Source organism: Channa argus, chromosome 12 (genome assembly GCF_033026475.1).
Source record: "Channa argus isolate prfri chromosome 12, Channa argus male v1.0, whole genome shotgun sequence".
Classification (NCBI taxonomy): Eukaryota; Metazoa; Chordata; class Actinopteri; order Anabantiformes; family Channidae; genus Channa; species Channa argus.
In genome coordinates this window covers 24,931,889-24,986,773 of record NC_090208.1, presented here as the reverse complement: position 1 = coordinate 24,986,773, position 54,885 = coordinate 24,931,889, and the positions used below count along the sequence as shown (strand labels likewise).

The 54,885-nt window shown below is 40.3% G+C and overlaps 5 protein-coding genes, 1 long non-coding RNA gene, 2 other non-coding genes and 2 pseudogenes across 8 annotated transcripts; 6 read left to right on the top strand and 4 right to left on the bottom strand.

Annotated features, from left to right (window-relative positions):
- Positions 1–5,993: 5,993 nt before the first annotated feature.
- Positions 5,994–8,139, top strand: LOC137137170 (uncharacterized; annotated as a pseudogene).
- Positions 8,140–16,649: 8,510 nt separating this feature from the next.
- On the top strand, positions 16,650–18,795 carry LOC137137168 (uncharacterized; annotated as a pseudogene).
- A 7,124-nt stretch (positions 18,796–25,919) lies between these two features.
- trnav-cac (transfer RNA valine (anticodon CAC)) lies at positions 25,920–25,992 on the top strand. Its single transcript has one exon. It is a non-coding gene; the product is annotated as a tRNA-Val (tRNA).
- A 412-nt stretch (positions 25,993–26,404) lies between these two features.
- Positions 26,405–32,653, bottom strand: LOC137137092 (secretory phospholipase A2 receptor-like). Its single transcript, XM_067522973.1, has 5 exons — positions 32,276–32,653; positions 29,798–30,175; positions 29,366–29,713; positions 27,925–28,022; positions 26,405–27,708 (listed from the first exon to the last, which is right to left on the bottom strand). The coding sequence occupies exons 1-5, from the start codon at positions 32,388–32,390 to the stop codon at positions 27,565–27,567; spliced, it is 1,083 nt and encodes a 360-aa protein (XP_067379074.1). The 5' UTR covers positions 32,391–32,653; the 3' UTR covers positions 26,405–27,564.
- A 1,152-nt stretch (positions 32,654–33,805) lies between these two features.
- On the bottom strand, positions 33,806–33,878 carry trnav-cac (transfer RNA valine (anticodon CAC)). The gene has a single exon. It is a non-coding gene; the product is annotated as a tRNA-Val (tRNA).
- A 433-nt stretch (positions 33,879–34,311) lies between these two features.
- On the top strand, positions 34,312–34,981 carry LOC137137113 (histone H4). The gene has a single exon (XM_067522995.1). It carries the CDS (start codon positions 34,356–34,358, stop codon positions 34,665–34,667), a length of 312 nt encoding a protein of 103 aa, XP_067379096.1. The 5' UTR covers positions 34,312–34,355; the 3' UTR covers positions 34,668–34,981.
- A 1,058-nt stretch (positions 34,982–36,039) lies between these two features.
- Positions 36,040–36,718, top strand: LOC137137108 (histone H2B 1/2-like). Its single transcript, XM_067522989.1, has one exon. The coding sequence runs from the start codon at positions 36,148–36,150 to the stop codon at positions 36,517–36,519; it is 372 nt and encodes a 123-aa protein (XP_067379090.1). The 5' UTR covers positions 36,040–36,147; the 3' UTR covers positions 36,520–36,718.
- Positions 36,719–37,148: 430 nt separating this feature from the next.
- LOC137137107 (histone H2A-like) lies at positions 37,149–38,203 on the bottom strand. The gene has a single exon (XM_067522988.1). The coding sequence runs from the start codon at positions 38,061–38,063 to the stop codon at positions 37,680–37,682; it is 384 nt and encodes a 127-aa protein (XP_067379089.1). The 5' UTR covers positions 38,064–38,203; the 3' UTR covers positions 37,149–37,679.
- Positions 38,204–38,378: 175 nt separating this feature from the next.
- Positions 38,379–40,055, top strand: LOC137137101 (histone H3). The gene has a single exon (XM_067522982.1). The coding sequence runs from the start codon at positions 38,450–38,452 to the stop codon at positions 38,858–38,860; it is 411 nt and encodes a 136-aa protein (XP_067379083.1). The 5' UTR covers positions 38,379–38,449; the 3' UTR covers positions 38,861–40,055.
- A 575-nt stretch (positions 40,056–40,630) lies between these two features.
- Positions 40,631–46,034, bottom strand: LOC137136865 (uncharacterized). Its single transcript, XR_010915636.1, has 3 exons — positions 45,684–46,034; positions 41,981–42,078; positions 40,631–41,764 (listed from the first exon to the last, which is right to left on the bottom strand). It is a non-coding gene; the product is annotated as an uncharacterized lncRNA (long non-coding RNA).
- Positions 46,035–54,885: the final 8,851 nt, after the last annotated feature.

Sequence of the window (54,885 nt, the reverse complement as noted above, 5' to 3'; positions counted from 1 at the left end):
AATAGTAACTTTTGAAAGTAGAGCATCACCTTTTCCTAGTCAGTTCTTGTCCTGTCAGTGAGCAGCAGACAGAGGGTCTGGCTCCTCAGTCCCAGCCTCACCACCACAGACTGCTCTCTAGACAAACTTCACGGCTGTTTGAATGCAAGATGTCTATGTTATAGTTTAGAGGAGTAAATCTGGATGTGTTAATCCCTGTGTTTCCTTTTTTTGCTTCATGTGTGATGGTTGTTTCAACATCAAAAATACAAGGTATTGTGCTATGTGCAGTGTGGTGTGGTTTGTATTTTATTGTATTTTCCATATCTTAAGCTTAGCTGTTTTATGGTGCAAACATTTTTGTCTACAGCCACAACAGACTCCAGGATCACCACTGTCTGTCACTGGAGCTTTTGACCTGTCCATCTAGATGTGAATATATGGAGCATATCTCATTTCTGTTTAGTTATAAAAGTCACTCATCATCTATATTATGTTTTGCTTTCCTGTTAATTTAATCTACATCTTCAGACTGAATCCCGTTTCTTGTTTCCTCCCATCTCAGTCCTCTTACACCCAACTGATGAATTGCTGATTCCATTAATATTAACCTAAATATTCCTACAAATAACTCTTATCTACACTCTAAGTTGGGAAACATTTCTGCTGATGCTCCGCAAGACACCTGTCGCTTCTTTAATACCAGAAGATCTGCCCTTCTTCATACTCCCTGACAAATGTACTGGGGCAGGGACTGAATTTAACACCAACCCTGATCATGGTTCATGTAGTGTTTTTTTATAATAATAAACAACCATGATGGAATTAAATGTGCACTTACTGTATCAGCCATAATACCATGAGTTAAAACAGCCCTGAAACTCAACACAATAGTCTGTTTTACAGTTTTCCATCTCGTTGAAAACTTTACATATTTCTTCCTGATCTGTACTGGATTTGCAGTTACTGCTCTGTTTTTTTAGGGAGAAACATTTTCAGAAAGTCATCAAACACAAAACATTTGCATAAAGACTTTGACACACCAACATATGCTTTCATTAATAGTTGTGATCACACAGTCCGCTCAGAAGCATCGTGATGAACAGGATCCTGCTGGTTGTCTTTTATCTCTCAGGTCAGTACATTTCTTAATATTGTCAATGTCAGACTCTTGTTGTAGTATATTTATAGTAAAATAAAATAAATTGTAAAATAAATTGTTGTTAAAAATGCAGTGGTTACTTTGTCTAAACATTTGATACATTTTGATACATTTATACATTTATACAATTTCCTTACGTCTTAATCACCTATTTAAATGAAAGCATGATGCCTTAGTCCAACGTGCTTTCATTTAAATAGGTGATTAAGACATTAGCACAAGGTACATAACTAACAATTACTGGTTAAATATTTAACAATGTATTTCATAGACTGATCATGTGTGTTTTTGTGTAAAGTGAGATGTAGAAGAATAAGATGTTTGATGAACAGTTTGCCATGAAATGTACAAAAATAAAGTAGTGGAATATGTAAAATACTAAACTAAAGAACACTCCCGGCACAAATCTTGAGGGGACTTCGGGGAAAACATTTCTTTCTCACTATCTATTCAATTCAACTTTATTTATATAGCGCCAATTCACAACAAAGTATTTTTACAGAATAAAGTCAGGAATATAAAGATGTATGTAGAAAACCCAACAAATTCCCTCCTCTCCTAATTTTTGAAATGTTCCGTAGGTGGAAGAATATTGTTCTAGAGATTTGTTTTATATGTGAGGTAAAGGACAAATCCTGGTCAAAAATAACTCCAAGGTTCCTTGCAGTAGTACTGGAGGCCAGACTTATGCCATCTAGAGTAACAATATGGTTGGACATCATATTTCTTAAATTTCTGGGCCCAAATGCTATGAATTCAGGTTTGTCTGAGTTTAGAAGTAGGACATTGTAAAATATCCAGGCCTTTATGTCTTGTAGGCTTGAAGCTTTATTAACTGATTATTTTCATCTGGTTCCATTGATAGATATAGCAATGTCTTACAGCTCTCATACATGTCCTGCACCACTCTAACATACTTCTCTGCCGCTCCAGACGTCCTCATACAATACCACAGCTCCTCTCTCTGCACCCTGTCATACGCTTTCTCTAAATCTACGAAGACACAATGCAACTCCCTCTGACCTTCTCTGTACTTCTCCATCAGCATCCTCAAAGCAAATACTGCCTCTGTTGTTCTCTTTCTAGGCATGAAACCATATTGCTGCTCACAAATGTTCACCTCTGCCCTTAGCCGAGCTTCCACTACTCTTTCCCACCATTTCATTGTTTGGCTCATCTGCTTTATTCCTCTGTAGTTGCCACAGCTCTGCACATCTCCCTTGTTCTTAAAAATGGGCACCAGTACACTTCTCCTCAAGTCCTCAGCATCTTCTCACTCTCCGAGATCTTCCCTTCCATCTTCCCATCACAGTCCTGTCACCTGTCAAAACATTTACATCCTTATCTTTAATCACACTAACCTGCTTCACATCCTTCCCATCTTTATCTCTCTGCCTCACCAAAGTCAAATTTCAGACAGACCAGCAAATTAAAAAAAATATTTTAACAGAAACTTACAATAGTATTAAACCTTTATACAGCCTCATTTGATGACATAAGTTAACAGGTATCCAGTCTTTGAACAATCTGGAACATTCCACTAACATTATAGATGATGGTTTGTAGAACTGAATATATATATGTATATATATATATATATATATATATATATATATATATATATAGTTTGAGGCATTTACAGATCTCAGACTAACATATCAAACACTTCTACTAATAGGTTGGAGTCCCTCCACCTGCCTCCTCCCTCAGTACTACTATGTTCCTGATTTAAAGACTTGGAATGAAGCTCAGAGCTACTGCAGACAGACATACACAGACCTGGCCACCATTGAAAATACTGAAGAAATGAACCAACTTATCAACACAGTTTCATCTGCTGGTTACAACTCTGAGGTCTGGATTGGTCTGTACAATCAGATCAACTGGACGTGGTCAGATGGATACACAGGGAGTGGGGCTGATTTTAGGAACTGGGAAACTTCTCAAAATGAACCAGACTTTAAGGGAGCAACACATTTCTTTGTTGTCATTTCAAGTGATGGAGGATGGTTCGATGATCCGTCTAATTTCATACGTCCATTCTTCTGTTACACAGGTAAAGATATAGCAAGGAATATATTTTTGGGAAAAACAAAGTGAAATTCAGTATGTGAACTCAACTCATATTTTCTCTCCAAACTCACTGCAGGAACTCAACTGAATCCAGAATTTGTTTTAGTGAATCCAGGTATGAACTGGACCAGTGCTCAGAGCTTCTGCAGAAAGAACTACAAAGACTTGGTCACTGTGACCAATGCCCAAGTTAACCAGAAAATCCAAGCCTTGGTGCAAAGTGACTATGTGTGGATTGGCCTATTTAGACAACCCAGTTTTTATTGGTCTGACCAGAGCATCTTCTCATTCAACTCCTTTGATAACACACAGAACCCAGTTGGATCACTCAATGTCATATGTGGTGTTGCAAATTTGCAGAACTCAGGAAAATGGAAGTTTTTGCCCTGTGACACAAAACGTCCATATGTCTGCTACAGCAGTGAGTATTTTATTGTCACTCTAAGTGCACCGCTTTAGAAAAACTGATGTAGATTGTCCTTAAATGTGAAAAAGGTGATTAGGTTCAGTAAACACAGCTTTGTCTTTTCTATTTCTCTAAGAACCAGTAAGGAAGCAGGTTGTGAATCTGAGGATGAAGCTGCAGGACTCCTCTGTGGATCTGAATGATCCTGCAGTGAAAGCAGACCTCCTGAAACAGGTAGGTTTCCGATGGTTGGATAAAGCTAAGAATTCTTCTTGACTTTGGAAAACATTTAGTTGCTCTCTGGGGCAGCACAGTGGTGGAGTGGTTAGCACTGCTGCCTCACAGGAAGAAGGTTGCTGTTTTGTGCCCTGGTCAGTGGTGACCTTTTGGTGTGGAGTTTGCATGTTCACCCCGTGCTGATGAAGGATTTCCTCTGGGTACTCTGGTCCAAACATGCATGTTAGATAATTGGTGAATCAAAATTGCCTGTAGTTGAGAATGTGAGTGTGAATGTTTGTCTGTCTGTGTTGTCCCTGAGATTCACTTGTCCAGAGTGTACCACGCCTTTCGCCCTATGACAGCTGGGATAGTCTCCAGCCTCGGTGGCCCAAATGGGATAAGTAGTTACAGATATTGGATGATAGTTCTTCTCTGTCTTTTATCACTTTCTGTTTATATAGATGTTGTTATCATCATGTGCAGTGTGACTGTAGAAATACAAGTATTGTTCTGTGACCTTAATATGAGAGATAGCCACTCTATCGATTCAAACAATGAAAATGTGTTTTCTGAAGACTTAAATCTGTTACTTTAGTTTTATGAAAAACCTCTTTTGTGAACACATTTACAGAACTAAATTAAATCTCTCTCATAAAATATTTTCCATTCAACTATTCATGACAACATAAAACAAACTCCATTTGTGTTTCTTAGTTCGAGGTCAGACTGGAGGAGAATGGACTGAGTGGAGTCACCCTGAACTGGAGAGAACAGCCTGATGGGAAAGTTTTCCATAAGGAGAAAGAAGCTAATGTAACTCATGATAAATGTTGAGTTCATACCTGCTAATAGATACAGTACATGATCATGTAGTTATCAGACACAATATTTAACTAGAACCTGCTAAGAAAAGAGAACCCTAACCCCCACTCTTCAATATTACTGTGTGAGCTTTAAAAATGTTGTCGGCTGAGCTTTTCAAAAGTGCGAATTAAAGTGCAGCACTGTCCTCTTGTGTCAGGTGTCTCCACTGCAGTGACCAGATCATTGTGTGTGACAGACGGTGACTCAACTGAGGCTCAATAATGCTGGAGACCATTTAAGACAAATTAGGATTCAGTAAAGTGTCTCATCTGCTTTTCTGTCTGTCTTCTTTGGTTTACTGAGGTTATTTTTGGCTTTGATGATATATTTATGACAAATGACTAAGTGATTTTAATAAAGTTCTAAGTTCTTTGCATTTTGCATTGTTTTTGATTGTGTTTTTATAACTGAGAATTTCAGAATTAGCTCTCAGTTGTATTAAAAATGTCAAGGCTTGCTGTCCTCAGTGTGTCACCTGTCACTAAACTTTTACTTGAACCACCGATTCACAACAAAACTCCAGGCCTCTGCACAGTAAGGTCCGGGTCTTAGAGAATTGTAGAGAAAACCGAAGAAACAAAGCACTATGTGACAGAACCGGACTCAGAGTAGAGGCCATCTGCCTCATGCATCTGCATGTTGGTTAATGGGCCAGATTTTGTTTCAACTGCCATGAACCCCAGTTCCATTTGGAGACTGATCTTATTTAAAACAGAAGGAAATGACTGTAATTTGGATTTAACTAAGAGACTCAATCCATATACATTCTGGTGCAAAAAAATATGTTAAATAAAATCTGCCCAAAAGGAAAAGATCTCTGTGCAGCTGGATCGGATGCAGCTTTTTATATTTGATAATAAAAAATATGATACAATTTTTAAGCTCTGTGAATTCAAAGAAAAATATTTTGTTCTATATTGAAAAGAAACCCAAAGATTACTTTATCGTAAAGCAAGATTACTTTAAAAATGATCTTGCTTTTTTTTGATTATGTAGATAATGCTTGGTCAGAAAGTGTTTTATATAGATAATTTGATTATTATGAATTTATTATAAAGTCTTGATATTTACTGTTAGTGATTAATCTGCTGGAAGCTGATTCTGCTTTGTGTGTCATGTAATCCCAAACAAGATGGACCTTTGACGTTGTAGAGGCATCTTACTCGAATATGATGGATTAGCAAATACTTCACTTGGGGGATCATTGTATGACGAACATTGAACATTTATTGATTTGCTTCTCAACTTAAACTGATGACGGACCAATTGTATTGGGATTGTCTCTGTCCTATGTCTTCGAGACCCGCCCGTTTCTCACCTTCTAATCCGTGGCTCACTGATGGGATCCGTGAACATCGCACCACGCTCAGGAGTGCTGAGAGGAAGTGGCGCAAATCCAAGACTCCATCTGCCCTTGCTGAGTATCAGAATCTCCTTGGACCTTTTTCTCACAGTGTCACCAGGGCAAAGATCAACTACTACCAGAAGAAGCTCAGCAACACCACGGACACCAGAAAGCTGTTCTCCACTTTTAAATCACTCATCTACCCACCTTCACCACCGCCATCGACCTCTCTCACTGCTGACAACTTTGCCAACTTTTTTACCAACAAGGTGGCAGCCATCAGCTCACAGTTCTCTCCTCCAGATGATGACATCCATCTAATATCTTCCAACACTGCACTGCTCTCATCATTTGCAATTCTGACTGAGGATGACGTATCCACCCTCCTCCTCTCTAATCATCCGACCACCTGCACTCTGGATCCAATCCCTTCCACTCTTCTTCAAGCAGTTGCACCTGCACTCATGCCAGCTATTACACAAGTCATCAACACATCTCTCAAAACAGGGACTTTTCCAACCTCTTTCAAGCAGGCCTTGATTACCCCACTGCTCAAGAAGCCTTGTCTTGATCCCTCTGTAGTGGAGAACTACAGACCTGTCTCCCTCCTTCCTTTTCTGGCCAAGACTATGGAACGAGCTGTCTTCAACCAACTCTCAGACTTCCTTTCCAAGACTAACCTCCTCGATGTCAACCAGTGTGGCTTCAAGAGGGGTCATTCCACGGAAACGGCACTCCTGACTGTTGTGGAATATCTTCTAGCTGCAAAAGCCACAGGTCAATCGTCTGTCTTAATTCTACTTGATCTATCATCAGCCTTTGCCACTGTGAACCATCAGATACTCTTGTCCACACTCTCTGACTTGGGCATCTCTGGATCAGCTCTAGACTGGCTTTGTTCTTACCTATCAGGAAGAAGCTTGAAGGTATCCTGGAGGGGGCATCTTTCTACTGGTGTGCCTCAGGGCTCAGTTCTTGGTCCTCTCCTCTTTTCTATCTATACTTCATCCCTAGGTGCCATCATTCACTCACATGGTCTTTCCTATCACTTACACGCTGATGACACACAGCTCTTCCTGTCCTTTCCACCGGACGACTCCACTGTCTCATCGCGTATTTCTGCCTGTCTCTCAGACATCTCAGTCTGGATGAGTGAGAGACACCTTCAACTCAACCTCTCTAAGACCGAAGTCCTTGTCTTCCCAGTCAGACCTTTGATGCAACACAACATCAGCATCAACATTGGATCTACAGTGATTGTCCCCACTAATTCGGCCAAAAATCTGGGGGTCATCATCGATGACCAACTGAGCTTTAAGGACCACATCTCGTCAGTGTCTAAGGCAGCAGATTTGCTCTTTACAACATCAGGAAGATCAGACCCTACATCACGGAATATACAACCCAACTCATTGTACAGGCCCTGGTCACATCTCGTCTTGATTACTGCAACGCTTTGTTGATGGGGTTACCGATATCCACAATCGAACCCTTGCAGATGGTCCAAAATGCGGCAGCTCGCCTAATTTTTAATCAGCCAAAAAAGACCCATGTCACACCACTTTTTAGAGCCCTACACTGGCTTCCTGTTGCTGCTCGCATCAAGTTCAAAGCTCTGTCTCTTGCTTACAGGGTTGTTAACTCGACAGCTCCCGCTTACCTCAACTCACTCATTCAAGTCTACAATCCTTCTCGCCCGCTGCGGTCTGCCAACAAATGACGTCTGGTGGTCCCAGCACCGCATAGAAGACACCAAGCAAAACTGTTCAGCGCAATGATCCCACGATGGTGGAACGAGCTACCAAACGCTGCACGCTCAGCTGATTCTCTCCCAATATTCAAAAAACTGCTGAAAACTGAACTCTTCCGCATCTTCCTATGCACTTAAATCTTTAATATAAAAAAAAAAATAAAAAATAAAACCTTTCTGCTCTCTTGCACTTGTATCTCGTGAACTGTGAACACTTTTCTGATAGGACTTTGCTTTGATGTTTTCTCCTTGACTTAGATTTTTGTTTGCCTTGTACCTCACTTGTAAGTCGCTTTGGATAAAAGCGTCTGCTAAATGACTAAATGTAAATGTAAATGTAAATGTAAATTGTACATCCAAGTTTAAGCACAGTAATCTCACAGTTTCATATATACAAGCTTTTCAAACTACGGTTGAATGCACAGGACTCGGTAAGAAGCCATGTGCCTGCACAGCTACACACTGAACCAGTCTCTTCTGACTTGTTGTGGTCCCCACCACCTTGTAGTCAGTTCTTCAGCACCAGTTACTGTTTCACGTCTGCTCCCGCTGAGCTGAACATGCCGTCACCTACACCGAGCACGCCAAGAGGAAGACGGTGACCGCCATTGACGTGGTCTACGCTCGGAAGAGACAGGGCCGCACCCTGTACGGCTTCGGAAGCTAAAGCTGATCCACGGCAGGACGCAAACACAAAGGCTCTTTTAAGAGCCGCCACCTCATCTGAAGAGTCACTTTCCTTAATGTGCACAATTGAAATTTACATGATGCAATGTGCAGGTGTAAAAGGTTTTATTACACTGTTACATCATGTAGGATTTTAGTGTGATCTCACAAAGTTGATTTACTATAGTTGAAGGACAATATAAGTGCATCACTTCTCAGTCACTCATTAATTTCTTTAAATTAATAACATGAATAAATAAACCAAAATCAGTTAGAATCACTAAGAACAGTCTTATAGCTGCTCCCTCCAAACCCAGAACAGCAGAAATAAAACACAGGTCACTGCTGTCGTACAAACTTTTTTCTAAGTTTCTTTGGAGTCATTGTTGGAGCTGATCGTCAAAGCCGTGGCCTCCTCCGAAGAGCGGAGCTACTCTTGATACCGCTATCAAGAGTGGCCAAGGTGGCTCTGATCCAGACCAAGGGCACCGGAGCATCCGGCTCCTTCAAGATCAACAAGAAGGCCAAGACCAGGAGCAAGACGCCAGCCAAGAAGCCTGCCGCCAAGAAACCCACGGCCGCTGTAAAGCCCAAAGCAGCATCAGCAAAGAAGCCGACTGCCGCTAAGAAATTTCCCTAAGTACAAAATGTTCATCTTATCTAAGTTAAAATATTTTTCTCTCACCAAAGCCTCCAGTAAACATCATTGTGTCATATGTAGCAAAGCTGAGGATATATAAATGGTCACAGTGTGTGTCAAGTTGTTACTGCTTCTTTAAGGTGAGTGCAGCTCAGACAAACTGTTGATCAAGTCTTCATTACAGGCACTCGGAGCTCCTGTGGGAAAAAACTCTAAAGTCGAGTCTGCATGTCTCCTGTTGGTTTAGGACTCAAAGGCAGCACAGAAGGACCCAGAAGATCTTCAAACACCAGAATCAACAGAGCTTAAAGCAGAAGCTTTGTTAAGCTTTAAACAAGTTTTTTTGTTGTCTTAGTGACATTACATTTAAAAGATGCTCTTATTTAAAGCAACTTACAAGTGAGGTACAAGCCAAGTAAAGCAAAGCAAAAATTGTGGGGGCTGCAGCTCGGTTGGTAAGGCAGTCATCCACAGACCACAGGGTCAGTGGTTTGATCCCAGCTCCCAGCTACATGTCAAAGTGTCTTTGGACAAGACACTGAACCCCAAGTTGTTCCTGGTGGGTCAGGTGAGCCCCTTGCAGCCACCCCCATGTGTGTGGATGAATGGGAATCAACATTGTAAAGTGCTTCGGTGCCATATAAGAATTAAGCACTTTTAATAAGAAATAAAAGTGGCCATTTACCAAAAATCTAAATCTATGAGAAAACAAAGTCTTATCAGAAAAGTGTTTACATTTCATGAGATGTTGACATACACCACAAGGGAACTTAACCTACTAGAGAAGATTAAACATCAATTTGTAGAAATGAACCTTGGAGTTATTTTTCATTAGATTTGTCCTTTTACCTCACATATAAAACTAATCTCTAGAACAGCCATCTTCCACCTACGGAACATTGCCAAAATTAGGAGCATCCTGTCTCAAAGTGATGCTGAAAAACTAGTCCCATTAATCATATGCATTTGAATTATTTTAATCTGAAAAATATTTATTGTTGCAACTTTGATGTCAAGTCCATATGATTTGGATCAGCAAATCCCATCAGAACATTTTCAAATGAACACATGTAGAACAGAACACCTCTGTTAACACATTTCCCGGGGAAATCCCAGGAGCAGACCTATATGTGTGTATTTGTGTATCTCACATGCTTAGTCACTTTACTATCACAACACTCTCTTAACATAAACAGCAAATTCCCTTATTTGCATTTTGCATGTGGTGAGAACTAGTGTTAAAGGAGAAACTGAGGAGGATATTCTTACCTTTTTTAAGCAGCTGAGGTGTTGATGTTTGCCAACCACAAGCCCATCTGTCTTTGCCATCATATAACACTGGCTGAGCCCAAGATCAGTTCTGAATCCAGGCTTTGGAAATGATCATCATTTAGTAAAGACACTGTTATGTCTGTTTGTGTTTAATGTAGAATAAATGGACAGTTTTTGTAGGCTGTGAGTGCTCATGATTGTGTCCCACATATCAGAAGAGTTTATCATGATTACAATACATGTAATGTGTTATCAAATCAGCATTGAAATATTATTCAAATAGTAACTTTTGAAAGTAGAGCATCACCTTTTCCTAGTCAGTTCTTGTCCTGTCAGTGAGCAGCAGACAGAGGGTCTGGCTCCTCAGTCCCATCCTCACCACCACAGACTGCTCTCTAGACAAACTTCACGGCTGTTTGAATGCAAGATGTCTATGTTATAGTTTAGAGGAGTAAATCTGGATGTGTTAATCCCTGTGTTTCCTTTTTTTGCTTCATGTGTGATGGTTGTTTCAACATCAAAAATACAAGGTATTGTGCTATGTGCAGTGTGGTGTGGTTTGTATTTTATTGTATTTTCCATATCTTAAGCTTAGCTGTTTTATGGTGCAAACATTTTTGTCTACAGCCACAACAGACTCCAGGATCACCACTGTCTGTCACTGGAGCTTTTGACCTGTCCATCTAGATGTGAATATATGGAGCATATCTCATTTCTGTTTAGTTATAAAAGTCACTCATCATCTATATTATGTTTTGCTTTCCTGTTAATTTAATCTACATCTTCAGACTGAATCCCGTTTCTTGTTTCCTCCCATCTCAGTCCTCTTACACCCAACTGATGAATTGCTGATTCCATTAATATTAACCTAAATATTCCTACAAATAACTCTTATCTACACTGTAAGTTGGGAAACATTTCTGCTGATGCTCCGCAAGACACCTGTCGCTTCTTTAATACCAGAAGATCTGCCCTTCTTCATACTCCCTGACAAATGTACTGGGGCAGGGACTGAATTTAACACCAACCCTGATCATGGTTCATGTAGTGTTTTTTTATAATAATAAACAACCATGATGGAATTAAATGTGCACTTACTGTATCAGCCATAATACCATGAGTTAAAACAGCCCTGAAACTCAACACAATAGTCTGTTTTACAGTTTTCCATCTCGTTGAAAACTTTACATATTTCTTCCTGATCTGTACTGGATTTGCAGTTACTGCTCTGTTTTTTTAGGGAGAAACATTTTCAGAAAGTCATCAAACACAAAACATTTGCATAAAGACTTTGACACACCAACATATGCTTTCATTAATAGTTGTGATCACACAGTCCGCTCAGAAGCATCGTGATGAACAGGATCCTGCTGGTTGTCTTTTATCTCTCAGGTCAGTACATTTCTTAATATTGTCAATGTCAGACTCTTGTTGTAGTATATTTATAGTAAAATAAAATAAATTGTAAAATAAATTGTTGTTAAAAATGCAGTGGTTACTTTGTCTAAACATTTGATACATTTTGATACATTTATACATTTATACAATTTCCTTACGTCTTAATCACCTATTTAAATGAAAGCATGATGCCTTAGTCCAACGTGCTTTCATTTAAATAGGTGATTAAGACATTAGCACAAGGTACATAACTAACAATTACTGGTTAAATATTTAACAATGTATTTCATAGACTGATCATGTGTGTTTTTGTGTAAAGTGAGATGTAGAAGAATAAGATGTTTGATGAACAGTTTGCCATGAAATGTACAAAAATAAAGTAGTGGAATATGTAAAATACTAAACTAAAGAACACTCCCGGCACAAATCTTGAGGGGACTTCGGGGAAAACATTTCTTTCTCACTATCTATTCAATTCAACTTTATTTATATAGCGCCAATTCACAACAAAGTATTTTTACAGAATAAAGTCAGGAATATAAAGATGTATGTAGAAAACCCAACAAATTCCCTCCTCTCCTAATTTTTGAAATGTTCCGTAGGTGGAAGAATATTGTTCTAGAGATTTGTTTTATATGTGAGGTAAAGGACAAATCCTGGTCAAAAATAACTCCAAGGTTCCTTGCAGTAGTACTGGAGGCCAGACTTATGCCATCTAGAGTAACAATATGGTTGGACATCATATTTCTTAAATTTCTGGGCCCAAATGCTATGAATTCAGGTTTGTCTGAGTTTAGAAGTAGGACATTGTAAAATATCCAGGCCTTTATGTCTTGTAGGCTTGAAGCTTTATTAACTGATTATTTTCATCTGGTTCCATTGATAGATATAGCAATGTCTTACAGCTCTCATACATGTCCTGCACCACTCTAACATACTTCTCTGCCGCTCCAGACGTCCTCATACAATACCACAGCTCCTCTCTCTGCACCCTGTCATACGCTTTCTCTAAATCTACGAAGACACAATGCAACTCCCTCTGACCTTCTCTGTACTTCTCCATCAGCATCCTCAAAGCAAATACTGCCTCTGTTGTTCTCTTTCTAGGCATGAAACCATATTGCTGCTCACAAATGTTCACCTCTGCCCTTAGCCGAGCTTCCACTACTCTTTCCCACCATTTCATTGTTTGGCTCATCTGCTTTATTCCTCTGTAGTTGCCACAGCTCTGCACATCTCCCTTGTTCTTAAAAATGGGCACCAGTACACTTCTCCTCAAGTCCTCAGCATCTTCTCACTCTCCGAGATCTTCCCTTCCATCTTCCCATCACAGTCCTGTCACCTGTCAAAACATTTACATCCTTATCTTTAATCACACTAACCTGCTTCACATCCTTCCCATCTTTATCTCTCTGCCTCACCAAAGTCAAATTTCAGACAGACCAGCAAATTAAAAAAAATATTTTAACAGAAACTTACAATAGTATTAAACCTTTATACAGCCTCATTTGATGACATAAGTTAACAGGTATCCAGTCTTTGAACAATCTGGAACATTCCACTAACATTATAGATGATGGTTTGTAGAACTGAATATATATATGTATATATATATATATATATATATATATATATATATATATATATAGTTTGAGGCATTTACAGATCTCAGACTAACATATCAAACACTTCTACTAATAGGTTGGAGTCCCTCCACCTGCCTCCTCCCTCAGTACTACTATGTTCCTGATTTAAAGACTTGGAATGAAGCTCAGAGCTACTGCAGACAGACATACACAGACCTGGCCACCATTGAAAATACTGAAGAAATGAACCAACTTATCAACACAGTTTCATCTGCTGGTTACAACTCTGAGGTCTGGATTGGTCTGTACAATCAGATCAACTGGACGTGGTCAGATGGATACACAGGGAGTGGGGCTGATTTTAGGAACTGGGAAACTTCTCAAAATGAACCAGACTTTAAGGGAGCAACACATTTCTTTGTTGTCATTTCAAGTGATGGAGGATGGTTCGATGATCCGTCTAATTTCATACGTCCATTCTTCTGTTACACAGGTAAAGATATAGCAAGGAATATATTTTTGGGAAAAACAAAGTGAAATTCAGTATGTGAACTCAACTCATATTTTCTCTCCAAACTCACTGCAGGAACTCAACTGAATCCAGAATTTGTTTTAGTGAATCCAGGTATGAACTGGACCAGTGCTCAGAGCTTCTGCAGAAAGAACTACAAAGACTTGGTCACTGTGACCAATGCCCAAGTTAACCAGAAAATCCAAGCCTTGGTGCAAAGTGACTATGTGTGGATTGGCCTATTTAGACAACCCAGTTTTTATTGGTCTGACCAGAGCATCTTCTCATTCAACTCCTTTGATAACACACAGAACCCAGTTGGATCACTCAATGTCATATGTGGTGTTGCAAATTTGCAGAACTCAGGAAAATGGAAGTTTTTGCCCTGTGACACAAAACGTCCATATGTCTGCTACAGCAGTGAGTATTTTATTGTCACTCTAAGTGCACCGCTTTAGAAAAACTGATGTAGATTGTCCTTAAATGTGAAAAAGGTGATTAGGTTCAGTAAACACAGCTTTGTCTTTTCTATTTCTCTAAGAACCAGTAAGGAAGCAGGTTGTGAATCTGAGGATGAAGCTGCAGGACTCCTCTGTGGATCTGAATGATCCTGCAGTGAAAGCAGACCTCCTGAAACAGGTAGGTTTCCGATGGTTGGATAAAGCTAAGAATTCTTCTTGACTTTGGAAAACATTTAGTTGCTCTCTGGGGCAGCACAGTGGTGGAGTGGTTAGCACTGCTGCCTCACAGGAAGAAGGTTGCTGTTTTGTGCCCTGGTCAGTGGTGACCTTTTGGTGTGGAGTTTGCATGTTCACCCCGTGCTGATGAAGGATTTCCTCTGGGTACTCTGGTCCAAACATGCATGTTAGATAATTGGTGAATCAAAATTGCCTGTAGTTGAGAATGTGAGTGTGAATGTTTGTCTGTCTGTGTTGTCCCTGAGATTCACTTGTCCAGAGTGTACCACGCCTTTCGCCCTATGACAGCTGGGATAGTCTCCAGCCTCGGTGGCCCAAATGGGATAAGTAGTTACAGATATTGGATGATAGTTCTTCTCTGTCTTTTATCACTTTCTGTTTATATAGATGTTGTTATCATCATGTGCAGTGTGACTGTAGAAATACAAGTATTGTTCTGTGACCTTAATATGAGAGATAGCCACTCTATCGATTCAAAAAATGAAAATGTGTTTTCTGAAGACTTAAATCTGTTACTTTAGTTTTATGAAAAACCTCTTTTGTGAACACATTTACAGAACTAAATTAAATCTCTCTCATAAAATATTTTCCATTCAACTATTCATGACAACATAAAACAAACTCCATTTGTGTTTCTTAGTTCGAGGTCAGACTGGAGGAGAATGGACTGAGTGGAGTCACCCTGAAGTGGAGAGAACAGCCTGATGGGAAAGTTTTCCATAAGGAGAAAGAAGCTAATGTAACTCATGATAAATGTTGAGTTCATACCTGCTAATAGATACAGTACATGATCATGTAGTTATCAGACACAATATTTAACTAGAACCTGCTAAGAAAAGAGAACCCTAACCCCCACTCTTCAATATTACTGTGTGAGCTTTAAAAATGTTGTCGGCTGAGCTTTTCAAAAGTGCGAATTAAAGTGCAGCACTGTCCTCTTGTGTCAGGTGTCTCCACTGCAGTGACCAGATCATTGTGTGTGACAGACGGTGACTCAACTGAGGCTCAATAATGCTGGAGACCATTTAAGACAAATTAGGATTCAGTAAAGTGTCTCATCTGCTTTTCTGTCTGTCTTCTTTGGTTTACTGAGGTTATTTTTGGCTTTGATGATATATTTATGACAAATGACTAAGTGATTTTAATAAAGTTCTAAGTTCTTTGCATTTTGCATTGTTTTTGATTGTGTTTTTATAACTGAGAATTTCAGAATTAGCTCTCAGTTGTATTAAAAATGTCAAGGCTTGCTGTCCTCAGTGTGTCACCTGTCACTAAACTTTTACTTGAACCACCGATTCACAACAAAACTCCAGGCCTCTGCACAGTAAGGTCCGGGTCTTAGAGAATTGTAGAGAAAACCGAAGAAACAAAGCACTATGTGACAGAACCGGACTCAGAGTAGAGGCCATCTGCCTCATGCATCTGCATGTTGGTTAATGGGCCAGATTTTGTTTCAACTGCCATGAACCCCAGTTCCATTTGGAGACTGATCTTATTTAAAACAGAAGGAAATGACTGTAATTTGGATTTAACTAAGAGACTCAATCCATATACATTCTGGTGCAAAAAAATATGTTAAATAAAATCTGCCCAAAAGGAAAAGATCTCTGTGCAGCTGGATCGGATGCAGCTTTTTATATTTGATAATAAAAAATATGATACAATTTTTAAGCTCTGTGAATTCAAAGAAAAATATTTTGTTCTATATTGAAAAGAAACCCAAAGATTACTTTATCGTAAAGCAAGATTACTTTAAAAATGATCTTGCTTTTTTTTGATTATGTAGATAATGCTTGGTCAGAAAGTGTTTTATATAGATAATTTGATTATTATGAATTTATTATAAAGTCTTGATATTTACTGTTAGTGATTAATCTGCTGGAAGCTGATTCTGCTTTGTGTGTCATGTAATCCCAAACAAGATGGACCTTTGACGTTGTAGAGGCATCTTACTCGAATATGATGGATTAGCAAATACTTCACTTGGGGGATCATTGTATGACGAACATTGAACATTTATTGATTTGCTTCTCAACTTAAACTGATGACGGACCAATTGTATTGGGATTGTCTCTGTCCTATGTCTTCGAGACCCGCCCGTTTCTCACCTTCTAATCCGTGGCTCACTGATGGGATCCGTGAACATCGCACCACGCTCAGGAGTGCTGAGAGGAAGTGGCGCAAATCCAAGACTCCATCTGCCCTTGCTGAGTATCAGAATCTCCTTGGACCTTTTTCTCACAGTGTCACCAGGGCAAAGATCAACTACTACCAGAAGAAGCTCAGCAACACCACAGACACCAGAAAGCTGTTCTCCACTTTTAAATCACTCATCTACCCACCTTCACCACCGCCATCGACCTCTCTCACTGCTGACAACTTTGCCAACTTTTTTACCAACAAGGTGGCAGCCATCAGCTCACAGTTCTCTCCTCCAGATGATGACATCCATCTAATATCTTCCAACACTGCACTGCTCTCATCATTTGCAATTCTGACTGAGGATGACGTATCCACCCTCCTCCTCTCTAATCATCCGACCACCTGCACTCTGGATCCAATCCCTTCCACTCTTCTTCAAGCAGTTGCACCTGCACTCATGCCAGCTATTACACAAGTCATCAACACATCTCTCAAAACAGGGACTTTTCCAACCTCTTTCAAGCAGGCCTTGATTACCCCACTGCTCAAGAAGCCTTGTCTTGATCCCTCTGTAGTGGAGAACTACAGACCTGTCTCCCTCCTTCCTTTTCTGGCCAAGACTATGGAACGAGCTGTCTTCAACCAACTCTCAGACTTCCTTTCCAAGACTAACCTCCTCGATGTCAACCAGTGTGGCTTCAAGAGGGGTCATTCCACGGAAACGGCACTCCTGACTGTTGTGGAATATCTTCTAGCTGCAAAAGCCACAGGTCAATCGTCTGTCTTAATTCTACTTGATCTATCATCAGCCTTTGCCACTGTGAACCATCAGATACTCTTGTCCACACTCTCTGACTTGGGCATCTCTGGATCAGCTCTAGACTGGCTTTGTTCTTACCTATCAGGAAGAAGCTTGAAGGTATCCTGGAGGGGGCATCTTTCTACTGGTGTGCCTCAGGGCTCAGTTCTTGGTCCTCTCCTCTTTTCTATCTATACTTCATCCCTAGGTGCCATCATTCACTCACATGGTCTTTCCTATCACTTACACGCTGATGACACACAGCTCTTCCTGTCCTTTCCACCGGACGACTCCACTGTCTCATCGCGTATTTCTGCCTGTCTCTCAGACATCTCAGTCTGGATGAGTGAGAGACACCTTCAACTCAACCTCTCTAAGACCGAAGTCCTTGTCTTCCCAGTCAGACCTTTGATGAAACACAACATCAGCATCAACATTGGATCTACAGTGATTGTCCCCACTAATTCGGCCAAAAATCTGGGGGTCATCATCGATGACCAACTGAGCTTTAAGGACCACATCTCGTCAGTGTCTAAGGCAGCAGATTTGCTCTTTACAACATCAGGAAGATCAGACCCTACATCACGGAATATACAACCCAACTCATTGTACAGGCGCTGGTCACATCTCGTCTTGATTACTGCAACGCTTTGTTGATGGGGTTACCGATATCCACAATCGAACCCTTGCAGATGGTCCAAAATGCGGCAGCTCGCCTAATTTTTAATCAGCCAAAAAAGACCCATGTCACACCACTTTTTAGAGCCCTACACTGGCTTCCTGTTGCTGCTCGCATCAAGTTCAAAGCTCTGTCTCTTGCTTACAGGGTTGTTAACTCGACAGCTCCCGCTTACCTCAACTCACTCATTCAAGTCTACAATCCTTCTCGCCCACTGCGGTCTGCCAACAAATGACGTCTGGTGGTCCCAGCACCGCATAGAAGACACCAAGCAAAACTGTTCAGCGCAATGATCCCACGATGGTGGAACGAGCTACCAAACGCTACACGCTCAGCTGATTCTCTCCCAATATTCAAAAAACTGCTGAAAACTGAACTCTTCCGCATCTTCCTATGCACTTAAATCTTTAATATAAAAAAAAAAATAAAAAATAAAACCTTTCTGCTCTCTTGCACTTGTATCTCGTGAACTGTGAACACTTTTCTGATAGGACTTTGCTTTGATGTTTTCTCCTTGACTTAGATTTTTGTTTGCCTTGTACCTCACTTGTAAGTCGCTTTGGATAAAAGCGTCTGCTAAATGACTAAATGTAAATGTAAATGTAAATGTAAATTGTACATCCAAGTTTAAGCACAGTAATCTCACAGTTTCATATATACAAGCTTTTCAAACTACGGTTGAATGCACAGGACTCGGTAAGAAGCCATGTGCCTGCACAGCTACACACTGAACCAGTCTCTTCTGACTTGTTGTGGTCCCCACCACCTTGTAGTCAGTTCTTCAGCACCAGTTACTGTTTCACGTCTGCTCCCGCTGAGCTGAACATGCCGTCACCTACACCGAGCACGCCAAGAGGAAGACGGTGACCGCCATTGACGTGGTCTACGCTCGGAAGAGACAGGGCCGCACCCTGTACGGCTTCGGAAGCTAAAGCTGATCCACGGCAGGACGCAAACACAAAGGCTCTTTTAAGAGCCGCCACCTCATCTGAAGAGTCACTTTCCTTAATGTGCACAATTGAAATTTACATGATGCAATGTGCAGGTGTAAAAGGTTTTATTACACTGTTACATCATGTAGGATTTTAGTGTGATCTCACAAAGTTGATTTACTATAGTTGAAGGACAATATAAGTGCATCACTTCTCAGTCACTCATTAATTTCTTTAAATTAATAACATGAATAAATAAACCAAAATCAGTTAGAATCACTAAGAACAGTCTTATAGCTGCTCCCTCCAAACCCAGAACAGCAGAAATAAAACACAGGTCACTGCTGTCGTACAAACTTTTTTCTAAGTTTCTTTGGAGTCATTGTTGGAGCTGATCGTCAAAGCCGTGGCCTCCTCCGAAGAGCGGAGCTACTCTTGATACCGCTATCAAGAGTGGCCAAGGTGGCTCTGATCCAGACCAAGGGCACCGGAGCATCCGGCTCCTTCAAGATCAACAAGAAGGCCAAGACCAGGAGCAAGACGCCAGCCAAGAAGCCTGCCGCCAAGAAACCCACGGCCGCTGAAAAGCCCAAAGCAGCATCAGCAAAGAAGCCGACTGCCGCTAAGAAATTTCCCTAAGTACAAAATGTTCATCTTATCTAAGTTAAAATATTTTTCTCTCACCAAAGCCTCCAGTAAACATCATTGTGTCATATGTAGCAAAGCTGAGGATATATAAATGGTCACAGTGTGTGTCAAGTTGTTACTGCTTCTTTAAGGTGAGTGCAGCTCAGACAAACTGTTGATCAAGTCTTCATTACAGGCACTCGGAGCTCCTGTGGGAAAAAACTCTAAAGTCGAGTCTGCATGTCTCCTGTTGGTTTAGGACTCAAAGGCAGCACAGAAGGACCCAGAAGATCTTCAAACACCAGAATCAACAGAGCTTAAAGCAGAAGCTTTGTTAAGCTTTAAACAAGTTTTTTTGTTGTCTTAGTGACATTACATTTAAAAGATGCTCTTATTTAAAGCAACTTACAAGTGAGGTACAAGCCAAGTAAAGCAAAACAAAAATTGTGGGGGCTGCAGCTCGGTTGGTAAGGCAGTCATCCACAGACCACAGGGTCAGTGGTTTGATCCCCGCTCCCAGCTACATGTCAAAGTGTCTTTGGACAAGACACTGAACCCAAAGTTTTTCCTGGTGGGTCAGGTGAGCCCCTTGCAGCCACCCCCATGTGTGTGGATGAATGGGAATCAACATTGTAAAGTGCTTCGGTGCCATATAAGAATTAAGCACTTTTAATAAGAATTAAAAGTGGCCATTTACCAAAAATCTAAATCTATGAGAAAACAAAGTCTTATCAGAAAAGTGTTTACATTTCATGAGATGTTGACATACACCACAAGGGAACTTAACCTACTAGAGAAGATTAAACATCAATTTGTAGAAATGAACCTTGGAGTTATTTTTCATTAGGATTTGTCCTTTTACCTCACATATAAAACTAATCTCTAGAACAGCCATCTTCCACCTACGGAACATTGCCAAAATTAGGAGCATCCTGTCTCAAAGTGATGCTGAAAAACTAGTCCCATTAATCATATGCATTTGAATTATTTTAATCTGAAAAATATTTATTGTTGCAACTTTGATGTCAAGTCCATATGATTTTTTAGCAAATCCCATCAGAACATTTTCAAATGAACACATGTAGAACAGAACACCTCTGTTAACACATTTCCCGGGGAAATCCCAGGAGCAGACCCATATGTGTGTATTTGTGTATCTCACATGCTTAGTCACTTTACTATCACAACACTCTCTTAACATAAACAGCAAATTCCCTTATTTGCATTTTGCATGTGGTGAGAACTAGTGTTAAAGGAGAAACTGAGGAGGATATTCTTACCTTTTTTAAGCAGCTGAGGTGTTGATGTTTGCCAACCACAAGCCCATCTGTCTTTGCCATCATATAACACTGGCTGAGCCCAAGATCAGTTCTGAATCCAGGCTTTGGAAATGATCATCATTTAGTAAAGACACTGTTATGTCTGTTTGTGTTTAATGTAGAATAAATGGACAGTTTTTGTAGGCTGTGAGTGCTCATGATTGTGTCCCACATATCAGAAGAGTTTATCATGATTACAATACATGTAATGTGTTATCAAATCAGCATTGAAATATTATTCAAATAGTAACTTTTGAAAGTAGAGCATCACCTTTTCCTAGTCAGTTCTTGTCCTGTCAGTGAGCAGCAGACAGAGGGTCTGGCTCCTCAGTCCCAGCCTCACCACCAAAGACTGCTCTCTAGACAAACTTCACAGCTGTTTGAATGCAAGATGTCTATGTTATAGTTTAGAGGACTAAATCTGGATGTGTTAATCCCTGTGTTTCCTTTTTTTGCTTCATGTGTGATGGTTGTTTCAACATCAAAAATACAAATTATTGTGCTATGTGCAGTGTGGTGTGGTTTGTATTTTATTGTATTTTCCATATCTTAAGCTTAGCTGTTTTATGGTGCAAACATTTTTGTCTACAGCCACAACAGACTCCAGGATCACCACTGTCTGTCACTGGAGCTTTTGACCTGTCCATCTAGATGTGAATATATGGAGCATATCTCATTTCTGTTTAGTTATAAAACTCACTCATCATCTATATTATGTTTTTCTTTCCTGTTTATTTAATCTACATCTTCAGACTGAATCCCGTTTCTTGTTTCCTCCCATCTCAGTCCTCTTACACCCAAGTGATGAATTGCTAATTCCATTAATATCAACCTAAATATTCCTACAAATAACTCTTATCTACACTCTAAGTTGGGTAACATTTCTGCCCGATGCTCCGCAAGACACCTGTCGCTTCTTTAATACCAGAAGATCTGCCCTTCTTCATACTCCCTGACAAATGTACTGGGGCAGGGACTGAATTTAACACCAACCCTGATCATGGTTCATGTAGTGTTTTGTATGATAATAAACAACCATGATGGAATTAAATGTGCACTTACTGTATCAGCCATAATACCATGAGTTAAAACAGCCCTGAAACTCAACACAATAGTCTGTTTTACAGTTTTCCTACTTGTTGAAAACTTTAAATCTTTCTTGCTGACCTGTACTGGATTTGCAGTTACTGATCTGTTTTTTTTAGGGAGAAACATTTTCATAAAGTCATCAAACACAAAACATTTGCATAAAGATTTTGACACACCAACATATGCTTTCATAAATAGTTGTGCCCACACAGTCCACTCAAAAGCATCGTGATGAACAGGATCCTGTTGGTAGTCATTGTAAAATAAATTGTTGTTAAAAATGCAGTGGTTAGTTTGACTAAATATTTGACGTCTTTAAACATAAATGACGGCAGAAAGGTTCTGTGTATATACATTTTCTTCAATTTCCTTAGGTCTTAATCACCTATTTAAATGAAAGCATGATGCCTTAGTCCATCATCCTTTCATTTAAATAGGTGATTAAGACATTAGCACAAGGTACATAACTACAATGTAGTACAATGTATTTCATAGACTGATTATGTGTGTTTTTGTGTAAAGTCGGATGTAGTGGAATAAGATGTTTGATGAACAGTTTGGCTTGGAATATACAAATAAAAAGTAGTGGAATATGTAAAATACTAGACTAAAGAACACTCCCGGCACAAATCCTGGGGGGATTTTGGGGAAAACATTTCTTTCTCACTATCTATTCAATTCAACTTTATTTATATAGCGTCAATTCACAACAAAGTATTTTCAAGGCACTTTACAGAATAACATCAGGAATATAAAGATATGTGTAGAAAACCCAACAAATCCCCCTGAGAAAGCACCAGGCAACAGTGGAGAGGAAAAACTTAGTTGGGGTGAGTGTAAATTGGGGGCTCAGTGGTAGAGCATTTGGTTGGAATACAGAATGCTGCGGGTTTGAATCCCACCCCCACAAGTGTAGGTCCGCCGAGCTATCAAGGGCCACCTTGGTGCCAGTCCTGATCCTGCACAATATGGAAAGGTTGCAGTGTATGTAAAAACTCATGCCAAACCAATATGAGGAACATGTTCCACCGTAGCAACCCTGAAGGGACAAGCTGAAAGCCATTGAATATTTGGTGAGTGGAGAGAGAAAACAAAAAGAGCAACAAAAAAACTTTGGGCAGGTTGGTAGGACCATTAGCTGCACACTGGAAAACACACAGCTCCATAGCCGGGGACACCTGCAGAAAGGGACAGAAAGAGGGGGACAGAGAAGGACAAAAACAACTACGGGAGAAAACACACAGAGTTAATGACATACAGTGGTGACAATTGCGGGGTGAGAGGAGAGGGGGACAAGAGGAGGAAAGGAGCTCAGTGCATTGGGGGGTGGGTCCCCCAGCAGTCTAAGCCTATGGCAGCATAACTATAACTAACTATATACTTTATTAAAGAGGAAGGTTTTAAGCCTAGACTTAAAAGTAGAGAGGGTGTCTGCTTCCTGAATCTGAACTGGGAGCTGGTTCCACAGGAGAGAAGCTTGATAGCTAAAGGCTCTACCTCCCATTCTACCTTTGGAAATTCTGGGAACCACAAGTAGGCCTGCATTCTGAGATTGAAGTGGTCTACTGGGATGATATGGTGCTATGAGGTCTTCTATATATGATGGAGCCTGACCACTTAGAGCTTTATATGTAAGACGCAGGGTTTTAAATTTTATTCTAGATTTAATGAGAAGCCAATGGAGAGAAGCTAGTGAAGGTGAAATATAATCTCTCTTGCTAGTTCCAGTCAGCACTCTAGCTGCAGCATTTTGGATTAATTGCATACTGAAAGTAAGGAATTACAGTAGTGCAACCTAGAAGTAACAAATGCATGGACTAGTTTTTCGGCATCACTTTGAGACATGATGCTTCTAATTTTGGCAATGTTCCGTAGGTGGAAGAAGGTTGTTCAAGAGATTAGTTTTATATGTGAGGTAAAAGACAAATCCTGGTCAAAAATAACTCGAAAGTTCATTTCTACAGAATTATGTTTAATCTTCTCTAGTAGGTTAAGTTCCCTTGTGGTGTATGTCAACATCTCATGAAATGTAAACACTTTTCTGATAAGACTTTGTTTTCTCATAGATTTAGATTTTTGGTAAATGGCCACTTTTAATTCTTATTAAAAGTGCTTAATTCTTATATGGCACCGAAGCACTTTACAATGTTGATTCCCATTCATCCACACACATGGGGGTGGCTGCAAGGGGCTCACCTGACCCACCAGGAACAACTTGGGGTTCAGTGTCTTGTCCAAAGACACTTTGACATGTAGCTGGGAGCGGGGATTGAACCACTGACCCTGTGGTCTGTGGATGACTGCCTTACCAACTGAGCTGCAGCCCCCACAATTTTTGTTTGTCTTTAATTGGGTTATACCTCACGTATAAGTCGTTTTAAATAAGAGCAACCTTTAAATGTAAATGTTTTTTTCTGGGACCGCTCTTCTTGGGCTTAACGACCTTCTTCTTGGTGGTTTTGGCCGGAGCTGCTGCTTGTGCTTCTTCTGCCATTTTGTCCTCACGACAAGACGATAGTTCGAGTTTGGAAAAAGCCGCAGCAGGAGCTGCACTTAAACACACCGTGACCGTGAGTCACTTGTGTTTTCTGTGGCCAGACAAAAGCATGAAAAGTCCTCGGTGGAGACGCGCTGAAGACGGAGAGTGAAGGGAAGCGGGAGCGGACATGTGTCTCTTCATGTCCAGGTCCTGAAGAGCTCTGATGCTCGCTGCATTTGCTTTGTGGAGCCTCCAAACTTCCCCTTTTCAGCGCTTTGACCAGCGCTGCTCTTCTCATTTCTTTCCTAACATGATGCAAATGGATCCAAACTGGACCAGAAGATAAAATAAATGGGGAAAATATATCTTATAAAACACAACTAAATATAGTAAAAATCATCCTCTCCAAACCTTAGTTTTTGTCGTATTATCTTCTCTGAATAAGAAAATATAAGCCCGTTTAAAATAAAAAAAAAAAATTCCCCCCCCTGACTTTGAGACGTTACGAAGAAATAAAAATGAAAATGGACCTTTGGTTGCTGTGGACTTAGAATAGTAATAAAATATGAACCATGACTCCAAAGAAACGTTTGTACTGCAGCAGTGACCTGTGTTTTATTTCTGCTGTTCTGGGTTTGGAGGGAGCAGCTATAAGACTGTTCTTAGTGATTTAAACCGATTTCGGTTATTAATTGGAAAAAAAACTGAGTGACTGAGAAGTGATGTACTTACTATATTGTCCTCCAACTATAGTAAATCAACTTTGTGAGATCACAATAAAATCCTACATGATGTAACAGCGTAATAAAACCCTTCACACCTGCACATTGCATCATGTAAATTACTATTGTGAACATTAAGGAAAGTGACTCTTCAGATGAGGTGGCGGCTCTTAAAAGAGCCTTTGTGTTTGCCAAACTCAGCAGCAGTCCGCTCAAAGGACGAACTTTAATACTGTGCTGCTGCCAATGATCCTGTTTCTATAGTTTCACATCCAAAGCATCTACAATGGAAATAGTGAGACTCAAATGTCCTTTCACGTTCTTCTGCGTTGTACAAAAATCCAATGAGACACAGTGACTCTGTTTCCCAGCTGCATCCTGTTCACAAAGGTCCATCAACAGCAGCAGACAGTGAAGTGAGCGCAGTTATGGAGGAACTTTCCACAACAGAAGCTGAGTGGAAAAGTAGGACAGATGGTCTTTAACGAAGACAACTCGTCTCAGGCTCCACAGTATCAGCTGCAGTCTCTTCACTTCACAGTATTCTGAAACATTATGTCGGGTTTCCGTAGTGTAGTGGTTATCACGTTCGCCTCACACGCGAAAGGTCCCCGGTTCGAAACCGGGCGGAAACAACTTATTGCTCCGAAGAAGAATAAGAAGCTTTATTCATCCCGAGAGGAGAAACGTGTGGTCACCATCACAACACATTAAACAAACTAAACACACAGTTAAATCTTTGTCATTGATCCAGCAACAGAACTCAGATATTTTACAGCTGGTGACAGAAAAAAGTGTCTGCATCTTTCAGCAGCTTCATGGCTTTCCAACTGATAATTTCACTGTTGCTATATTAACTATTGATTAATAAAACAATTACTAATGCTTCATAGATCAGTTATAAGCCATTAGTGAGGCTCCCAGGGATTCTCAGCACAACAACAGGACAAAAAGGAAGGAACCAAATCAACAGGAAAACTTCAACATCCATCAACAAGAATTAGGGTAAAAAGATTTATTTAAGAAAAAAAGATTTGTTTTCAGTGACAGTGAATTAGGTCTTAAAAATCCAATGCTGCAATAAATGATTCTAATAAAATCCATATCTCATCGCATATCAGTCTTTAATGGATAGCAATAATGTTTAGTTGAAACTTCTGCAACATGACTCACAGTACCAGACTCATTTATATCAGGAGCTGCTTTTATATGTGCATAATAACTGTGACTTAGTTACACACACTAAATTTTATTTTGTATTAAAAAAACCCAAAAGACTTGCAGCTGTAATTGCAGCAAAAGGTGGTTTTACAAAGTATTGACTCAGGGGGTCTGAATACAAATGCACGCAACACTTGTGATTTTTCATTCACTTCACAGTTATATACAAAATTCAATTCAATTTAATTCAACTTTATTTATATCGAGTCTAATCACCATTTGGGGTAAGTGGAGAAAACAGCAACAAAAAGCAGCAACAAGACATCGGGCAGGTTGTTGCCAATTCTTCAAAAAATTACTTTTACAGCGAAAAGAACCTACTACAGTGACATAGGTAATGTAAATGTTCTGCACTTATATAGCACTTTTCTACCTATTGGCACTCAAAGCGATTTACACTGCTTCTTATTCACCCATTCACACTCACAATCACACACACACTCACACACCAATGGGGGGAGCTGCTATGCAGCTGGCCAACAGTCACTGGGAGCAACTAAGTTGGGGTTCAGTATCTTGCTCAAGGACACTTCGACATGTGACCAGAGGTGGACAATCGCTTTTCCACCTTAGTTCTATCAGTGCAACATAGACATGCATATATAAATATATCATTGTTGCAATTATGTAATCCTTTTTTTTTATTTTACAAAAAAGAAAAAAATAGTAACCACATAAACTGTGTCCATTACACATTACCAAACCCAAAATAAATCACCAAATCCTTGGAATTATTTAATTAGAATATATGTTGTACAATAATTCTGTCTTACAAAGAAAAAAAAGTATATTGCAATGACAGTCATGCCCATGATGCATGCGTGTGAATTGTGATTGCGACTGTATGACCCTTTGTTGATGAACCTATATTTTTGTGCCGTGTCTATAAACTGTTTACACATATATAATTAGAGTTTTTTTTTAATTTGTTTTAAGAAACGAGCCAAAGCTGTCAAGATTATCTGTTAGTCAATATTCAAAATTGTTTAAATATGGGCTAAACAGCTTGTGTTCTTAATATTTTTCTCTTGGTCAGTTTCTTCTTCTCTATGAAAAACATTCCCATCAGGCTCTTCTCTCCACTTCAGGGTGACTCCACTCACCCCCTTCTCCTCTAGTTTGTCCTGGAGCTGAGAAACACAGAATAACCATATTGAAACAACTATTCAAAGATTCCTCCAACTTTCAGATAAATAGCTGGAGGGTTTAGATAATACCCTGTCTGACCTACAGTGATCTACAGTCACTACACACACATTCAGCAATATGTATTTTAAATTTTAGTCTATATTCTAAGCTTTGTTTACACCCTCAGCCCCCACCCAGGTTGGATTTTGGAGATATACCGTCTTCAGGATGCCAGCTTTCACAGCAGGGTCATTCAAGTCCACAGAGGAGTCCTCCACCTTTATGTTCAGCTTCATCACCTGCCTCTTTATTGGTTCTTAGACACAGGAAAAGAAACAATGTTGAGCCTGTTTCAGACATGAACTCCAGAGAATGTCAGGAGGATCAGGTCCTGAAATTGTCTGGAGTTTCCTTTTCTGACATGTAGCACACGTCGGGAAATAGTGCAAATATTTGCCCTGTTCTGCAGCATTTGCATGGACGTCATCGACAGGCCCACTCACTCATGGTGAAATCTCCATAGTATTATCTCCTCTATTCACAAATGAGCTCAGTTGGAAATAAACCGGATTTTGCACTAGGGAGCTGTCTGCGTAAAATCTGAGTGATGTCAGGGCCAACAGACTTGAACGTTAGCGTTCACACATACTCTCCCTCCAGATAAATCTGAAAATTGTCTGTATTCCAGTGCATGTCTGAATTGTTAAATATTGTAACCTAAGATTCTGTGACTTAGCATATGCAGCACTGGTTTGGACAGTTGGTTGGTTTACCTTCCCTTCAGCCAGTGGTGTGAGTATTATCAAGAGAACAGTGAGGACTTCACAACAAGGTAATTATGAGAACTGCATTTGCCCTGACAGGCTTCATGCAGTGTGGATTTCATAGGCAAGAAAGGGAGCAGCAGCAGGGCAGGCTGGTGTGGCTAAAGTCTTCTCCCCATTTCTGTAAAAGGCTATAACCAAAGGTGCTCTGGTGGCAAACTGAAAGCTTCAGAGGTAAAAGAGATTAAAAAAAAGAAAAATGTATAGCTCCAGAACAGGCTGGAGATTCCTGGTTTCCATGCCTGCAGAGGATGATAGCATGACAGCTTTACGATCTCCCTTGGCACAATAAACATTCAGGAGTTTCCCAGGCATAGGCCAGTGTCTGTGCATCTGGCTACTGAGGGGGAGCATATGGAAAGATTTTTTTTGTTTGTTTTGTTGTTTCCTATAGTTTGGCCATGAAGGCACAAATGTCACCATGTTTATCTTTGGGCCCAACGGGGGCATAGAACATTTCCTGTTCTGGGAGCTTCCTCAAGGGGGAATTGTTGGGTTCTCTCTATACATCTTTATAGTCTTAACTTTATTCTGTAAAGTGCCTTAAGACGACTTTGTTGTGAATTGGTGGTATATAAATAAAGTTGAATTGAATTGAATCCCTGACTTTACAAGCCCTCTCAGTGCTTCTGGCTCCTATGAAGCCTGTACTACAGTCAAGACAAATGTGAGTCTCGTTCTCTTGTAAAGAAGTCACTGGTGTCCTCTTGATAATATTCAAGGAGCCGAGCATCAATGAAACAACATACTTCATGTTTGCTGTAACCGAGTATCTTTTTATGCTTTATAAAGTTGTGCAGTTTTTCCTTTTACTGATAGATAATAAAACACTTACTTGCGTAGCAGACAAATGGTTTTCTTGTGTCACAGGGCAAAAATTTCCATTTTCCTGATCTCTGCAAATCTGCAACACCACATACGACATTCAGGAAGTAAATTCTGTGTTCACCGCCATCAAGGTTACTGAATGAGGAGATGCTCTGATCAGACCAATTAAAATGATGATCTCTGGAAAGACCAATCCAGGCCCACTTTCCACTTGGTACCAAGTTCTGGATTTTAATGTTCTGTGGGTTGCTCGTCACAGTGGCCAGGTCTTTGAAGTTCTGCCTGCAGTAGTTCCGACCACTGAACCAATCCATTTGTATACTCACCAAAACAAAATCAGAAGTTCCTGCAGCCCCTGAGTTTGAGGAGATAAATTGGTTGAATTTATACTTTGTTCATTTTTTTTAAAGCTCAACATAATCTTTGTCTCTTACTTTACCTCTGTAACAGATAAGTGGATATTTCGTAAAGCAATTGTCATCCCACCATCCTCCATGATCTCCAATGTTGGCACAGAACTGATCAGCTGAAACGAAGTCTGGTTCATTATCAGAGGTTTCCCAGTTCCTAAAATCAGCCCCACTCCCTGTGTATCCATCTGACCACGTCCAGTTGATCTGATTGTACAAACCTATCCAGACCTGAGAGTTGTAACCAGCAGATGAAACTGTGTCGATAAGTTGGTTCATTTCTTCAGTATTTTTAATAGTGGCCAGGTCTGTGTATGTCTGTCTGCAGTAGCTCTGAGCTTCAGTCCAAGTCTTTAAATCGGGAACATAGTGGTACTTATCGAGGAGGCAGGTGGAGAGACTCCAACCTGTGAGGAGAACAAAGATTATATCCACAAACTGAGTTTCTTTGTACACATTTAAACCAGTAAGCAATGTTGGAATGGTAAACTTCAAATTGAATAGGTTACAGATTAGTAGTTACCTGATAAAATGTACTACGTAACTATTTAACTACTTCATGAAAGCTTGTAACTTATTAAATTTGATTATTTTTACTTTTCCAACATGATGTGGGCACTAACACTGTCCTAAAATCATCAATTGAAACTAGGAAGTGAAAACCCAACAACAGTATAAAGGTACATGATTATACATGATGATATTATCCCCATGTGTTCCCCATCCTACTTTTCCCCGACCAGCATTTCCTACTTTCCGTGACTCTAGGTCTCAGGTTACCAATGGTCTTTAGATTCCTCTCCGTGAGTCTTTTTTCGTAGTAGCTTTTTGTGAGTGATTATAGTTTATAGTGTTAGTTTTCTTAGGAGAACTTTCTTAGAATTTGTTTATTATAATGTTCCCTACTACCATCCGTAGGGAGAGTATTTATGTTCCTTTTGTGTTTCTGTTCTCCCGACATGTGTGCTGGGAAACTCTTGTATATCAAGAACCCTTGTTGATAAAAGTATATATATTATTACACTCTCGACACATTTCGACTTTTGCATTCGCTTGTTAGAGCTGTACAAATAAATTTGTTGGCTTACGTCATGATCCAGCTGTTTCCGATTTATGCAGCGTGCACTCTGTTGTTCATGCACTTACACAAACATTAACATAAACAGAAGCCATATCAACTCTTGAGAAGGTAACTGTCAAGATTACACCAGAGAAAACAGCAATTATGACATAAATGGCAGGTATGTGGATGTGACCCAAGAGACTCCACCTGAAGACCTAAATTCTAAGACGAAAATATTATCTGTGAGCCAATCAGAGAACACTGTGATCCCAGACGTGAGATTCATCATTTGTTATAGGTCCTCAAATATGAAGTGTGACACCTTCTTTTCAGACTATAAAATAAAATATACTAATATTTTAATATATTATTTTTTATTCAAAAAGAGGGTTTTCAAAAGAGGTTGACAGTTTTTCTGTAAAAATAACAAAAGCAAAATTTAAAAAATAAGTTAAATGCTTAGGAAAACTAGGTAGATGTAGAACTCCATCCACATCTTGTGTCTGAAGCCTCAACTGACGAGGCAAGTCTGCACCTTTCTATCTGAGGGACCTCAGAGTTAATTTTATCATTGAACTCTTCTAATATGAGCAGCCTAGGACAAGCTCCACAGGTTTTGCCCCCAAAATATTTGTTATTATTGCAATTTAAAGCTGTGGGCATGATCATCTGATACTTCTCCACCAATAATGCAGTATTTTCTTATGACATGCAAATCAAATCATCCAAATCATCACAGTCTATGCGAGGTGGCCATACATGCAAATGTGTAATTAAAATGCAGTATATCTATGACCTAAGCCTCTGGCTAAGAAACATCATGGCCAATGCAAAAGTTTAGGAAATAAATGCTACAGAGCCCCTCTGGTGATGTCCAAGGAAAAAAATGAGATCCTGTGGTCATGACTTACTAAGACTGGGGAATGAGATACTATGTTCTGGGCAAAACTTAATGACTTATAGTTTTAAGACAGTACAACTTATGGCCAAGTTTTCACAACACTGTGTTATTTATCACTTTGTTACTGTGTTATTAATATTAATAAATAGAACATACACATTAAACTATATTGTTCCCATGCCTTAGTAAGTTGTCACCATGGGGTATTTTTTAACTCCTGGATGTTATAATAATAATAATAATAATAATAATAATAATAATAATAATAATAATAATAATAATAATAATAATAATAATAATAATATAAAAATATTATATATATATATATATATATATATATAATAATTAAATAAAAAAATCTGGTTAAATATAAAATCAAGGTTAAATAGACAAATTATACTATTTATACTAAAACAAGAACTTTTTGCAATCAATATTCTGATTGATAACAGATTTAATAATACTAGTATATTAGTTATAGTATTAGTAATATTCCTGCACTGCAATAAAACAGTCAATTGCAATATTAAAGATTTCACTGACCTGAGAGACTAAACACAAGCAGAATGATCCTTTTCATTGTGATGCTGCTCTGTAGACTGTGTGCACATTTACACGTATGAAGCATTTGTACAAAGTTCACTGGTTTGTTAGTCATTATGCAAAATACATTCAAAGTTATGGCTTTATGAAATATGTTCTCTAGAAACACAGATCAGCTACTGCAAAGTCAGTACAGTGAGAATAAGGAAGGCATTTTTAGACAGAATGGAAAACTACACTATAACTTCTGTACAATAGAATAAAAAGGTTCTGCTTTTCCACTGAGCCCACACAGTGCATATAAAAAGATACTGTGCTGCATCTTCTTCAGAGAACCTGAACTATCAGGCAACAATCATCAATCTGGTGTCTTATTTTATCATTTGAATTATTACAATTAATGACCAAAATGTCAGTTTATCAACATGTATCATTTTTATTTACAGACACTCATCAGGGAATAATAACTAACTAAGGTTCTGTTCACATCACAGGACCTAATGTCTAATTCACATTTTTAGTCTTATAAATATACATTTTAAGTCATTTTTAGATCTAAATATTTACATATGTAAGGGACATATACCAGTCACAGTGTGAACATGCTGTAGTCATAAAGAGACATGTGGAAATCTAAGTGAAATTTAAGCTTTTTACTTAAAATAACATGATCATTTCTTTCTAATACTACAGTTAAAACTAAATTAATCAATAAACCAATGAACTTTCCTTCTCCTTTCTGTCTGTGGTTCAGGAGGTAAAATTGTCATCTCACAGTCTCAAGTTTGTTGGTTTCTCCTCCTGTCACATAATTCAAGTGTCCTTGAGCAAGACATTGAACCCCAAATGAAATGCTCCTGGTAAATGCACACCATCAGCTTCGCCATCCGTGTGTGTGTGTGTGAGTGTGTGTGAGTGTGAATGAAGCGCCATATAATGTAAGTGCAGACCATTACTTGGACCTAAACAGAAGATTTTTCATAAATGTTATGATTATGTATTCCTTATTTATCTCGACTGCATGTGTTCAGTGACAAAATCCTTTCACAGTAAATGTTGTATCAGCTATAAAAACAATTATAAATCCAATGTTTTGACTGTCATCATCAATATTATTTATGATAATAATCTGCTCACCACTTTTTTACATTTCAATCTTGTCTCATTAGCCTTAAAATGTCTATTTTTACACAATTGCTGTTTTTTGTTCATTTAGTTCTTTTTCTTTATCCCTAGGAGCCTGATTATTGGTTTATAATGAACCTTTAGTACATGTTTTATTAATCAATTACTAAGTTACTATAGCAACAGTGAAATCATCAGTTAGGAAGCCATGATGCTGCTGAAAGATTCAGAGGCTTTTTTCTGTCACCAGCTGTAAAATATCTGAGTTCTGTTGCTGGATCAATGACAAAGATTTAACTGTGTGTGTTTAGTTTGTTTAATGTGTTGTGATTGTGACCACACGTTTCTCCTCTCGGGATCAATAAACCTTTTTACTCTTCTAGTCGTGATCTCGGAGCAATAAGTTGTTTCCGCCCGGTTTCGAACCGGGGACCTTTCGCGTGTGAGGCGAACGTGATAACCACTACACTACGGAAACCCGACATTGCATTTCAGAATACTGTGAAGTGAACAGACTGCAGCTGATACTGTGGAGCCTGAGACGAGTTGTCTTCGTGAAAGACCATCTGTCCTACTTTTCCACTCAACTCCTGTTGTGGAAAGTTCCTCCATAACTGCGCTCACTTCACTGTCTGCTGCTGTTGATGGACCTTTGTGAACAGGATGCAGCTGGGAAACAGAGTCACTGTGTCTCATTGGATTTTTGTACAACGCAGAAGAACGTGAAGGGACTTTTGAGTCTCACTGTTCCCATTGTAGATGCTTTGGATGTGAAACTATAGAAACAGGATCATTGGCAGCAGCACAGTATTAAAGTTCGTCCTTTGAGCGGACTGCTGCTGAGTTTGACTCCACCCAGCCTCACCCCCACCTCCTGTCTTCAACTACGTCCACAGAGACGCCTTAAAGACGAAGCTCTGTCCCCCAACTTCTCATTGTTCTCTGTTGTAAGAAAATGAGTGGTCGCGGCAAAGGAGGTAAAGGACTCGGCAAAGGAGGCGCCAAGCGTCACCGGAAAGTTCTCCGTGATAACATCCAGGGAATCACCAAACCCGCCATCCGCCGTCTGGCTCGCCGCGGTGGCGTGAAGCGGATCTCCGGTCTGATCTATGAGGAGACCCGCGGTGTTCTGAAGGTTTTTCTGGAGAACGTGATCCGTGATGCCGTCACCTACACCGAGCACGCCAAGAGGAAGACGGTGACCGCCATGGACGTGGTCTACGCTCTGAAGAGACAGGGCCGCACCCTGTACGGCTTCGGAAGCTAAAGCTGATCCACGGCAGGACGCAAACACAAAGGCTCTTTTAAGAGCCGTCACCTCATCTGAAGAGTCACTTTCCTTAATCTGCACAATAGAAATTTTAACTGAACATGTACTGTGAATATCAGAATGTGCAAATGTTAAGGGTTTTATTACGCTGTTACACATCTGGGATTTTATTGTGATGTCAGAAAATTGAGGTTAATTCTTTGCTATAGTTATGTCAGTTTTAGTTTATTTAGTATTAATTATCAGTGGAAACCACTTATAGCTGCTCCCTCCATACCAGTGATGGGCGATACCAGTGATTTCATATTCCATCCGATACCTTGGCTAGTTTGGTGATATCGCTCTGATACCGAGTGTTGTTAAATCTGTCATCTGATCACGATGAAACACGAGCACGTACAGGGAATAATTAATAAAAAAAAACATTGTTCAACCTATTGGCATTATTAACATTTACATTATTTCAAATAACCAGATGGTTCATAGCGAAGTAGTCCGTGAATAAAAATAACACATGGTCTCTGGTCCGAGCACGTGTCAGAGAAGTTTAGATGAAGAGGGTGGATCATGGGGCGGTTCGGCGGAAGGAAAAGTAGTTCCTATGCGGTACATCACAAATAGATTACAAATTGATGTAGAAGGAGCAGAAAACATTCGGATTTGACTGCAGAGAAAATATGAATAAATAAGCAGAAAATATTGACATTTTAACTTGAGAATCGATATTTAAAAATTGGCCTTCAAGATCGAATTATTGATTTTTTTGGTATCGATCCGCCCATCACTACTCCAAACCCAGAACAGCAGAAATAAAACAAAGGTCACTGCTGCAATACAAAGACTTTTCTACTTTTCTTTGGAGTCATGGTTCATCTTTTATTACTATTTTAAATCCACAGTAACAGGAACTCCATTTTCATTTTACTAAATTTCTCAATTTGTAACTTCTTAAAATCAAGGTTGCACATTTTTATTTATTTATTTTTTTTACTGGATTATATTATAAAATATAAAAGAAAACAGACATTTAAAAAAACGTGAGGGGTCATATTGACTTTATTCTGATACATAGTTGTGTTCTAATTATTATCAGTGTGATAGTTTGACACTGTTATCAAAACACTATTTATTATTTATGTGTTTATGTGTCAGGGACTCTGCATGTAAACACTGTCACTGTGCAGCAGATTTATGGATAATACGTTCAAAGAAAATGTCTCACTGATAGTTTTTGAAACTTTGTCATTATTTGGATATTGTGGAGTTGGACGATGCAACGTAACTCTTCTTTTTCAGTCTCCTCACAGAGGAAGTTTATTGGCCGTTTGAGTGACGCATGCGCAATCGCCTTGAAAGTCTCAGCCAATGCTGTGCGAGCAACATCACAGTTGTATTTGCATGAAGGGAAAACAAATCCTCCATCTCGGCTTCATCACTTTCATTCTCAGAATAGAAAGGTTCAGAGAAAGTCTGTAAAATGCCTGATCCAGTGAAGGCACCGAAGAAGGGTTCGAAGAAAGCCGTCTCTAAGAGCGCCACCAAGACCGGCAAGAAGAAGAGAAAGACCAGGAAGGAGAGCTACGCCATCTACGTGTACAAGGTCCTGAAGCAGGTCCACCCCGACACCGGCATCTCCTCCAAGGCCATGAGCATCATGAACTCGTTTGTGAGCGACATCTTCGAGCGCATCGCCGGTGAAGCTTCCCGGCTGGCGCACTACAACAAGCGCTCCACCATCACCTCCAGGGAGATCCAGACCGCCGTGAGGCTGCTGCTGCCCGGTGAGCTGGCCAAGCACGCCGTGTCTGAGGGAACCAAGGCCGTGACCAAGTACACCAGCTCCAAGTAACCAGCTGTGCTGCTGCTGCTCCACACCTCAACCCAAAGGCTCTTTTAAGAGCCACGTACTGTCCAACTAAAGACCCATGTTTCCTACTTATGTTACTGACAAACTGTTGCTTCAGTTAAGCAGTTGACTTGAGCAAATTATTGAAGCTAATTTAAGAACTTTCTCCAATGCTACACATAATGTCCCGTTACACATATAAAGGTAAAATGCTGCATCCTAACTGGGTGCACAGATCTCTTCCTGATTCTGGAGGATTTGGTTATGGGAAAACTTTCTGAAAACTGTCTGAATAAGAAGCAGTGTAAAGTGCTTTGAGTACCAAGAGGTATATAAGTGCAGAACATTTACCACATTATACAACTGTTGCAGCTCAGCAACAGCAAAAGGCCTGAAATCATCCTAAAGCGCTTTTTTAAAATGTCCTACATTAGTTCTCTCTCTGTTACTGCTGTAGTTTTCCCCAAATTAATTCAACGCACCCTTTATTTAATTCTCATTTGGAGGGTGTTTGTTTGTTAAAAGGATGATTTTAATCTGGAGGAAGGTTCTGAATGTTTATTCATGCTCTATTATTGTTTTGTTTCTGCTTCTTTCACTGAATTTTAATTTCTGTATAACGTAACATTTGGTTTGTTGTTCTCAGATTCTTACTGTTGATAATAGCAGATACATCAGTATAAGAGAGGGCTGCCACAGCATATGTCCCTGACATATGAGCCACTCTGAATGTTGCTAAACTGCAATGTGACACACTGTCAAATATATAGTTAAAGCCAAAAATTATCTCAGTAAAGCAGATGAGACACTTTACTGAATTCTAATTTGTCTTAAACGGTCTTCAGCATTAATGAGACTCAGTAGTATCTGTTACACACAATGATTTTGTCTCTGAGGTGGAGACAGAGTTCATCAGGGACATACTCCTCACTCTGCTCATGTCTTTTGGTCCATTTGATCTCTTAGTAAAAGAAAGTAAAACCTTACTCTCATTTTCTGTTGAAATATGTGATGCAGTAAAACGCAGTAAAAATGTAATTTGGTTGTATAGGAAGATAATTTAAAGTAGAGCTGAACTTTGTTGACATTGAAAGAAGTTGCTCTTTAGTTTGGATGTGTGTGGCTCTGAAAAGAGCCGTTGTGTTGTTGAAACCGCTCCCCGTTTACTTCTTGGCGGGTTTCTCGGTCTTCTTGGGCAGCAGCACCGCCTGGATGTTGGGCAGCACACCGCCCTGAGCGATGGTCACTCCGCCCAGCAGCTTGTTGAGCTCCTCGTCGTTGCGCACAGCCAGCTGCAGGTGACGGGGGATGATCCTGGTCTTCTTGTTGTCGCGGGCAGCGTTTCCAGCCAGCTCCAGGATCTCAGCGGTCAGATACTCCAGCACAGCCGCCAGGTAGACGGGAGCTCCGGCACCGACTCGCTCGGCGTAGTTGCCTTTGCGCAGCAGTCTGTGTACACGGCCGACTGGGAACTGGAGTCCAGCACGGGAGGACCTGGTCTTTGCCTTAGCTCTGGCTTTGCCACCGGTTTTGCCGCGACCGCTCATTTTCTTGTATTTCTTTATGGAGACGAGAGTCCGAGAAATGTGGCTCCAACAGCCCAAACCCTCGTTTATATTTCCGCAGAGGGCGCGGGACGGTTCCTGTCAGACCAACCAGAAAAGAGGCTTCCAGCCGCTCAGCAGAGGGCGGTTTGCTCGGGCTTGTGGCGGAACTTTTGAAAGGACTTTTAGCCAATAAGCAGCCGAGCTTTAGGCGGGGACTCGCTCCTCCAGGCGGAGCTGAGCTCCAGGAGGAGCCGCTCACCAATCAGGAGCCGGAGCTCGGTCGCAGCGTCACCGTCTCCACAGCCGGTCCAACGGTTTAAGAGCAACGCGTCTCCCGCATTTACTCCACTTTTGCTCTTTACAAAAGACAGAGTAAAGACAAAGAAATGGCAAGAACCAAGCAGACCGCTCGTAAGTCCACTGGAGGCAAAGCTCCCAGGAAGCAGCTGGCTACAAAGGCTGCTCGGAAGAGCGCCCCGGCCACCGGCGGAGTCAAGAAGCCCCACCGGTACAGGCCCGGTACCGTGGCTCTCCGAGAGATCCGTCGCTACCAGAAGTCCACCGAGCTGCTGATCCGTAAGCTTCCCTTCCAGCGCCTGGTTCGGGAGATCGCTCAGGACTTTAAGACCGACCTGCGCTTCCAGAGCTCCGCTGTCATGGCTCTGCAGGAGGCCAGCGAGGCTTATCTGGTGGGTCTGTTCGAGGACACCAACCTGTGCGCCATCCACGCCAAGAGGGTGACCATCATGCCCAAAGACATCCAGCTGGCCCGTCGTATCCGTGGAGAAAGGGCTTAAACAGTCTCCTCCACAAACCCCCAAAGGCTCTTTTAAGAGCCGCCTCACTCTCAACTAAAGACAATCTTCCTCCTTTGCTCCTTCTCTCATCTTATTGCTTAATAATTCACCATAATTTCAAATTTCACTGCAAAGACAATGTCCACATGCTGCTCAGAAAGTGTGTCCCTAAATATTTTTCTCTTTCCTATTTTGGTTGGTTGCTACTAACACTACTTTTCTTCCTGTGTTTTTGCCCTCACGTGGTTTCCTGGTAATAACTGATGTTTTCCATCACTACCGTGTCTCACTGCACGTTCTCTTTTCAATTTGTTGCTATTGTGCAAATTTTTCATCTTTTCTAAGTTATAAATATTTTTTTTTCTCTTACCAAAGCCTCCAGTAGACATAATCTTAATGTCATTTGTGTCTGTGAATGAGAAGCAACAAATATCAAAGCCCCACATGAGGAGACCATTCACCATGTGTCTAATCTAACATCCAGCTGACATCGAGCATCATTAGTATCAATGTTGCTGCTGTCTGAGATGAACATAGAAACTACAGAGTAGGTGAGGTGTCAGGTTGTTGGTGCTGCTTTAAGGTCAGTGCAGCGGAGACAACCAAAGCAAAGTCCTAAGTCTTTACATTTCATGAGATGGTGACATACACCACACTTATCCTACTAAATAGGATTAAACCATATATACTGTATAATAGGAATGACACTGACCCAACATGAACCCAACACAACACTCCGCGGTGAATGGGGCTCTGGATTGTGTAGCTTTGCACTGCAATGTACAATTGTTCCATCAGTTGATGTGTTTAAGCTTTATGTTTAAATTAAGTTTAAAAATAAAGCATTTTCAATTTCTTTGATTTTAATTTCTTTCCTCTGGGTTGAACTTGGTTAATTACTGGCAAAGATTTCTCCCAGAGTGGACAATTCAGTGTGTAAAAATGCTGCTGAACATGGGCTGATTAACAAAATACCATAACTCAGTCAATAACAGCAATACCAACTTGTTGTGTTTAACATATATTATCTTTGCATAAGCAAAATAAATGAGGTAAGTCCACTTTGTGTAGTTCTAACATCACTCTATCTGTGTGAGAATCTCTGTAGCATGTACCTTATGTTGAAACTCTAGCAATTCAATCTGCATTGTGATGTTAAAAGAACTTTGTGGCCCAACTGTGGCTTTGAGAAATGAGAAGAAGTGAGAAGATGATAATGACTGTCCTGCATTCACAGCAACAGTCATAGCAGGGATTGTTGCTCCCTGCTTTAAAACCTTTCAGGTGCCCTGGCAAAGACCTAACAGCCTCCTTAGCCACTCTGGACCAGAGTCTAGGTCTAACACTCTCTTTGTTTTGAGATCTTCATGGATTCGAGCATGTGTCTTAACTTAACACAGCTGCCTCTTGGCTCTACTAGTCACCTTTCATCATGGTCTCTAGCCTGAGCTCCTGGTTTCATGCCGTATATGGTCAACTTCCTGTCTCTGCTTTTTCCCTCTTTTTCCCGTTTTACCTGATCACTAACACCTGTGTTATTCCTATTTGACTGCATCTCAAAATACTGTAATTTTGCAGGTAATTTCATTCTATATATACAAACTCACTAGACATCTATTTCAGACAGTTCTATATTTATTTTTTTTTCTTTTTTTTTTCTTTTCTTATAGATGCTTTTTTCAACTAGTCCAAACACAGAAACATATGATCCATAGGGATACAAGAGACAGAAAAAGGCGATCTGCCTGGATGATGGTCATTTAATGGACAGTTTGTAATCTGTCAGTTATCAGGTCTCTCAATTATTCTGACTGAATAATGAAAAGAAAGCTGGTGAAGTCGGGCACTTTTCAATTCAGAGTTGAGGTCTTTTAACTGGATACATTCAGGGTGTCCCTGTACAAAGCATGTGGTGTGTAGAAAGGAGAAACCTGAGATGTGGTGAAAGAAAAAGTAGCTGCAAAATGCTTCTTTCTCATTGAAAACTACGTTTAAAAATATGCACCAGAATGTTGCAAGGAATTCTGTCTAATTGGGCTCTTACTGCTTCAGGTTTACATGGGTACAAGGGTTAGAAACCAGTAAAAAACACTGGGAGCTGATGAGCTTTGTAACCAGCTGTCGGTAACAATGTATGACATTGAGTTAGAAGCTGCTTTGCTCTTTTATTGTAGTCAGGTATTAAAAAAGTACACAGCAACACAGACTTACATTTATCATCTGTTTAAAGCTGAGATATCCACACAAACTCCTACCATGTCATAAATGGAAAGAAATTGTGACTGAAATCAACTGAATACAACTATGACAAAGTAGAAAGTAATCTATAACAGATGATCGAAGTAATAAAGTTAAAAAAGTAACTATTACTTGGTCTTTTTAAGGTTTTTGGCTTGTGTGCTATTAATATGGAAATTGGTTTGATGAACTACAACTCAGACATTCAAGGAAATGTCCAGGAAATGTCACAATTTCTCCAAATTTAGGAGTGTTGTTTGGAAAACATTAAAAAATTATATTCATTCTAAAATAATTATGTGTACTATTATAAGTACACCTAAAGTCAATTTTCAAGTACTATTTTTTCATTGTGTAAACTAAATTATAAGTCTACTGCACTTAATAAGTAAAAGTTCAAACTCAATTTGCATGTTTTTTTTTTTTTTTTTTTTTTGGTATGTTTAACTTATCAGAATTTACAGTGTGAGATTATCTGTAAGTTACTATTCACCATGGCCTAAATAAAGCTCGGAGGGATGAACAGAGTCTTCAATGTGTTTTGTATTTTATTGTATTTTCTCTGTGTTTTGATCAGTTTCTTGTGTGGAAAATTTTCCCATCAGGCTGTTCTCTCCACTTCAGGGTGACTCCACTCACTCCATTCTCCTTCAGTCTGTCCTGAAGCTGAGAAACACAGAGTAACCATATTGAAACAACCATCCAATGATTCTTCTGATGTTGACATAAATAGCTGGAGGGTTTTAGGAAATAACCTGTGATCTACAGTCACACTGCACACACCAAGCACTCGTGTATAGATATTTAAAACTCTTTTTAGCTTTAGCTCTAAGCTTATTTTAGACCTCCAGCCATCACTCAGGTTGGATTTTGGACATGCACCTTTTTTAGGATGTCTGCTTTCACAGCAGGATCATTCAAATCCACAGAGGAGTCCTCCACCTTCACTTTCATCTTCATCACCTGCCTCTTTATTGGTTCTTAGACACAGGCAAAGAAACAAGGTTGGTTAGATATTGTGACCTTATGAATCAGCATATACAGCATCAGTTCAGATAGCATCTTAACATTGTTTCCTTCAGCTGGCAGTGTGAGAGTATTATCAAGAGAACAGCGATGGCTTCACAGCAAGAGAATAGTGAATTGCATTTGCTCTGACAGATTTTACCTGCCTGAGCTGTTTGGGTTGTATGGGAGCAGAGCAGAGTGGCTTGGCTAAAGTCTTCCTGCCATTTCTCCAAATCTCCAAAAGTTCTTTGGTGGCACATTTTTTACACTTTTTCTGGGAACCAGTCATTACTATATTCATACAACCACTTAAAGCAGCAATGTGACAGACATAATAGTAAAGGAATCCAAGACACCAGTTCACAACACAAAATTAGTCCTTATGCAGATGATTTACAATTATATCTACAGGATCCTTTAAATTTGTTGCCATAAAATTAAAATATTCCTAATAAATTTCCGATAATCTCAAATTAGATTATCCCCTGGGGGGAAGCAGTAGGCTGCCACCGGCAGCACCCAGGGAGATAGTGTCGCACTCAAGCACACACCTGATGGGATTTGAACTTTGACACTTCTGCATCCCAGCATTATGTCCCACCCATTAAGCCACCAGGCTGCTTACAGAAAAGTCTAGGTAGGTTTAGAATCAGCAATATTCTAGATTTGAGTGCTCTGCATTGTCATCAAGACACCAAGACAATTACAACCTTTATTCACTTAAATCAGAACCAATTCTGTACAGAAAAATACAAAAATAAATAAATTCTAGACCCGGCTTTTCTTCCACCTTTGATCAAGAAAAGCAGTTTAAGAGTAACACAATCTCTATAACTCTGACAACCTGCTAGAAAACAAAGAAAATCACTATACTGTCACTCGCACCTTGTAGTCACACTCCAATCTGCCACAATCCTGATTTAATATAACGCTCCAGTTTACTTTCCACAGTAGCAGCTGAGTAATCACTGACCATCATCACCTTTTTTCAGACAATTTAGATCATTCACCACTCTAATCCATGTAAGTATGGAGCTGGGAAGCATCAATTACTGCAATACCAAAAATAAAAATTCATAATTAAACTTAAAATCAACATTACAAACAACCATCAACCACCCACCAATCATGTACACTAATAACCGCTGGTGTAACCCAGGACTTGCCTCTGTAAAAGAGGATTTGTGAAGCCATTACTTAGAGCTGCTAGCTGTAAGCCTACGACCATACTATCTGCTGAGGAAGTTCAGTCATGTGATTGGCATCTGTGTGTACATTTATCCGGGCACCGTTAACGCCATTGCAGGTGAGAAGACCCACGCAGTCATGGTGAGGCTGCAGACACAGCACCCAGATGCATGCATCATAATTTCTGGGAATTTCAACCATGTTACCTTGGACTCCACTCTGGCTTATTTCTACCAGGTTGTGGATCGTACCACTAGGAAGAACAAATTGATTTTGTGTATGTTACTCTAAAGGATGCAGACTGTCCCCTCTCGAGAAATGTGACCACAACCTTGTTTACCTGTAGATTGAAAACAATCTGGTAAAACCCTTTTTGACTGCAATCATGTAAACCACCTCTACATTAAGACTTCAAAGACCAAGGAGCTGGTCATAAACTTATTTTCTACACTGCAGTGTGTTGAGGAGGCAGCACATTCAAAAGAAATTCGTCAAGGCTGGCTGTCTCTGTGGTCGGTGTGAAACTGGTTTCACTGGTGACAGCTGCATAGAAGAGGACTTTGGACAAACTGCTGTCATCCTCTGCATACTGTCATCAGGGCCCAGAGGAGCTGCTTCAGTGAGAGACTGCAAAGGTAGCACAAAGAGATTGGTAAAGGATAGGGAGGAACATTCACTCTGTGCAATATTATTTATTTATCTATGTATTTATTTAAAACAATAATACACAGCGAGCAATAATATCGGCACTTAACCAAAAGAGGAAGCTACTGCTCTAATTTACAAAGCTCGTTTAAAGCTCAGTTGACAGATTAAAATGCAATTTGTTACAGTTCACACTGTAAAATTGAAGATTAAAGATAAAACTACATAAGGACAAGGACAAGAATACTACAAAATACTGCCCATACATACATACAGTACCTTGTGTCGTTTTTTTTTATTCTTTTTTATTGTTCATTTAGTTCATTTTAGTTTTTACATTATTACTTACTATTACGGATATGTATATATGTTGCTATGCTGCCTCTAAAAATGTAAGTTTCTCGAAAGCCATTTGCCCAAGGGATTAATAAAGTTCTATTCTATTCTACTCATCAATAATTCTTTATTAAATTGATTTTCATCTAATTTATTTGGCAGGCAGTTTTGTTAAAACTAGTGAAAGCAAAACATCTTAAAATAACTTACAGTGGATCCGTTTTGAGACCATTACTTCTGAGGTGTCATCAGGAGACATGGCATCTCATTCCACAGCTATGCTGATGACAATTAGCTTTATGTGGCTGTCTCTCCTGATGACACTGGGCCTAGTAAAGCCCTTTAAAATGTATTTAAGACATTAGTGTCTGGATGTTACAGAACCTTTTGCAGCCCAAGCAGGGCAAACTGAGATTTTAGTTATCGTATTAAAGGTTCTGACAGAGACATATGACATTTGTCTCTGGACTTTTGGAGTCCAAAAATCTATGTGTCATCTTTGTTTCAGAATTCAATTTTAAGGCTTACGTGAGGTCTGCTACAAAATCTGCCCTTTATCGCATCAAAAACATTGCTAAAAAGAGGCTAATGCAAACTTTTCTATCCAGCAGGCTGGATGGTTGTAGTTTGCTTCTCTCTGGTCTACTCAAAAAATTCAGTTACAGTTGATTTAATACTCTGCTGGCTGACTCCTACCAAGAACCAGAAGGAGAGAATACATTACAGTTATTTAGTTAAGTCAAACTTAAAATACACCTTTTTAGCCTGGCTTCTGATTAAAATAAATGTTGTTTCCATTAGTCTAATTGGCTCATAGAACCATAGTTGTATCTCCCCCTTTCATTCTTTACCTTAGAACATACACATACCATACCCATGTTAGGTTTCTTACAATGTTTTGTATATTTTACTTTATCTTTCGTGTATTGTGTTAAATAAAATAAAAAACAAACCCAACTAAAAAAGTGCTTCAGTGGAATACTACAAGCTCTGGAGGTCAACAACCTTTATAGGATCAGAGCTTCCTGATTTCCATGCATGTGCCTCCTATGACACAGACATGTAGAGTGACACACCTGTGTGCCCAGTCAAGGCAAATGTAAGTCTCATCATTCTCTCGTTAAATAGTCAGAGGATGTGGTCCAAACCCCAACTGTATTTGCTCAGCATGCAGAGCCGATTAAGGACACTGACAAATAATGTATCTTTTCATCTGTTGGCACAAGAAGGGATGAGACCTAATACAGCAAAAGCCCAGTGGGGTCTAGCACCAATGAAACAGAACATGTGGAATGTTTGCTGTAACTGAGTATCTTTTTCATGTTTGGGTACATCAGTTCCAAAGCTAAGTTAATTCTAACGATATTTTCTCTGTCTATCACCGACAGATACCAAACCAAATACTTACTTGCGTAGCAGATAAATGGTTGTCTTGTGTCACAGGACAAAAACTTCCATTTTCCAGATCTCTGCAAATCCGCAACACCACATACGACATTCATCGAGCCAAGTGGGTTTTTTATGGGATCAAAGTAGTTGAATGAGAAGATGCTCTGATCAGACCAATAAAAGTTAGGATCTCTGAAAAGACCAATCCATGCCACCTCTCCACTTGGCACCAAGTTCTGAATCTTAAGGTTCTGTTGCTTGTTTGTCAAAGTGGCCAGATCTTTGAAGTTCTGCCTGCAGTAGCTCTGAGCACTGGACCAATTCATTGTAGTATTCACCAAAATAAAGTCAGGATCCAGCTGAGTTCCTGCAGTTCCTGAGTTTGGGGAAACAAATGAGTTGAGTTTGCACACTGAGATTTACTTAGTTTTAAGGTCAAGTTGTGCTTTTCTTTTGCTTTACCTCTGTAACAAACAAATATATATTTCAGGTAGCAGTGGTCATCCCACCATACACTATTTCCATATTCCACACAGAACTGATTAGCTGAAACAAAGTTTGGTTCATAATGGGGTATTTCCCACATCCTAAAATCAGCCCCACTTCCTGTGTATCCATCTGACCACATCCAGTTGATCTGATTGTACAGACCAATCCAGACTGAAGAGTTGTAACCAGCAGATGAAACTGTGTTGATAAGTTGGTTCATATCTTCAGTATTTTTAATAGTGGCCAGGTCTGTGTATGTCTGTCTGCAGTAGCTCTGAGCTTCAGTCCAAGTCTTTAAATCAGGAACATAGAGGTACTGATGGAGGAGGCAGGTGGAGAGACTCCAACCTGTGAGGCAAAGAAAGATTTTATCCTCATATATTTTCTTATATTCATATAATTTCTTTGTATATATTTGAAGTTGTAAGCAGTGTTGGAAATGTAAAGTGTAATAAGTTACAGTTTTAAGTACTTCATCGGAGTAATATAACTTATTATATTTGATTCTTTTTAAGCTCAGTTGGTGAAGGCAGTTATCCACAGACCAAAGCAGATCAGTGGTTCATTTGGCACTTTTTCACGCTTCTGACGCAGCTCTCCCAGCTGGGAATGGGTGGTTTGGGGTTCAGTGTGTTGCCCAAGGACACTTCGACATGTGGTTTGGGAGAGCAGGGCACGAACCTCTAACCCTATGGTCTACCATCTGAGCCACTGCCACCCCCTTCACTGCTGCCCCCAAAAATTGTAAATAATAAAATACACCTACAAATCATTATTGCATTGTTATATCTTCATGCTGAAAAAAACTGTTATTATTTATGTACTATCATCTTATACTACAACAAATGGGCAGACATTCACAATATTAAAGATTTCACTGACCTGAGAGACTAAAGACAACCAGAAAGATCCTTTTCATCATGATGCTGCTCTGTGGACTGTATATGCTGATCTACACGTGTGAAAGTATATGTATGAAGATCACTGGTTTGTGTTTATGCAAAAGACATTCTCACTTTATGTTTTATGAAAATGTGTTCTCTAGAAAAGCATTTCAGGTACTGCCAAGGGAGTGTTGTTAAAGGGGAGCTTTACCAATTTTCAACTTGTTTTCTATAGCTTTAGTTTAGGGTGTAAATGCACATTAATGCTTTTAAACTTCCCTCTGAATTCCCTATACTAAAACATTTCTCGGCTTCTAGCTAAAAAGTTAGTTTTTCATCATTAGGAGCGCAGATGATGTCATCTGAAGGAGCTCTGTAATAGGAGGGTGGCCGTGAATACAAACCCTATAGTGTACGCAACAAGATCATATAATATGAACTGAAGGTTCCTCCAAGTGATGTCATCTGGAGGAGTTTTTCCAGTTAGAAGTAGAGTCAAAATAGGGAAGCCAGCGGAAGTCAAGTTTAATGGCATCCATTTACATGTGCTATGCAAACTAGAACTAAGAGAAGCAAGGTCAATATGAGTGAAGGCATCCTTCAAGTAAGAAAGGCATTTCCATATAGGATGGCAAACAGTGTCATAGAAATAAAAAGTTCTACTTTGCCATAGAGCCCACACAGTACATATATGCAGATACTGGATTGGATTATGTTCACAGAACATTCAGAGAACCTGAACTACCTACCATCAAACTTTTAATTTATTATGTGGAATAATACAATCAATAACCAAAGTGTCACCTTATCAAAATGTATCACTTTTATTTACAGAAACTCGTTGGGGAATAATCAGTTACTAAGTTTATTTTCACATCATGGGCCCTAAATCAGATTAAAATATTCACATGTGTAAGGGAGATATATTAGCCATGGTTTAAACAATGAGTTGTAGGAATATATATTATAGTGATTATTGGTTCACTGGGAGCAGCTCTGGTTGTAAAGTCTGAAAGTGTCAGTAAGAAAAGACCTACAATATTGCTCCTTCAGGCAATTAGGATGTAACAGTCTGTCACTGTAGGGGCTGCTCAGTGCTCAGAGTTGTCAGTGTGTCATTCATGGGATGAGATTCATTCTCCAGCAAGGATGATAGCTTGCCTACGATCCTCCTTTCTCCCACCTCCTGTACTGTGTCCAGGGTCATCCCCAGGACTGAGCTGGCCTTCCTGATCAACGTATCTAGCCTCTTCATGTCTGCAGTAGAGATGCTGCTGCACCAGCAGACTGCACCTTAAAAGATGGCTGAGGCCACCACAGAGTCAAAGAAGGCCTTCAGTAGTGCTCCTTACACTCACAAAGACCTTAGTCTCCTCAGCAGAAAGAGTCTGCTTTGTCCTTTCCTATAAAGGGCGTCTGTGTTATCTGTCCAGTCCAGTTTATTGTTTAGGTATACAGTACACCAAGGTATTTGTAAGCATCCGCTCTCTCAATGTCCTTTCACTGGATGTTCACCAGTGATGGTGAACAGTGTGTGTGTGAGTCCACCACCAACTCTTTGGCTTTCCCTGCATTTATCTGGAGGCAGCTCCGCTGGCACCAGTCCACAAAGTCCTGCATCCGTTACCTGTACTCTGTCATCATCATCTGTAATCAGACCGACAATGGCTGAGTTATCAGAGAACTTCTGCAGGTGACAGGTTTCTGAATTGAGCATAAAGTCTGCAGTGTAGATGAAGAGAAGGGCCCCTGTACGGCTCCCGCGGTGTCCACTCCTAGGTGCCCCATGGTATCCCTCAGAAAAACAGGGATACCAACACTTGAGAAGTCAAGTCATGACTCTCACTAAGCTCCCAGTTTTCTCCAGGTGAGAGACAGCATTGTTCAGGAGGAAGATGACAGCATCCTCAACTCCAAACTGAAGTAAGTCCAATGATGGGTTCACCAGAGGGCAGAGATGGTTAAGCACCAGCCTCTCCAGCATCTTCATCAGATGTGAGGTCAGCGCCACCGGTCCCAAAAGGCTTTTGGGCTAGACGTCTTTAATACTGGTGTCAAAATTGATGTCTTCCACAGCTGTGGCACTTTCCCCAGCTTCAGGCGCAGACCATACATGTTTATTATAATAATAGCATTATACCCCACAGCTGATCTGCACAGGACTTAAGGGGCCTTGAGCTGATGCCGTCTGGGCATTACTCACCTTGGTCCTTGTGAGCTCCCTCCTCACCTGGGCTTCTGTAAGGGGCATTACAAGATGTGGTGAGTTGCAGCTGGGAGGCACTGTCAAGAAAGTTGGGTGATGGGGAGGTGTGAGAGCTGTGTAGTGTGTTGGCTGTGAGTTAATGGCAGTGCAGAGAGAGGTGGGGCTAGAACAACTTGTTGGGGGGGGACAGAGAAGGGGTGTTGCCGCTAAGGACACTGGGTGAATGCAGGGGCAGCTGATCAAACCTATTGAAGAATAGATTCAGGTCTTCATCTACTCCTGGTCACCCTCAACCTGGAGCTAGACTCCTTTCAACCAGTGATGGTTTTTAGGCCTCTACACACAATACCTCCAGACATTATTCTGGAGCAGCTGGTCCTCCATCTTCCGCCTTTAGCCTGTCTTTCGTTCCCTGATCTTCATTCTCAAGTCTCTTTGCACAGTTTTCAGCTCCTCCTTGTTTCCCGATTTAAAAGCTCTCTTTTTCTCCTTAAGGAGAGCCTTCATATCAGGGTTTATGTCTCTGGGGAAGACACTGAACCCCTAACAGCCCAGTAGAAAAAGCCCAGTAGAAATTGGGGAGGGTTGCATCAAGAAGGGCATCTGGCTTAAAACTCAGCCAAATCAAGATGCTGACAATGATCTGCTGTGGCAACCCTGAACTCACGGGATAAGCTGAAAAGACAAAAAAAAATAATAATTGTTGGAGAAGCACCTGATGGGTACAGTGTCCTCCACACATAAGTTGATGTAGTCTAATATACAGTCTGTTGGCTGTCAATATCCTCCCCTTGAGGATTGTACAATTCTTCCCACACAGTTGTGGACCGTACCAAGAACCTACGACCTGAAGTGGGGAATAGTAATTTTTTAGGGTTTTTGATTTCTTAGCTGTGTTATGTTATTTGATACAGTTGATTGTGATAATACTGTAATTATTTGCATCAATTAGATTCACTGTTATGGGATTTTCTGTATATCTTTCACTTACACCATGTGTGTGTTCAGTTTGTGGGTTCACTGTTTTTTGGAAAGTTTTGTTTAGGTTAGTTTGATTCAGTTGAGATAATTCTGATAAATTTAGCTGAGTTTGGTTTTGTTGATCCCCTTTTATGGCCTATATATATATATATATATATTATTCTATATCTTGTTTTGCATAGTTTTGGATAACATAAAAACCCTTATTTTTGTTTGAAAACCACCTGGTTCCTCTTGTCTTCCTTTTTGGTCCCTCTCAGAATCCTTGATAAGAACTAGTTATAAACCTTTTGTGGTGAGTCAGAGTGGCATGAGAATAAGCCACCGCTGCTTTGGTTACAGTTTGCATATCTGTGTTCCTTTGTTGTCTGCTTTTCTACCCTCTCACACAATCACAGAATTTGCAGTGTTACATGTTCTAACACAACTTGTCCCAGATAATGCTGACATGAACCATCATGGATATTGGTCTTTACTTAAACTAGTTATTTGACATCATCTTTGTTTTTCCCAGCCCTTAGTTTCACATATCTTTACTTTCCTGTTTGTTTCATGATGTAGTCTGCACCCTCAGCAGCTTTACTCCCAATGTTCAAAAACTGCTGAAAACAGAACTCTTCCGAAACTTCCTATGTACTTAAATCAATATATACACATATATATATATCTTTTTGTCTTGCATCTCATGAAACAGAAACACTTATTGTTATAGCACTTTGCTTTAATGTTTTCTTAATTACTTATATTTTTCGCCAAATGAATAGAGGTAAATGTAAATACACTGTGTAACAAAAATGAGAACATCAACATTACCTTGAACAATCAACCTTGGGGTGGTTGGAAACTTTGCTGTCCATTCAACATACAGTAGGTGTGTGTGTCACTCGGCTGCAAAATAAGACTCAAATCTAACATTCTATATCTCCAGTACCACAGTCAACTTGTAAACCAAAAAATGTTTTGTCAGGCCTAGTATAAAGGTAAAAGCTACAGTATGTGATGACCACCTTGAGTGCATGCAGCCTTATCTGAAGCCTCTGGTTTAAAAGAAATGTGATGTCTTCAATACATGTGCTGTGAATATCTTGACAGGCAGCTAAACACCTTTCCCCCATTCAAACTCTTGAGACTTTCTTAGTAATCAACAAATTTATTGACAAAGTAAGGCTGAAACTAAAGGAAATTAAATTAAAGCAAATAATCAATAATCAACAATATGTACTCCGGCTGTAGCTTAGTTGATAAGGCGTCCTTATCATCGTCGTCCACGGACCACAGGGTCAGTGAATCCCGTCAAGAAGGGCATCCGGTGTAAAAACTGTTCAAAATGTGGACAATGATCTGCTGTGGCAACCCTGATCTCACTGGATAAGCTGAAAGGATAAAAAAAAAGTAGTCTCAATCCTAATGCAACCACAGGGCGACACAGGCCATTATCTTCTTGTACCAGTCCCAAGTCTGGATAAATTCAGAACATTGTGTCAGGAAGGGCATCACCTAAAACACATGCCAAATTAAACTTCCACACCGAATCTGACTTCCATATTGGATTGGTTGGGGCCCGGGGTGGGGCTCGGGTTAACAATGACTGCCACCGGTGCTGTTGACCTACAGGGTGCATGTGGCAGTTAGACGAAGTGGTGAAAGTTGAAAAAGGAAGAATGTTGTGTAGTTTTCAGGGAGGAAGTGAGACAGGCTCTGGGTGGTCAGGAGGGCTACCTAATGCAACCACAAGGCGACAGAAGCCAGTGTCTTTTTGTACCATTCCCAAGGGTGCCGGTGGAAATTGGGCTACCGTTGGTCAAAGAAGGAGATGAGGTAGGGGTGTTTGTAGGCAAAGAAAGGAATGCAGTGAAGGAAGGTGGATATACTGTGTCTCCAGGAGACCAGGTGGAAAGGTTGCAAGGCTTGAAGCTTAGGAGAAGGGCTCAAGTTGTTTTACCATGGATCAGATAGGAAGAAAAATGGAGTAGGAGTTATCCAGTTAAGAGAACTTCGTGAAAACTCTGGGGGTGAAAAGAGTATCAGACAGTTTGATGGGTCTGAAGCTGGAAATTGATGCCATGATTTTCAATGTTGTTAGTGATTATGCCCCACAGGTAGGATTTGAGATAGAAGAAAAGGAGAAATTCTGGAGTGAGTTAGATGAAGTGATGCAGAGCATCACCAGAGGTGAGAGAGTGGTGATTGCTGCAGATTTCAATGGACATGTAGATGAAAGGAACAGAGGTGATGAGAATGTGATGAGAATGTGATGGGCTGGTTTGGTCTTAAGGACAGGAATGCAGGACAGATGGTGGCAGACTTTGCAAATAGGATGGAAATGGTTGTGGTGAACACTTTCTTCCAGAAGAGGCAGGAACATAGGGTGACGTATAGAGGACATATATATATAGAGGACAAAGTGGTGGAAGTTGAAAAAGGAAGAATGTTGTGTACTTGTCAGGGAGGAACGGAGACAGACTCTGGTTGGTTTGGAGGTGCTTCCAGATGACTGGACCACTACAGCTAATGTGATCAGGGAGACAGATAGGAAAAGTGGAAAGAGGAAAGTGGACAAGGAGACTTGGTGGTGGAACGAGGAAGTTCAGGAATGTACACAGAGAAAGAGGTTAATTAAGAAGAAGTGGGACACTGAGAGGACTGAAGAGAGTAGACAGGAGTACAGGGAGATACAGCGTAAGGTGAAGGTAGAGGTGGCAAAGGCCAAACAAAGAGCATATGAGGACTTGTATGTTAGGTTGGACACTAAAGAGCAAGAGGTGGATTTATACAGGTTGGTGAGGCAGAGAGACAGAGATGGGAAGGATGTGCAGCAGGTTAGTGTGATTAAAGATAAGGATGTAAATGTATTGACAGGTGCCAGGACTGTGATGGGAAGATGGAAGGAGAACTTTGAAGAGTTGATGAATGAGGAAAATGAAAGAGAACGAAGAGTAGAAGAGGTGACTAGTGTGAAGCAGGAAGTAGCAAAGATTAGTAAGAGTGAAGTGAGGAGGATGTTGACGAGGATGAAGAGTGGAAAGGCAGTTGGTCCTGATGACAAACCTGTGGAGGTATGGAAGTGTCTAGGAGAGGTGGCAGTAGAGTTTCTGACTAGTTTGTTTAACAAGATCTTGGAGAGTGAGAAGATGCCCGAGGAATGGAGGAGAAGTGTACTGGTGCCCATTTTTAAGAACAAGGGAGATGAGCAGAGCTGTGGCAACTACAGAGGAATAAAGCTGATGAGCCACACAATGAAGTTGTGGGAAAGAGTAGTGGAAGCTCGGCTAAGGGCAGAGGTGAACATTTGTGAGCAGCAATATGGTTTCATGCCTAGAAAGAATCCAACAGATGCAGTATTTGCTTTGAGGATGCTGATGGAGAAGTACAGAGAAGGTCAGAGGGAGTTGCATTGTGTCTTCGTAGATTTAGAGAAAGCGTATGACAGGGTGCCGAGAGAGGAGCTGTGGTATTGTATGAGGACGTCTGGAGCGGCAGAGAAGTATGTTAGAGTGCTGCAGGACATGTATGAGAGCTGTAAGACCGTGGTGAGGTGCTGTAGGTGTGACAGAGGAGTTCAAGGTGGTGGTGGGTCTGCATCAAGGATCGGCTCTGAGCCCCTTCTTGTTTGCTCTGGTGATGGACAGGCTGACAGATGAGGTTAGACAGGAATCTCCATGGACTATGATGTTCAGCAAAGGAACATTTGTCACTGAGGCATTGCCTTCACGCAGAGACAGCCAGCTTCTCGTCATTCTGCTGAGAGCAACCTCTCTGACAACAAGTTTTTCTCACTCGTCATTTCTCCTGTGAAACTCCTGTATTTCTAGCTGCTGGTCTTCCCACCCAGGACCTTCAACATAGTCAGAATCCTACATACGCACAACTTACAAAATGTCACATAAATTCTCTTTTATGTCAAAGTGGTGATGTACATGTATGTGTACAAACACTATATTGTAAACACTATGCTGCAGCACTTTCTACTCTCTAGTGTGCAACTGCCTTATTAATCAAGCAGCTTGATCTTAATGGACTCGAGGCTCCCATGGCCTGTACAAAGTTTGTCTGTTTGTTATACCTTTACTTTAATACCAATATATTTATAGACACTGAAACTGTTTGTTATAAATAAAGATTTGTTAGAAAAAAGTGTCACTGCCAACTTCTTCACTTCCTAAATAAAATTTTATACAAAATACAAAGAGCCGTTACCAGCTGAACTTCAAACAGCCAGTAGGTGGCACTACTGCTACTTAGAGAAGTCCCTTACAATTCCCAAAACAATGTTATAACATGTTGCTCTTGTTGGATTAGACTCATGCTCATAGATGTGATCCACCACTGCCTTTACCATATCTTTTCTATCTCTTGGATATGGCGTTGTTTGATTTCCTACTGCTTTTGAATTCCTGCTGGCATCCTATCCCAGATGACTCAGAAGTCAGCAAAAAAGTCACAGCCAATCTATTAGCATCCAGACAAATTCTGAGATTTGGCAAACATGACGGCACAGTGAAGGTAGTGTTCAAGGGGCTGGCTTGAAGAGGGAGCAGGAACCAGTACCAGCTGGACTGTTGTAAATCCTACAAAGAATAGAACCCAACTTTACCTGAAGAGACAGAAAAAGTGGTAAAAAGTAGAAACAACAAGGTCTTAACAATTCAATTCATTTCAAT

What these genes read in the sequence shown, in the direction of transcription:
- LOC137137092 (XM_067522973.1), bottom strand. Translation starts at nt 32,390, where the DNA reads ATGACTAACAAACCAGTGAACTTTGTACAAATGCTTCATACGTGTAAA. An exon ending in GCTTGTGTTTAGTCTCTCAG is followed by an intron (nt 30,176 to 32,275) that starts GTCAGTGAAATC and finishes TTCTCCTCACAG; the next exon opens with GTTGGAGTCTCTCCACCTGC. An exon ending in ACCATTTGTCTGCTACGCAA is followed by an intron (nt 28,023 to 29,365) that starts GTAAGTGTTTTA and finishes CCTGTGTCTAAG; the next exon opens with AACCAATAAAGAGGCAGGTG.
- LOC137137113 (XM_067522995.1), top strand. Translation starts at nt 34,356, where the DNA reads ATGAGTGGTCGCGGCAAAGGAGGTAAAGGACTCGGCAAAGGAGGCGCC.
- LOC137137108 (XM_067522989.1), top strand. Translation starts at nt 36,148, where the DNA reads ATGCCTGATCCAGTGAAGGCACCGAAGAAGGGTTCGAAGAAAGCCGTC.
- LOC137137107 (XM_067522988.1), bottom strand. Translation starts at nt 38,063, where the DNA reads ATGAGCGGTCGCGGCAAAACCGGTGGCAAAGCCAGAGCTAAGGCAAAG.
- LOC137137101 (XM_067522982.1), top strand. Translation starts at nt 38,450, where the DNA reads ATGGCAAGAACCAAGCAGACCGCTCGTAAGTCCACTGGAGGCAAAGCT.